Source organism: Lactuca saligna, chromosome 7, assembly GCF_052625555.1.
Source record: "Lactuca saligna cultivar CGN05327 chromosome 7, ASM5262555v1, whole genome shotgun sequence".
In the NCBI taxonomy this organism is placed as follows: Eukaryota; Viridiplantae; Streptophyta; class Magnoliopsida; order Asterales; family Asteraceae; genus Lactuca; species Lactuca saligna.
In genome coordinates, this window is record NC_136423.1 from 30,722,525 (window position 1) to 30,794,613 (window position 72,089).

Genomic DNA, 72,089 nt, shown 5'->3' on the forward strand with positions numbered 1-72,089 from the left:
CTAGTGTAAATCATATTCAAACATTCCTATGCTCCTGAGCTTATGAGGAGTATTGAATGTTTTTGGGAACATTCACATAAAGTTTGATGCAATCTTTCAATCTAACTCTAAGAGCTTGTTTAGATTAGGTTAGTGGGGTTAGGGTGAATCAAAGAGCTTATTTTGGTTAATTAATGTGGTGAATGGAAAATATTAGAACTTGTTAACCCCTTTTCAAGTACCAATTTTGGTAGAATTCAACAAATATCATGTCATCTTGGAATCACATTGCTAAGTCATTATACATAGAGTTGGAGTCTTTAAAAAAATCTGAATTTACTTTAATTAGTTAATCATTTGTTTGTCCTTTGTTTCATTTATTTGAATTGTTACATGCAAAACCCCACATACCACCCCCCCCCCCCCCCTCGGCTGCCCTTGTTACATACTTTAATTAGTTATACATTAGCCACGGGTCTATGTGGAATGACCCTTTTTGCCTTGAACTACTTTTTAGTGTATTAAAGCAGTGTATTTGGAGTCTGTTCTACCCCTATTATTTGTTGTGTTAGACACCCCTAACAATATTTCATAATCGATAAATGTTTTTCATATGTATTCTCCCCCAAAATAGTAAAACGTTAAAAAAAGGGGCCATGAGCACTCACCTTAAACTTGTAAATTCATGAACTAAGCATGACGTGAGAAACGCTACGCTCAAAATAAATCACTAAGACTATTTTTGTTACCTAATAAACCAAAAGGGTAGTTTTATTATTTAACAAGTATGTGGGTGGTTTCGTAAATTAATTAATTATAGGGAGTGATTTTACCAAACTCATTCAATAAGGGACTGATTTCGTAACTTATTTGCAAAGCAGGGGCTGAAAAGTATATTTAAAATCCAAGTTTGATAATGGGGTCAATTTTGAAGACAATTATCCATGGAGGGGTCATTATGTTTATTTTAAGGGTAAGTTTAGACAATTAGGACTAGATTTGTTAGTCAATTGGACTAAGGGGTGGTTTTTTAACATATTAATTCAAAGATTGAGATATGAGGGGGAAGATGTCCCTCTCATCTGTTCTCATTCACCACCGACGAAACTAAAAAAAATCATCTTCCTTGATTTGATTAACAAACAGCAAAGGGAGGTGTAGGGAATGAAAGATGATGGTGGCGGAGGAGTTACTATGGCAGCAGTGAGGTGGTTGGTCGGATTCCACACGTCAGCAGCAACAAGGATGGCAGCTGGTGGTGGTAATTGGCTTACGATGGTGGCCTCCACTCCCTTTCTTCCTTTCTATTGGAGAGAATGAAGAGAGATAAGGACAATGGAAGATGGTAGATGGTCAGGGGTGGGGTTCCAATAGCAACAACAGTGTGAGTGGTGAGGTGGGTTGTATCGGTGGTGGGTGGCAGCTCCGCTGCCCGATTTTTTGGCATCCGGTGGTTCACAATGAGGGAGAGGAGTTGAAGGTGGCATTGATGATGGAGAGGTTGTGGTGGTCGAATGAGGTGGTGGGTTAGGATGGTGGTGGCAGGTAGCGTTCCCGACTGTCTGTCGTATGTCGTTCTGATGCTCGTCGACGAGGATGGAGGCATATGGAGATGGGGATGGTGGCACAACAACTTCTCGTTACTTTCGTTTCTGGTGGGTTTGATGAGAGGGAGGGCAGGAGGTTGCTCCGATAGCCTCCTTGTTATTTCTTGTTTTTTTTTATTAATAGTTATCAATGAGGGTTTGTGAGAAAGCAACATTCCAAGGTTGTTTGGCTGGTGAGATATGAACAAAATGAAGAGAGAGATTATTATAGAGAGAGTGACATATAGGAAATAATATATATATATATATATATATATATATATATATATATATATATATATATATATATATATTATACCTTAATATACATATTTAGGTAAAGGCTGAAAATTAAGATGTATAAATTATAATGTTATATGTATAATTAATTTATACATTCCAATCTTATTTTGGTCAATAAAGTCAAAAAGTCAATGGCTATAGGCGGGTCATCTCTACTCTTCTAAAACATGAACCAATCAAATTGAATTGGTATTTCCTCGCATTTAGCCGATTGAATCGGTCAACAGGTGACACATGTTGCCTTCAACCTCTTACCATCACCATCTCTCTCTAAAAAAAGCCCTAATATCCATCACCACACTGCCATCCCTCATCATCAGATCTCTTATTCCTCCAATCTAATCAACAAGGTACAATCTTTCTCTTTTGAAAGGAGATATAATATTTGGGTTCTTTGTTTTGGTTTTTTTTTTTTTTGAAGCTGACATCCTGATCTAAACAAGAAGGAATGGTTGGTATATTTTTATCGTGCTCACCCTATTTATCTTTTTTATCTTGATTTTTGATGATTTTGGCCAAAACAAATCTAATCAGAGAAACGGGTTAATAAGGTGAGTGTCAAATGCCTTAGGTGCTATTTGTTTTTTCTGAGGCAAAATGTATGTAGTCTGCGGACCACATCTGTAGACCTCTGCAGTAGAAGAGGTGGATCAAATGTCTGCAGTCTGAAAAATGAAGACTGTTTGTTTTTTTAACATCTGCGGGCTACTAAAATAAACTGAAATCTAAATAAACTGATTTTTTTAAACATCAAAATGATTTTTTAATATTTTTATGACTTTGTTATAAATAATTAACAAATTTAGAACAACTTTTATGTATTATTGTATAAAAAATAAAAATAAAAATTGTATGAATTAACGTATATATTTTATAAAAACCAACAACTTTGGCTGCAAAGTTATAACTAAACATTATAATTAGTTATCAAAGAATTTGATACATAAATGGATGGAAATAAACTTCAATTTTTTCAATTAAATCCATTAAAAACGTACCATAAATATTTTTTCGAGAAATTGACGATACTGTATTAAATAATGTTTTATAAAATTTGGCAAAAAATATAAGAATATATTATAATTTTTTTTTCATATTTATATAAACAACTTCAACGACTATTATTGTAATAAATTTTTATTTATAAATTTGTTAAAAATATCATGTTTGTAATGTCGAACGTTTTTTTAAGTTTTGTAATATTTTTTCAAATTGTTTATCATTAATAAAGTTAGAAAAATTATAAATTATAAACAAACTTAAAAATAAAATAAAAAATAAAAAATAAAAAAAAAGATATATATGTTTTTTAGGCTAGAAGATGTATGAAGATGTTAGAAGACTCTGGTCCACATCTGCGACAAGAAGAGGGCGCGCAGACATTTTTAGGTTTGTTGTCTTCAAAAAAAACAAATAGTCTGCGAACGCTACTGTCTGCGCAGCGCAGACAGAAGAGGTCACGCAGATATGCAAACAAAAAACAAACACTAACCTTAGAGTTTGCTCGACAAATTCTTCCTCTAGCGACCGCTGGTGACATGGATGCTATGGGTAGTTCTGATTTGTCTAATCCGAGTTTGTTTGTTGGTTCTTCCTAAACCTAATCCTAGTGAAATCGTTGATGACATGCCTCCTTCCTCTTCTTCTTTTGATTTTTGACTTCATAAGCCCCACCACACATTTGCTTTATTTTCGTTCATGATATCTGATTTCAACTTTTAATGGGTCACCTGACTGACTCGCAAAACTGTTTTATTTCAGGTTTTCGAAGGTTGATTTGTGGCCTAACAGGTTTGGTTTCTTGATTTTAATTTTTTTTTTTAATTAAGTTCTTGCTCAACTTCTCATAGCTGGTATATTCTTCTTTATTTTTTTTCTTTTGAGGAGTTGTATCTCTCTCTAATTTGATTTTTTTAGGTTTCATGTTTGATTTATTCTTTTTCGTTACCAGCCCCTCTCTTGCATCATCGATTCAGGTAAATGACATGAATCCCATGTTTCGATCTTTATCAATTAGTGTGGTTTTTTCTTTTTCTATTTAAGATTTCAATTTCTGCTTCTTACAATTACTATCTACAAAATCGGAATCAAATCTCTGATTTTCTTTTTCTTCTTTTTGGTTTGGGAAAATGACTCTTGAGGGTAATTAACTTTTGTGTTTGTACTCATTTGGTCTCTTTCCTTTTTTTATATTCAATATATCATTGAACTTGTTGTTTGTGTTCACCATAACCCTTTTGACCGACTTTTAACCTATGATAGCCGGTCAAAGGGTTATGGTGAACATAAACAACAAGTTCGATAGTATATTAAGTACAAAAAAAAAGGAAAGAGACCAAATGAGAACAAACTCAACAGTTGGTTACCCTCCTTAGTCATTTTCCTCGAAAAGTTAAATGAAATTAAAGTTGCAAAATTATCAAAGACTGCAACCTTCTTTGGCTATAACATATATGAAGAGCGTTTCAGAGGGGTAACTTCGTTAAAACATTGTCTATGCTATGCTTACTATGGTTAGCTGTCAACACCTCTCTTAAAAAGGATATGATTGTGTATGAGATGTATATTTATCAGCAAAAACGTTTACCTCAAGGTATATTATGGTGATGTGTCTGCAAAAGCAACATGATATTGTACATATTGATGTTGTATCTCATCCCATGAATTCGATCTTAAAGCTAAGTAAACTCAAAAATCATAACACTTGTGATTCCACTCGTTTGTAGACTTGTCTAGAATCCATGATACGATAAATCATTCAACTGGAAATGTAAATGTAGTTATGAAATGCGCCTGCTTAGTCAAGATTCCCCTAATAAATATTCAAATGCATTACAAAGTTGTACATGTATGAATAGTGTTCTTTCGTGGGTTATGTTTTAAAGAGAAGCAATAATGAATCTCATAAAATCATTAATATCAGTAGGAGTTGACGTGGAATTTGCTGTAAATGAGTAAATGAAAAATGACTCAGGAGGGTAACCAACTGTTGAGTTTGTTCTTATTTGGTCATTTTCCTTTTTTTTACTCAATATACCATCGAACTTGTTGTTTGTGTTCACCATAACCCTTTGACCAGCTATCACAAGTCAAAAGTCGGTCAAAAGGGTTATGGTGAATACAAACAACAAGTTCGATGGTATATTGAATACAAAAAAAGGGGAAAGTGACCAAATGAGTACAAACGCAAAAGTTAATTACCGTTGAGAGTCATTTTCCCTTTTGGTTTTGGTTTATTCTTGAATAACGTTGGATTTCTTTTCACTGTGCAGGAATAAATACGGGGATCAACTCGGACTCAATTTTATAGAGATGTTTCTCCACCGCTTACTTATTCTTTTTATGGTTAATCTGGTACGACAAATTTTAAGTTCTTCCTAAATCGATATGTGATTCCCTATTAACTTTTGTTTATGCTTTTCAATATGAAACCAGATTCCACACTTAAAGATTCATCGAATAATACATAAATTTGGATTTACATTATTTTGAACTTTATTCTTTTTTTGTTTTTGAAAATCAAATCGTTGATTCTTATCATGTGTGTTACAGTATGGGGAAATAGCAAATGAAGGTTTGAAATTTGATATGAAGGCCCGAAATCTGGTATGAGGGTTTGTGATACGTAAAAATTTTGTTTGAAATAGCAAGAAATCACATTTTAATTTTGTTTGTTAGTCTAATATAGAATCACAATTTCATTTCTATTTTTTATTCTATTAAAAAAAAATTATTTATTCATTATACTTAGAAAGCAATTATCCCTAATAACCGAAAACACTGGGCTTGGTGTTGAACTTGAGGGTGCAATTATTGCCTTATTCCATCTTATATATATCCGATTAGGCAAAGTTATGAAGTATTACCAATTTATGGAGCATCCACAAGCCTTACCAGGTTTATATCCTTGGTCCTCAATGTAACCTAGGTTTATATCCCCCATTATATGAACAGAAAAGAAGCAAAGAGCTATGTTGAAATTTCAAATGTGCTTGATTTTTTTTACCAATATGGACAAAAAAGAAACAAAGAACTATACATGTATTTATATTAATAATAAACGTAAGTGTGAATGGTTGCAGGGTTTTTGATGAGGGAGGGGTCTGGAAAACTAAGCTATACACATATTTATATCAATAATAAATAATAAATGTAATAATCATTGAATCTTGGCAGGTAAGGTGGAGGGTAAAATGGACCATTTCATATTCAAGATTATTCATGGGGAGCGGAGGGGTAAGGGAATATTAGTCATTTTAAAGACGATAGTGAATATGTGTGTATGTGACTGTATTTAGCGGGGGAGGGGTATATTGGTCATTTTACTTTGAGGAAGCGTGGTGAATCGCAATGGTAGAATCTTGGTGCATGATATTGCATACTATTGGCGTCAATACACTCCAATTACTTCTCTGTTAGATTTTGACATCATGTTACTTACAACTTCCAAAGGCATTGTTCATGTCGGTTCATGAATTGGGTAAGTCTGTTACTCTGTTTATTACTGAATATATTATATATGCAAATTTTTTACACTCAGATTATAATTTAGTTTATTGCTGAATACCTGCAGACTTTTTACACGCCAATTATAATTTTATTTGGCATTGAATCCATTTACAAATTTTTTACACTTTTATTAACAAGACAAAATTACATAAATGGTCCTCATGGTTGACAAAATCGACCAATTATGATCCTTATAACGAATTCTTTACAAAGATGGTCCCTGTGGTTTCAAAATCTTGCAAAGACGGTCCTTTTGACCAACGGCGTTAACTTTTTTAGTTAAGTCCTATGCGAAATGACATATTTGCCCTTCATGCATAAGGACGCTTCATGTAATATGTTTCTACCACAATGACCATTTATGTAATTTTCTCTATTATTTATTACTTTTTTAATTATTTTAATTATATATTTAAATATTTAGATTTGTTTAAATTTATTGTTTAATATATATATATATATATATATATATATATATATATATATATATATATATATATATATATATATATATATGCTAACATTTTTTAACGTTTTGCTCAAATTATTTTTTCTAATCTTTTGGACATTTTCTTCAAGTAAATTTATTAATGTTTTTTATTTTGACGTTTTATTCCAATATTATTTATTTATTTATTTATTTATTTATTTATTTTGACGTTATGTTTGAATACATTTTTCAACATATAGTATGTTTTCATTTTTTTTTTCTTTTATCAGGTTATATAATTATTATGTTTTTAATTCGAATATTTAACTATATAAGGTTGTATAATTATTATTTTTGTAAACTAATTTATTAACATTTTTTATAAAAAAGTGTAAAATGTTTGTTAAACGTGAATATGATTAATATATTAGGTAGACATAGGTTATGCTGAGACCGCCTCACAACGTTGCTGAGAACGACCGGGTCATTTCACATTGGATTTAAATGTAATTATTTCGAGTTTTTTTTTTTTGTTTATAGCAGTGTTGTAAATAAATATTCGAATAAAACATCAAAATAAAAAACATTAATAAATTTACTTGAAGAAAATGTCAAAAAGATTAGAAAAAATAATTTGAGCAAAACGTTATATATATATATATATATATATATATATATATATATATATATATATATATATAACGTCAAAATAAAAAACATTAATAAATTTACTTGAAGAAAATGTTAAAAAGATTAGATAAAATAATTTGAGCAAAACGTTAAAAAATGTTAGTGTATATATATATATATATATATATATATATATATATATATATATATATATATTTATATATATAATAAATTTAAACAAATCTAAATCCTTAAATATATAATTAAAATAAATAAATAAAAAATAAATAATAGAGAAAACTACATAAATAGTCCCTGTGGTAGAAACATATTACATAAAGCGTCCTTATGCATGAAGGGCAAATATGTCATTTCACATAGGACTTAACTGAAAAAGTTAACACCGTTAGTCAAAAGGACCATCTTTGCAAGATTTTAAAACCACAAGGACCATCCGTGTAAGGAATTCGTCATAAGGACCATTATTGGTCGATTTTGTCAACCATGAGGACCATTTATGTAATTTTGTCTATTAACAAACTTTCAGTTTTTGTGTTTATATTACAGAAAGTCTGTTAATTTGAATCGTTTTACACTTTAAATCACAATGGGTTTTTCTTAATTATACAAATCCCAGTCCTAATTGGCTCAATACTGGCCCTAAAGTGACATGCATTTCGATATTCCAAAGGAATTAGGTGTCACCTGTTACTAATTTTCAATACACATACACTTCGAAAATTGTAATCTCTTTTTTTTTAATACAGATTACATCATACTATTACTTGGTGTTTCGGTTATTTGCATCTTAACTTTTTGCTAAAAACTCGATTTGGCAGACCTACTGTTGTTGGATATCAGACCTAGAAATTGGATTTTGGAATTTCGACTTTTGAAATTTAGTTCTATTTTAAAATTGGATGTTATTTTTAAAGTTGAATTTTGACATCACACCAACTTTAATTTCTAAAAAATCTATAATTATACTCTAATATAGCAACAAACTTTAATTTTCATTTATTACATCATCATACTTTAAACATTTGTTGCTATTTTAAAGTACAATGACTATTATTAATTATTATTTTAAAGTTTTATTGACCATTACATATATAGAAGCAACTTTAATTTAAAAAAATGATAATCTATACTCTAAATTAGCGACCTTTATTAATTTGTTTGTTTAAGCATCCTAATTTAGATGTTGGTTACGATTTTAAAATACATGCCTTATTAGAATGGGTGAATTTTAGTTTACTGACAATTTTACTTTAAAAGTTGGTTTCTTTACTGGTGCATGATGAAGGGGCGGAAGGAGAGGGAGGAGAAGAAAGAGAAGGAGATGCTACCATTTCAATGTACGAAGGTTGGGATAGAACAGCCCGTCAATATATAGAAGGCTTTTAGGATTTGTGCAAGGTTTTGACATAGGTTGGAAGGTGAAGTCATGACCTATGTAAAATTATGTATAGTTCTATGTTCAAAGTATCACATGATTATGTAACGTTTTACTCATAATAGCAACCAATATATTTTTTGTCCTTAATAGCAATGTACTTATATATTTTACTAGCAATATAATCCCCTGTTTCTAGAAATGTAGTTATATATTTGTACCTATGTTAGCAGCTAACTTGCATTACACTTAGAAACATGATGTACTTGCATTACCCTCAAAGTGTAGCCATTTTTTTTTACTTTTATCGATCATCTATTTAAACCCACATTCTTTTAAGTGCAAACGAAGACTTTTTTGACTTTTTTTTGAAAAAAAAATCTTAAACCTCACAAAACTTTTCTGTCGCACAACCCCCTTGGCTTTATTGTTCTCGAATTTAATGAATGAATAGGCCAAATTAAGGAAAGCAATAAAATGTACCCTAATTTCTAAAGGGAAGGGTAATCAAAATAACTTGCACACTAAAAATTTATTTTCTTATTCATTATGTGTGTTATAACTGTTCTTTGCTATAAAACCGTGTGATAACAGTGTGTGTATATTTTGTATTCCTTGACATATAACAAATAACGAAATGAAAATTATTGCCGAAACAAACTATTCACCACCCGTCGCTTTGCCCAGAATCGTAAGAACATGTCGTATCCAGTTTTATCATTGATGGCCCCCATGTAGGTCAATTGTGGAAATTTGATTTTTAGGGTATCAGGTCTCACGACTGATTTTTGAACTGCTTCCTGTTTGATAACGATGGTAAACTTTTCGTGGGTTTTGAGGTATCCCGAAGGAACTTATGAGTAACATGATCTCATTTTTACTTAAAATCACCGAGTTAATATGTCGTAGGTCCTAATACATTATGGTTCAAGGTAAATTGATTTTCTACAGATTTAGACGTAATTTTCGGGATGTCACAGTTAATTTAGGCTTCAGGGTAGAATTTTTGTTTGTTTCGTTTTTCTTTTATCGATGAGCATAAGGTTTAATATAAAACTAGGACCAAAGGTTAACAATCACACGATAATGTAGGACGACGATAAGAATTTAGCATCTGTATTACATAGGTTACGATTCTTAGATCAATGGTAACAACACAATTTAAAGGAACATGGATATTAGTGGTGAGTCTTCAAGAACACCAAGGGATTAATCATGAGTCTTCAGGCCCGGTAGGGATGACGATATTAGCGGTTTCGCATCGTAATCCCAACAGTTAGATTGTATCACATCGTGTAGTGAGCATATGTAGGAACGAATTACCCAGTTGATGGTTAAAATATAGGTAATGTAGTTAGATCCTTGAGAAAATGCTATTGGTAACCCAATGTTCATTATAATCTAGTAGGATAGAAGCGTTAGGAGGAGTCCGTTATCAATATTAAAATATTGGTTCCAAAGTTTTCGAACTAGTAAATCTGTCCTAGTAGCCTTGGTTAAATTTCAGGTTGTTAGAACATCTGAACTAGAAAGATGGACTGCTTGTAAACTACGATCGTGTGCGTTTTAAGGGTATACCATAGAAAGGTGTCGCTTGGACACAAATTCGGATAGTATACCCTAAGCCTTTTATAGGGGAATGTTCCAAAAGGTGGATTCCGGTAGGACGTCGTAGATAAAACTTCCTAGGTAAACGACTAGTGTATATATATATATATATATATATATATATATATATATATATATATATATATATATATATATATATATATATAATGTTGACTAAACATGGGTCAAGGGTCAAAGAGTTGACTCTTTCTTATAATCATGCATGCAAGCATGCTTTTGTGTCCCCCTTGATTTATCCCACACACTAGTTGCCTCGATTTACATGAAGTTAGTTTCAGAGCTCATAAAAATACTTTGAAAGCGTATGGAAAATATCACAATCGCTGTGGTTTCAAATATTCAAACGGAACTCGAATCTGATATACGAATCTCTATTAAACGACATTCGAAGTTTCACGTCATTCGGGTTCCAAAGCCTGAGTTTAGAAATGTGCTCAAAATTAATTTACGATATGTGTAGGTATCTCAAACTAAGCTATGTAATGTCCAGTACCGAGAAAAATCAGGTATATACCTATTTAAAAGCTTAAAACATGCATAACTTTCTTATACTATCTCCGTTTTGGATGTTCTTTATATCCACATAATCGTAAGAACATGTTGTATCCAATTTTATCATTCATGGCCCCCATTTAGGTCAATTGCAGAAATTTGATTTTTAGGGTATCAGGTCTCACGACTGATTTTTGAAATGCTTCCTGTTTGATAACGATTGTAAACTTTTCGAGGGTTTTAAGGTATCCCGTAGGCACTTATGAGTAACATGATCTCATTTGTACTTAAAATCACCGAGTTAATATGTCGTAGGTCCTAATACAATATGGTTCACAGTAAAATTATTTTCTACAGATTTAGACCTAATTTCCGAGATGTCACAATTAATTTAGGCTTCAGGGTAGAATTTGTGTTTGTTTAGTTTTTCTTTTATCGATGAGCATAAGGGTTAATATAAAACTAGGACCAAAGGTTAACAATCACAGGATAATGTTGGACAACGATAAGAATTTAGCATCCATATTACATAGGTTAAAGTTTTTAAATCAATGGTAGCAATAAAATTTGAAGGAACATGGATGTGTTATGATCAATAAATACCAAATAAGGGTCGTGAATAGGTTTCTTCACGTCAGTCGGATAATAGTGGTGAGTCTTCAAGACCACCAAGGGATTAATCATGAGTCTTCAGGCCTAGTAGGGATGACGATATTAGCGGTTTCACATCATAATCCCAACAGTTGGATTGTATCACATCGTGTAGTGAGCATATGTAGGAACAAATTGCTCGGTTGATAGTTAAAATACAGGTAATGTAGTTAGATCCTTGAGAAAAGGTGATTGGTAACCCAATGTTCATTATAACCTAGTAGGATGGAAGTGTTAAGAGGAACCCGTCATCAATATTAAAATATTGGCTCCAAAGTTTTCGAACTAGTAAACTTGTCGTAGTAGCCTTGGTTAAATTTCAGGTTGTTAGAACACCTAAACTAGAAAGATGGACTGCTTTTAAATTACGATCGTGTGTGTTTTAAGGGTATACCATAGAAAGGTGTCTCTTGGACACAAATTCGGATAGTATACTCTAAGCCTTTTATAGGGGAATGTTCCAAAAGGTGGATTTCGGCAGGACGTCGTAGATAAAACTCCCAAGATATTCACTTTATAACAATCCGACAATGTTCCTAGTCAGCGGAACAAATCCTCGGTTTACATCTGGATGCAATCACCAATCATAAAATATGATTTCTTGAAGTCCAAAACGACGAGATCTCGGTGTAGGAAAGCTTCATGAGGAATCCAAGGATACATTTAAAGAAAAACTTAGTTTTGCGACTTAATAAGCATAGAAGAGCATAACCGATAGAGAAAAGTTAGCTGGGTCATTGGTTAACCTCGACCACCCTAGTAAAATAGTGTGAAGCCACTATCTTAAGGTATGCTAGGAGTAGGATTTCGGGGACGAAATCTTTATAAGTGGGGGAGAGATGTAACACCATGTTTTCACCTTGCAGTATAAATGACTAGTTACATTAAATAGACTTTTTAATTTAGCATTATTTAGGATAAATAGTCACGGGTCACAAGAGTTTGAAGTATTTGAGGAGTTCGACACGAACTCCCGAATGTCTATCCTCAAAATACTCAAATAACGGCTCATTCGCGCCTGTTCAGTAGACACGTTTTCAGGGCAGAACATTGCCCTCTCATGAAACATCCTGGTAATAGCCGTAACAGACTCCGTACCCTGCTTGAGGGTCAAAAACTCCTGTGCCAACCGATCTCGTTCCACCGAGGGAACATAGTCATCACGAAACATGGTGGTGAAGCTCTCCCAGGTCACCGCCGCAAGCTCTGCTGGAGAATAGTGTGTTGTCGCGAACTTCCACCAGTCCTTCGCCCCTAGGCGAAGCTGGTTCATCGCAAATCGAACCCTCAAGTGCTCCGGACACGAGCAAGTATAGAAACACCCCTCAATGTCAGATACCCATATCATCGCTGCAATCGGATCCTGCACCCCATCAAACTCTGGTGGCTTCGTGTTGTTGAACTCCCTGAACAACAATGAGTCACCCCCTTGCGGTCTAGCAGCAACGACGGCTGCAGTGGCCGCTGCGACAGCAGCCTCAGAAAGAGCGTCATAACGCTTATCAAAAGTCTCAATCAACTTGGTCTTAATAGACCCGAACATCTCTGGTATCTCTGCCCTGATGGCCGCAGCCACCTCCTCATGGATGATCCGACGGATCTCCTCATCACTAGTCTCGCTGCTCTCTGGCATAAGTCGTGTCCTCACCATGATCTACCTCTAAAATACAACATACGATATATTAGAAATTCATTCGAGCATACTCGCACTCGATAACGCATCCCTCCTTGATCTCTGGCATCACGAAGATTCTTACTTGAATTGTACACTGCCCCGGTGTTTTCAGTAGTACGAGCCCAATACTACTGTCCGCACCGTATCAATGTACACCCCAAGTCCTCCTCTTAGGATCCCAAGTCCCAAGTACTCTATTATGCATAATCCACTTTCTATAGATCTCTCATAGCTCCTCACTGCTACCTACTCACTCTCAAGCATCTCATAGCAGCTCACTTTCCCCTAGGATAAGGCATCACAAATCAGGCCACCCTAGTCCTAATAGGAATACCTAGCTCACTCTAGCAAGAGAATACATCATATCAATCTCATAAACATATAACATAGGGGTATTTTGGGAAATCACCGTTCAGGCGCTGACTGATCGTACACACGTCTCTGCTCTGTGTTTCTCTAAAAAAAATCTTTTACTCTTTTTAGAAAACTTGGTTCTCTTTTGAAAATATTTTCCAAATCCTCAGTTTTAGTTCAAATACTCCCGAAGGTGTACCCGAATCCCTCAAACCAAGGCTCTGATACCAACTTGTAACGACGTAAATTTCCAAAACAATTTTTCGCATTTTATAAAAACATAATTCATTTGTAAATCATAAAAACATCATTGCTTGAAACTCAATTTATAGCATATATCAATCCCAAGATCTCATAGCATAAAAATCCCGTGTGTGTACTGATCAAGTCGGCACCTTCCCGCGATCCTCACTAGTACCTAAAACACATAACACAAAACACTGTAAGCACAAAGCTTAGTGAGTTCCCCAAAATACCATATATAACACATATTAGCCTCTCGAGGCTATAACTATGTGGGTCCGTGCACCCAAACTCTGTGAACCCTCAGGTTCTAACTCTGCAAGCATGTACAGCATAAATCACATAGAAGAATGCAGTGCAACAAACAATATATATATATAAAACACTGTATCACATAACTCTATTTACCTACTCAAGGTAAAGTATAGTGAGAAGACTCACCTTGCATATCTCGGTAACTCGTAAATCCCTGAAATCACTAGTGCTCGATCTCCCGATCTAATGGTCCTCCTATACACAAATATATCTTTAATTAACACTTTCCCAACTAGGGTTGACAAACTCTATCAAGTCAATACCGGTCAACTCTGGTCAATGGTCAACGGTCAACCCAACTCGCCGAGTCTGGCGTGGACTCGCCGAGTCCCTATGAGGACCCGATTCCTCTGAATCCCTTCCGACTCACCGAGTCACTCACCCAACTCAGTTACCCAACCCTTGGTTCGAAAACACAGAACAACTCGCTCCAACTCGCCGAGTCTGCCAATGGACTCGGCGAGTGCATTCCATGCATAACCCCAAACGACCTGCTGAGGTCAGATCTGTTCCACTAGCTCATAGTTCCGGTCTCCCTAAGCTTATTTATCACGTAAAGTTTATGTCTTGGCGCTCATATCACACCTATTGACTCATAAATGGTGTTTTAACCTCACACACAATGATCCCAAACCAAAACCTCCATACACTCATATAAAGCTTGGACAAAAAGGCACTCTGGACCTCCATGGGTCTAAATCCAGAACCTACCTCGTTTAAGGGACCATGGGAGCACTAGATCTAGTCACAAAAGGGCTCAATAAGCTTTAAATCAACATGAACATCACCTCAACAGAAAATGGTTCGAAAATAGTACCTCAAACGTGATGTTCTGGACCTCAGATCTTCAGGAAGTTAACCCTCTTGCTTCCTCTTGGCTATAGCCTCCTTTCCCTTGCTAGACAACACCTCCAAGGTCGACAATGGCTCCTCCTCTCACTCCACACGCTCAAGTTCAGTAAGGTTTCGCTCTGGGGGCTGGTGAGCACAAATGACAGCCATAAGGCCCTTTAAATAGGCCCCAAACCCGAGAAATTAAGGTTTCATTAAACAACGCGGTCTCGCCGAGTCCACCAATGCGACTCGCCGAGTCCGGTTATTAATTTGGGTGAGAAATCGCGTCTCTACTCGGCGAGTCTACGCACCAACTCACCGAGTTCTTCCTCAAAACTCAAAATAAAAAGAATAATTATAATACCTGAAATTCCGGATGTTACAATTCTCTCCCACTTGAATCTGACTTCGCCCTCGAAGTCTCATTCCTGAAATAGCTCCGGATGCTGCTAAATTAAAAAGTCTATTTAATGTAGTTACATTAAATAGACTTTTTAATTTAGCATTATTTAGGATAATTTAGCATTATTAACATAAAACGATACTACCTTATAAGTCATTATTCCTACAAACACTAATATAGTAATATACACGTAAAAAGAGTCTTTGAACATAGGCCAAACACCTTTTGCACGGCAAAAAAAAACATTACTAAAATAAAAGGTAATTTAGAAGCAAAAGAACTTGGACAAATTTAATTCGGGGGAACATTAAATATGTTTTTCTTAAAGGACCTTATCCGTAGAACGCATAAAGTCTAGGGTCAATTTGTGTAATTCACTCTTCTGGGCTTTCAATAACCTAGAGAAACTTCGCTTATCGTGAAGATAAAAACCATTCGGTAAAATTATAGTACTGCATAGTTGAAATGGCGTCGACCTCTGCCGCAGAGCCGTCGTCGGCGATGAAAGAATCCCCAAATTGGCTGGAGATTCCTGACGAAGTGATGGTGAATATATTCCAAAGATTGCATACATCAGAAATACTGAATAGCGCACGGAAAGTATGTACAACTTGGCTGAAAATTTGCAAGTATCCGGCGATGTGGAAAGTCATTAATATGGTCAAACGGCATGCTAAAGATTGGGGCTGGGGAAAGGCGCTGACAATGGAACTAGTCGATCTCAGCTGTGGGGAGTTGATTGATATCAGTATCGGCTGCTTCGGCTCCGACGAACTCCTTGATCACATTGTGCAACGGTAAGTTTCTCCCCTTTCCCATTGCTATTCAGTTTCATAGTCATACTGCATAAAATATAAATACGCCCCATGAATTATGAAAAAATAAATAAGTTTGTGGAATACAAATTTTGGGATACTTTATCATCTACATAATTTGGCTTGAATTTGGACTTATGAACAGCTCAAGAAACCTGAAACGTCTTTGTCTTGTGAATTGCTTCCGTATCACGGGTGGTGCATTGAGTCTTGCAGTGGAGAGGTTACCAAAATTGGAGGAACTTCACCTTTCTAAAACCTATATCAATGCAAAAGACCTTGAAGTTATTGGACGGATTTGCCCTCAGCTCAAGTCCTTCAAGATGAGCAAAGTACTGTTGAGTGATAGCTTTGACAATCATGCCCTTGCCATCGCGGATAACATGCATGAGTTACGCCATTTGGATGTATCTGATACTAAGATGACAAATGAAGGACTTGAGGCCATTGTTAATGGATGCCCTCACCTTGAATCCCTAGATGTTCGGATGTGTTATAACCTTGATCTTGATGGGTCTTTAGGAAAATTATGCAAGAAAAGGATCAAAGATTTTAAGCACAGCTCTACACAAAACCGCCCGTTTTATCATCAATTTTCTGATTCGGACGATGATCAAATGTATGATGACTTTTCAGAAAGTGACTTCTTTGAAGACTGAAGACTTGTATGCGTTTTACTTTACTTTTGCTTCCGACTTTGTGTTCGTATGTTGGTATCATTTTGTTTAATGTGGGTATGTTTTTGGTACCTTTAACACTAGCTAGTTTTCAATACTTGAATTGATAAAATCTAGAATGATTCAATATTTTATAATTTGCATTATTTTGTTTTCCGAAAAGGGTTACCTTCATCTACATTTTGCAAAAACCTATGGGTGTGTTTGGTTTGCAGATACCTGTGGTATTTGATTGAATTGGAATTCGACATTCCATTTCCCGGTGAGTATGGTTGTCAAATGGATGAAATTTTATTTCGCCCAAATCATTTAGATTCTATATTTGATGGATTTAATCATTTTTAAGAGTGTGGAAGGAATCAAAGTCAATTCTTTTTCACTTGTTAACATACCAATGTACTTCCATTAGATGTATCATGTATGTATATTTGTGACTTTTTGTGCGTGCAAATTACAGAAAGGTCATGCATATGCAAAATATATGTTATAAGAAATTATCTACAATGATAGGACCTAATATATTGAGAGCATAGTTTGTGATCCCTTGGAAGTAATATTGGCAATAATCTAATTTTAGATGATAGTGAACCATGTATGTGATGGGGATTCTATGTTTCTCTTATGATGTATGTGCATAATGCTTTTGTCATAAATGAGTTTCTTGACCAAAGATGAAGGTTACCAAACATTCTACAAACAGTATGTTCAGTACTATAGTATTATTGTGGGTATCTATCTTGTGAAACATACACTACCTAAATGAAGAAAATCTATACAACATAAAATGATATCATTAACAGTTTGAGTTTAATAGAAGTTCCAACAATAGGCATGAAAAGAGTGGACCTACTTGATCTTTTTTTTTTTTTTTTTTTTTGAAATGGCAAATCTAACCTACTCCTAAACTACACCTTAAATCCACCTATGTCCACGACGGGACTTGAACTCTCAACCTCAAGTAGGGAGGGCAACATCGGATACCGCTGGGCTACAAGCCCTTTGGTTTACTTGATCTTATATGCTTCACTATAGCTGTATTTATATCAAGAGTAAATTACACGAATGGTCCCTATGGTTTAGTGTAATTTGCACGGTTGGTCGGTAACTTATTTTTTTAACTCGGAAGGTCCCTACTGTTTATTTATGTCGCGCGCTTGGTCCTTATCTTACCTAAAAAGACTATTTTGCCTTCAATTTTTTTAATTTATATAAATAACCACACCCCCCAACCCCATCCTTTCACATTACCTTACATACCCCACCATTTTTTTCTATTTAAATAATAGTCTTTTTAGGTAAGACAAAGACCAAGTGTGTAACAAAAACAAACATTAGGGACCAAGCTCGTAACAAAAACAAACAATAGGAACTTTCCGAGTTAAAAAATAAGTTAAGGACCAAGCGCGCAAATTACCCAAAACCATAGGGACCATTCACGTAATTTACTCTTATATCAAATAGGTCCAATATTTTCAAAAGAATTGTTCGAGCTTCTTCTGATTTCATAAACTCTAAGGATTTTCCTGTTATGGATTTTCTTGGCTTAGATAGTGTTTTTGGTACACAAGACACCATGAACATATTGTTTGTGTAGTAGTTGGTAATACCAAGACAGAACATATTGTTAAAATTACCATGTTGTCCATATAAAACCATAAGCGGCTATATGCTTGAGGAAGTAGGGCAAACAACATAAAAGCTCTTAAGTGTGGTAGAAATATGTAGATTTGTCTTTTTGTATATTTTAGGTTCATTAAAGCGAGGTTTGCAACTTTTTTTTTTTCATTTTTACCCTTTTGCGTATTTTTGGTTAATTAAAGCCCTTACGTTTAACAAAAATGTTCAGTTTTACCCATTTTCTTGGTCATTAAAGCCCTTAAGAAAAAGGGTAAAATTGAAAAAAAAAAAAAATTGTAAACCTCCAACTTTAATGAACCAAAGATATCCAAAAAGGTAAATTTGTACATTTCTGCCAACTTTAACGGAATTTTAAGGGATTTTATGTCATTTACCTGCCAAGTAACTTTTTACACTACCCCATCTTAAGGAACTTATGTATAAGCTAAATCATTATGCGCATACATCATAGGAGAGGCATAGAATCCCCATGACATACATGTCTTGCTATCATCTGAAATTACAATATTAGACTTGCCATTCTCCTCCCTAGCTATTTTTTAATAAAATAAGTATAATTTAGAATTAAATAAAACTTGGATTTAAAGAAATGTTTAGAAAAATGGAAAAGACAATTAAGAACTACATGTATGTATATCTTTTTATGTTGGAGTTTACTTTTTATTTTTTTTATAAAATACTAGGTGTGAAACCCGTATAGTACACAGGTTACTAAGAAAAATTAAATATCAAGGTGTAAACGTTTTTCAAAGTAAAATTTTAAAATACATACAAACGAAATGATGAATAATGAAGTAATTCAATTTATATTATTAATAACTAAACTATTGACGTATTTTAAATAATTGTGTTGAATATCAAAGTGTAAAACATTAAGCATTTTTTAAAATAAAATTTCAAAATAAATATAAACAAAATGATGAATAAGTAGGTAATTAAATGTATACTAATAAAAAGACTATTAACATATTTTTAATAATTGTTCAAAATCATAAAAAACTTCTTTGATGCTTGAATTGCTTTGGAGTAAAAAAAAAAGTCTTATAAAGGTGTCAAATCCTTAACTTGATCACTAGTAAGCAAGTCAATCCTAATACAAATAATGTTTTGAATACTAATATATATATATATATATATATATATATATATATATATATATATATATATATATATATATATATATATATATATATAGACACACACACAAAAAAACAGTAATTGTGATAGAAAAAAATATAATTTAGTAACTAAGAAATAAATAATTAATGCATATATTAAATAATGAGAAATATCATAATGCCTAGAGACTTTAATCTGAGTTGTTGATTGTACTTGATTATCCATAATTACACCTGACAAATACTCTCTTGTATTTTCCCAAACATAACATGTTATACACAAACTATTAGACTTTAGCATGGTTGCAATTAAAGACCATAAATAATAACCAGAACCTGAATGGCTTGCTTTCTCAATGAGACAATGACATCAATATATTCCCTATCATCTTCTAAAAGTCCAACAGCATAAAATGTCTCTCTAAAAGTAGCACATTCATGTACCACACCGTATAAATAATGTAGATAACTTTAAACCTTATGTTCATTGTCAAACTTCAAACCAAATTGATTGCTACATTTATAAAAATATTATCATACTCACCATACAAATAATTGTAGCCAATATCAAATTCAAACATTCAAAGCCATTTTCAAAGATGTAACATTTCCAATACACCTACCGGGATATGATGAAACATGTAATGAACTAAAAAAAATGCAAATAATATACCTTTGTATCATCTTCAATGCCACCCCCTTTAGCTCCATAATCCTAACATTTTTTTGTATAATTCTTGATCTGAAAATTTTATTGAAAGTTGAGAATTGTGTGAGTTGTGGTAAGTAATCAAAACATTTTTTATATAAAGAGAAGTATTGATGCAACAAAAGCTTCAACTTAATGTCATTAAACACAAATGTGGGTTTCACTTCCAGGTTCTGGAACGGTTGCATTTCAGTATCGCATATCACCCACAGACGGACAAGCAGAGTGAGCGGACGATTCAAACGCTCTAGGACATGTTGCGCGCATGTGTTATGGACTTCGATGGAAATTGGTACACTTACTTTCTCTTGGCTGAGTTTTCGTACAACAACAGCCATCACTCCAGTATCGGTATGTCTCCCTTTGAGTTTTTATACGGGAGGAGGTGTCAAACTCCCATATATTTGGGAGAGGTAGATCAAAGAGTGATGGGGAGCACTAAGATAGTGCTCAAGTCGACAGAGCAGACCCAGCAGGTCAGACAGAGGTTACTTACGGCTCTAAGTCGTCAGAAGAGTTACGCAGACCGGTGACGTTCAGAGCTAGAGTTCCAGGTTGGGGATTTTGTCTTCCTAAAGGTATCCCCGTGGAAAGGGGTGATTCGGTTCAGGAAGTGGGGCAAGCTAGGCATTAAATAGATCGGTCCATTCAGAGTGATCATGCGAGTGGATAAGGTAGCTTAGCGATTAGAGCTACCTGTAGAGTTGAGCCAGATTCATAACACCTTCCATGTATCCCAACTGAGGAAGTGTGTAGCTGATGAGATGGCAGTGGTCCCTTTAGAGGACATTCAGATTGACGATCGCCTAAACTACATTGAGAAGCCAGTAGCAATTTTGGATAAGAAGGTGAAGGTTTTGAGGAATAAAGAGGTGCTCTTGGTTCAGGTTTAGTGGCAGCATCGGAAGGGATCTGAGTGCACTTGGAAGCCGGAGTCCGAGATTCATGAGCAGTATCCAGAGTTATTTCCGGAGGATGAATTTTAGGGCGAAGTCTGATTCTAGTGGAGGAAAATTGTAACATATAGAATCCTAGTAATAATATTTAATTAAAATGTATTCATTTTGTCAGGGCAACTTGACAAGTTGGAAACCCCAACTCGCCGAGAAGAATTGGAGACACCTACGTGATTTTTAGAGTCTACTCGACGAGTTGGAGTACCCCAACTCGATGAGTAGGAGCTGAGTATGAAAACCCTAATTTCCAGGGTTTGTGTCCTATTTAAAGGACCTTAAGCCTTCATTTTAACCTCCCTTACCACTTTAACATCCTGAGAGAAACCCTAAACGAGCTGGTATCATCTGTGAGAGATAGAGAAAGAGAGAGAGAGAGAGACTAAAAGTGTGTGATTTGGTGCATTCTTGGAAGGAGATAGAAGAGCATAAGGCTTAGAACGAGAAGAAGCCTCTAGATCTGGTGTTCTTTCAGTGCTAGCTGCTTTTTGGAGGTAAAAAGCTATCACCTTGATCATTTTTTGGTTATATCTCTTCTTTAGGGAGTTTGTGGCCATTTTCATCTTCCTGTTTTAGCCTTTGAGTTATTTGAGGATACCATGAAGTTGATACTTAAGATCTAGGCGGTATGAGGTCCCCTGTGCCTAAAGATTCAAGCTTTATCAAGCTATTCGCCAAGTTTTATGCATCAATTCCTCTATAGAGCTTTGTTTGGCACTTTGAGCCCTATGTGCCATGCATGGACGTAAAGCTTGCAGCTTTACGTGGTATTTCAGCCTTGGGAGGCTAGATCTAGAGTATGTGGCTTTAGTTCTGCTTAAAATTGTCTGAATGAGAAATGGACTTAAGGGACTCGGCGAGTGGATGAGCCAACTCGACGAGTCAGTTAGGGTTTTCCCCAATAGTCTGGGCGCACTACAACTCGGCGAGTTGATGAGACAACTCGATGAGTTGATTTGGAGTTTTCCCGATTTTCTGAGAACAGAAGGAACTCGATGAGTCGCATAGGTGCACTCAACGAGTTGGGTCAACATGGATTGTTGACTAGAGTGTTGACTTCTATTGACTTTTAGGGTTTGGTCAAGTGATGGATATAAAGACCATGGAGGGGTAAACTGGTCTTTCACCCTTTCCGGGAGTTAGAAAAGGGACTAGTCTAACATATTTAGTGTGATTGTTATAAAGTGTTAATTTGAGATGATTGTGATATTTAGGCAGAGTCTAGACCAATTGTTTAATGCGAGACATATTTGATTTGCTTACGAGGTGAGTCTTCTCACTATACTTACTCGAGTGGTAATAGTGTGTGACCGGAGGGTCTTATTTGAGTTATCGACCGGAGGATCCTATGTGCCTATATTGTGTTATGTGATATTATGCATTTTGTCTTGTATATATGCTATATTATTTTTTCCTTACTGAGTTAGGACCGGAGGGTCCAAACCGAGTTGTCATACCGAAGGGTCTTCACTGAGATACAAGACTGGAGGGTCCAACCCGAGTTGTGAGACCGAAGGGTCTTCACTGAGACACATGACCGGAGGGTCCACAGTGAGCCGTGAGACCAGAGGGTCCTCATTGAGATGTATGACTAGAGGGTCCATGCCAAGCTATAGCCATGAGAGGCTTATTATTTGTGTATGTGGTATTTTAGGAAACTCACTAAGCTTCGTGCTTACAGTGTTGTGTGATATGTGTTTCAGGTACTTCTCAAGATCGTTGGAAAGCACCGACTTGATTGTAAACACCAGTTATAGATTATGTTTTTGAGGATTCTAGGATTTTATCAAACATTTGTTGACTTGTGTTTTGACAATTTATACATTTTGTGGTTTTGGGGAAATGTGACATTGAGTTTATGTGATTTTAAAAATGAAAATTTTATTTGAAAATTTACAGTGTTACATACAAGTTGTCCATTCACTTGCAACAAAACAACTTGAAGGTAGAAAACAGGACAAGGAATGACTTAAAATTGTTAATTGTTGTAATGCGGATAGCTTAGAAAAAAATTCCTCTATGGATCATTGGTAAGTATGAAAAGTCATGTTGTTTTAAGAATGTCAGCATGAATAGCCTAGATTGTGAATACTTAGCCAACAAAAGGGCATGGATGACTAGGTTGCTTTTCGAAGAATATGTTCGTTGGCTAGATGATCAAATTCACGGCCAAAAAAGTCTCTTGGTAGTGGATAATTTTTTAGCCCATTCAAAAAATATTCATGGGTTGTAAAACATCGAGTTGTTTTTTCTACCACCAAACATGACTTTAAAAATTCAACCATGTGATGTTGGGATAATTAGAGCCTTTAAAATATACTACCGTAAAAGTTTTTATCGTAAAGATTTTGGAAGGTTATGAGTTGAACATTTCTTCCCAAGAAAAGATTAATTTTTTAGATGTCATCAACTTGGTAGTCTCAGCTTAGAGAAATATGAAACAAGAATCCATAGAAAATTGCTTTCAACACTGTAAAATTTGTTCGGCTAATCCAACTAGCTCAAATGATTTAAATGATGTAAATTCTGGAGAGATATTCTTGAGCTTGAGAACTTGATTACGGGAATGCATTATCGGCACAAAATGGATGTGAATGAGTTGTTGGATTATCCAGGTGAAAATAATGAATGTTACGAGGTTCAAAGGATTGAAGAAATTATCGCGTATATCTTTCAAAGTTCGGTTGATGATGAAGTTGATGATGATTCAGTACCTTTGGAACCGGTCGCTCGGAAAGAAGCATTGTAAGCGGCCACAACTCCTCACAACTTTTTGTTGCAATACGAGAATACAATGTCTCAACTCTTAAGGGCAATTTGGAGATTTAAAGATAAACTCAATATAAATTTGAAGTTAAAAAAAACAAGTGACTATAGATTCATTTTTTACTAGACAAATCTAGAATTTTGAAATATTTTAGTAATTATTAATTTATAGTTTCGCCGGGGCCAACATATTTACACTAAGATTTTTAAAAAAAAATTATTTTATTATTTTATTGATTGGGGTCCAATTTTATATTGGTCCCAAGTTGGAACCAGACAAATTATTAATGTTATCGATGTTATTGATATATCGAGTATTAAATTATAGAGAGTTCAACTATATTCCTAAGATTATTCAACGACATAGTGTTATACATGTAAAGGTGAACCATGGTAAAGTCTTGAGTCGAGGAATGTTGATTTCTGGACTACTATGAGGGAGTGTATAACTGCATCGCAAGAATAAAAACATTGGGTTGTTAGCGACTATTGGTGGTAAGTATTAGTAGGATGATGTCCATTGCTGGCCCATGAGCCGGTGGGTTGTTGTTGTTGGTTGAATGCCCAAGTGATGGTGGGTTGCTACTAAATATGTTGACCATGTTGAAGAGTTGGTAGAAATCCCTGGTTGGGGGTCGAGTGGCCTAAAGAGAGTATTAGATTGGGGGTATGTCAATGGGTAGCATCCAAAACCCTGCCCTATAGAAGGAGTATAAATCGGCGGTTTAGATTTAGATGATATTATTCTCTTCTAATATGTCTTCCACTTGGTTGTTCTTTCCAACATTACGTTAACCATGATTTATGTTGTAACTGTCCAAAAACTAAGTTGCATGAGTGGTAGTGATACCTGTTGGAGACGATGAATGATTATTGTAGGAAGCTTGAACAGTTCGACTTTGTACATGATCCATACGTTGATCATCAAGAAGCAACATTAATCAAGCTTCTGTGAAAGTGGGAAAAGGCTATCAACAAAGAATAACAACAACCATGTAGTCGAACTTCAGAGAAAGACCATTGATCTTATACATTATTGTTTTTCTCGGGAACAATGACGTCTATGTTGTCAAAAAGATTTGCAATCGATTTGATTTTTCTGTAGTACTTCGTAATTGTGAAGTCACAAATGGAGATGTTGCAAATCTCGTTATCCGATTGAATTTCTTTTTCATCAATATTATTACAAAATGGGGTCTCGAGATTCATCCGTACTATTATAGAATTGGTGTTCTTCTTGAGAACCATTTGAAGTAGAGGTTGTGAAATTGCGCCATAGATCCACATTTTCACAATTTAATCAATACGAATTTATTCAATATTGTTGGATGTAGCGAGGGGGGGGGGGGGCGTTCATCCATTCCGATATGATGATCGAAAACACTGATTCACTCTATTAAGATGGTTGGGAACACTAAATCTGTTGCAGTGAGTTTCAAACAATGCGAGCCATGAGTAGCGGTTCAAACGATCAAGATCGAGAATAAGCGGAATATATGAGTTTATGTGCGTAATTCCATACAATTTTGTTTTATTGTCGTGGTGGCAATCAAGAAACATAGTCGACAGTGAAGGGTATTGCGACTAGGGTTAGAGTCGATAAGGGGAGAGGATTTGTTTTAGGAGGAGATTTGATTTTGTTATGATACCATGTAATTAGATTAATTTCTCATGAAAAAATTTCTCTCATATATGCCATATATATAGATGTTACAAGCAGGATGGATAAATTAATAATTAGGGAGAATGTGGTATATACCTTTATTAAACATCAAAATATCATATTTGTCCAGCTTAATTTCTAAATATCATATTTACCCTTTATAAAATTTTAAAATATCATATATGCCTTCTTAAACATCAAAATATCATATATGCACTTTTCAAATATCAAAATATAACTTATGCCTTTTATACATCAAAATATCAATAGTAATATTGAAAATATCCTCAATCTACAACATGACAATAATCAATAACAACAAAAAACTAAACAATTATTGCATACATTCCATGGAAATGGTTGAAAATGAAACGTTTTGTTTGTCAAGAGGGCAATATTCCAAAAATATGGGATCATATGGTTCAAATTTTTAATTATTAAAATAATTCTAAAATATAAAAAATGATCATAAACTATTAAAAACGTTATAAAAAAATTTGAACAAATATGATATTTTGAATGTTTATGAAAAGTAAATATGATATTAAAAGATTAAGCTAAACAAATATGATATTTTGATGTTTAAGAACATATATGAAATTCATCTAAATTAATACAAACACATAGGCAGAGGCTGGCCTAGGGGTGGCACAGGGTGACACGGGAAATTTAAGTAGTGACACGATAATAGAAAAAAAATTCGAAATTTTTTACACTGCGTACCGGCAAGTCATGTCGGTACCACCATGAGACCCTAAACAAAACCGCCCCTGCAAGTGGGCTGAGATACAAGAAGGGCTGTGCCATTATTATAAGAATTTAGAATTGTACATACATAAATATGCTACAATGTTGTACAATTGTTTGGTGTGATTCTGGTATTGACTTTTGATGTATACCCTACCCTTGAACCAATGTGATTAGATTTTTGGTTGATTTATCTGTTTTTGGTTGTCGCTTGTGTGACATTTATTTGCATTTTATGTAATCATTGATATTTGATACGACATGTGTGTTATTTTTTTTGTTGAATACTAACTGTTCTAGGATATTATTCTTTTAACTATCATTGTAATAAAAGAAGATAGTTGACACTAGAGGAAGAAAAAGTCAAATCATTTTCTTTGAACAGACAGTCGAACCAATGCATGGACATATGTGAAGATGCAAGATCCAATTAAGAAAGTAGGGGATAACATGCATAATAGTAACACGGTCCGTAACTTTTACCAAATTAACTATCACAATTAGCTCACATGCATTAAAGTTAGACAATGGCTATGCTATTGCATATACGGTTGATTAATTGTCCCAAAATTTTGAACCATGGAATTAAGTACGACTTTCACTACCATGCTAGAGAGACGAGTGATTAGGTATAATGTAGATTGTAGACATATAATATAATTTGTTTTTCTCAAAGGACTATATTGTAAAGCACACAAAACGGCAGGGACATTTTACTAATTCACTTTTATCTCCAATAAAAGGGTTTTCAATAATCCAGACGGCGCTTCAGGAGAGATCAAATAAGTCGGTAAAATCGTCGTAGAATGGCGTCAGCCGCAGACCCGAGTTTGCCCATGAAGGAATCTCCAAAATGGCTAGAAATTCCTCACGAACTGATGGTAAATATATTTCAAAGATTGCGGACTTTAGAATTACTCAACGGCGCAATGAAAGTATGCACAAGTTGGTGGAGAATTTGCAAAGATCCGGCGATATGGAAGGTTATCGATGTTGATAGTTGGGATGTATGTCATACAAATTACGATCTTGAGATGCTGACTAAGAAGGCAGTCGATCTTAGCTGTGGGGAATTGACCGATCTCAGTATCAAAGGGTTTGGCACCGATGATCTCCTTGATTACATGTTGATACGGTAGGTTTCTTCCTTGCCATTGCTATTCAATCATACTCCTTAATCAAGAGAACATTTAACCAATAGATTATGAAAGTAAAAATTTTGGTCCAGATCATATCATATACGTTTTTTGGCTTGTTTTATTTGTTATGTAGACATGCAATTTGATTAATTTGGTTGCATGCGTGTAGTATTTGGAACATGTGTACTATGAGTGAATTGAACACAAACTTGAGAACGTGGCACAGTAGAGGACATTGTTACTTGACAAAACACCTTGCATATACTAATTTTGGCATGCATTGGACAAAAATTCCCTCTCGATCTCTTGTATGTGTCAAAAGACGCGAATGCCCTCACATCCTCATCTTCAATAGACAATAGTAGCATTACAAATCTTGAGGTGTATGATTTACCTTCATAGCATTTAATCTATTTATTTATTTATTTTTATGTTCGTTTGCAAGTAGTTTCTTTGCTTTTAGTAGTTTTAAATTACTGAAAATGTTTTTCTTTTCTTTGGCTTTATGTGGTGACTTGTGAACAACAGCTCAAGTAAGCTGAACAGCCTTTCCCTTTGGTGCTGCTTTGATATCACGGGCAGTGGGTTGAGAAGGTCAGTCAAAAGGGTACCACAATTGGAGAAACTTCATCTTACTTCCATCTCAATCAACATTGAAGACATTAAAGTTATTGGACGGAATTGCCCTCAGCTTAAGTCTTTCGAGATGGACATGACAATCACCGGGTCATTCATTAAATATGATGATGATGCCCTTGCCATTGCAAACAACATGCCCGAGTTACGCCATTTGCAGGTGTTTGGTAGTAAGATGACAAACTACGGATTCAAGGCCATTCTTAACGGATGTCCTCACCTTGAATCCCTAGATGTTCGTTGGTGTTATAAAATTAATCTTGACATGAATTTATTAAAAGAGTGCATGGAACGGATAAAAGATTTTAAGAGCTCAACACAAAACTATTATGACTTTGATGATACGTATTCTTCCGGATATTCTGATGAAGATGATTTTTCTGTCTCTCAGGATAGTGACATTTCTGAAGAGGTGGATTATTAATTACTATTACTATGATTGGGTTTAGTTAGCTTGGAGCTTTGGTGATGAGTGGTATTTTCTTTCTGTTTAGAATTTAATTAATATGGGTATGCTTTCGGTTCTTGTAACTGTAATAAGCTTCCGAAGCAGAAATTGACATTCTCGAACAAGAACAAACTTCAATTGCACAAGATACACATGTATTGCTTTCAGAAAACCGTTACATTTGTTGTGTGCGTACTCCATCATTAATAAATTTCGTTATAATATTACGTGAGCTTCATCAATGATTCTTGCCTGATGGGCAACACTTTTTGATACTTTACATTGTGTGTACGATATACATATTCTGTTTCATAGAAATATTGTTGTCAGCACCTTTAACGTGATAATTACAATCACTGGTGGACCAGGTGAGGAAAACATACATTAATCAATTATTATTACATGTTTAACAAAACTAATTGTTAGTTGGAAGCTTTTACTATATCTTTAAATTGAAAGCTATAACTTTTATTTGTATGGTAATATTTGGAAAAAGTAATTGTAAGCTTTTGAAAAGTGTGTTAAGATTATATTAGAATTTTGAAATGTGTAGAATTATATAAAATCTAAAAGTTAAAAGCTTTCCAAAGCCAATTAAAGTAGTTTCACTTTTTGATTATGAATTTTTTGTTTAAAATAAAAGCTTTAAGTTCATATTGTTTAACAAGATATTTCTTTAATTTTGATTTTTTTGTCTTAAAAATTGATGGCTTAAAAGCTCCTAAAATCTTCAAAAACTTGTTACCAGACATACCCCTCCTGTCTAATAAATTCTGCCCCCTTTGGATTGAAAATATATTAGTAGGTTTAGATCAAAATACAATTCATTTTTAGGTTCATGCATCACCCCCTGAAAGGTTAAGTTTGTAGGCTTGTTTGGAAGTACAAAAAAATTACATAAATATAAATGAGAAATCATATATCCTCGTATCTTTTGTTCCTATCTTTCTTTCTTCTCATTAGATCAAAACAAATATTAATATCAAGACAAGAGATTAAGAAAGATAATTAACAGATTCCACATATCATTATTTTATATAAGTAAGAAGATTTACATTAACAAAAGGTAGAATGATATTTGCACTACAAGAAAACTACCCTTTTACGATGCGCAAACCACGACACTCATTGATTTATGTTACGCAAAAGAGAGTGACATTAAAAAAGTGTCATCTCTTCAAAAAATTTAAGGATATAGGTCACGCATTATTGCGTGCCCTCAAATTAGTGTCATAAGAAAAAAATATTAAAAACACGGAGGACGCTGTATCTTAAATGCGCATCCTCTATAAGTGTCGCTTTATAATTTTAATGAACGCGCATTTAGTAGATACGGACGAAAATGAAATCCCCAAAATTTTGAAAACCCGCCTTGTTCTTTTCTACCTTCTTTCTATCTTTCATCTTCGCAATCGATTCTCCCCTCTCCCTCCTCTCCTATCCGCTTCACCACCATTAAACCCTAAAAAATCAATCCACACTTCATGCTTCTGTGATTCTCTCCTCTTCAGCTCTCCAATCTCCGATTTCACTTTAAAAACATCGATTGAACCCCTCGCTTCACCTATCGTCTACCAAAAACAAATGTTGATTGCAACCACCGTCAAGCACAATGCCTCTCAGCTACACATCCAGAACAAGAACATACATTACTCTCAAACACCCCCCTTAGCTTCTACATTATTCTCGACGTCGTGTGATTTCTAGGGCTCGAAGCAACCTCCTCTATCTTACATTGTAAATCATTCCCCTTCCCATCTTTGACCCTTTTGGAGCGATTTCTAGGGTTTGAATCAACATTTACCCTTGTCAACAAGTCGGCCTTAAAATCCCCTGGAACGCCTCACATGTTTCCTACTGTTTTAGTCGTGCTTCATTGGCTTGTACAAATTGCAATGTATAACGAGCACCTTGCAAATTCCACCTAGTCACAGTCGATTTCTGGCAACAGCATGTTCATCTATACTCTGAATACTTACCTGCTTTACATAAGGGGAGACGACGATGCAATGGAAAGGGAAGATGAAAAATTCATGGAGAAGTTACACCAGGTATTAATCACTTTTCTTTGTATAATCAAAATACCTAAAAATTAGTATACTCAGGCTGATTTAGGTTCCTGAAACGTTGACAATAGGAGAAAATATCTCTGGAGGAGAATATAAAGGTCAAACCAGGAGATGTGAAGGATTTGGAGGCAAAACTGGAGACAATGAAGTCTGGGCCATCACCGAGGGAATCAAAGGAAGAGGAACATGGAATGTTGGAAAAGGATATTAAGAAGTTCAACAAATTAATCGAACAGTTGCAGACACATGTTGTGTCTATGGAGAAGCTATTGGAAGAAAAAAGAAGGAATTGGTAACTAAAATAGAGGAGAGGGTTAGGATGTGTGAGGAGAATGAAGAGTTGAAGAAGAAAGTGGAAGAACAGACTATGAATTTAAGAGATGCAGAGAGGATGAAGAGAGAGTTACAATCAGTGGAAAGAGATATAGGAGAGGGCGAGAGGCAGAGATTGACAGGAACAAATGGGAGGAGAAATGTTGGGATCTTAATGCTGTCATAGGGACAAATTTAAAGGAGCTTGAGGCACTTCAGATCGAATGAAACCAGACTATGAGGATGTACACTTTTTTGACATATGAATCATCTTTATCACAACCCTTATTAATTTTTTGTTTTCTTGTTGAATTTTTAGGTTGAAACTAGGAAATGACTTCCAGTATGAGTTGAATGACAAAGGTTTAACACCTGCTGAGGTGCTTGGGATGGATTGTAAATCAACACTGAAGCCTGCACTAAAGTCTTCTAGTGATGATGTAAAGAAAAGTTCAATGGAAAATCTTGAAAGTTTGATATCTCTTCAGCAATTATTTGTAAAAGGTGACTCCTGGATTTGGGAATGGATTTCAAGAAACTCCAAAGACTAGCACCACCAATGGGATCCCTTCTTCACTTACTCCACCTTCTTGGGATGGTTTTGCTTCATGGGCTTCTTATTTGTTTAGCTGGAAGGAATACTTTGATTCAGAAAGTAAACAAGGGAAGAAACTTACAGAGCAAGATTATAGTGACATGGTTGCACTTCATTGTTCTCCCGTTTCAAATTTTTCTGCATATGTGAGTCCTGAAGCTTCAACGCAATTAGCAGCAACAACTACATGGGGTTCTAGAGTTACTGCAGTTGCCTTTGGCCCTACCTGTGGTGGCTCTGTCATTGCTATTGTAATTGTTGAAGGTACTTAACCTTTCAACCTTCCAACCTTCTCCATTTGTGAAACATACATTTACTTGTTAACTGTTGACATTGTTTATGTAGGTCAATACATGTCTCCTTATGATCCAGATGAAGGTCCTTCAATTACTGGATGGAGAGTTTAAAGATGGGAATCCTATTTAGAGCTTGCTGTTCTGCATCCGATATTTGGGAATCCTACATCAACTTTTGGTGGACAACCTCCTATGCAGACAGTGTGGGTCATGAAAGTGAACTGATTACTTTAAAAACAATCCAACACCTACACCAGGATCGACTTCTGAGGGTATAAACATGTCAGATTCTGACATAGAGAAGGAAAAAAAGGGTTGTTTTTTATCCTTTTGATTTGCCAAGTGATGTTTTTGATCCTTGTAATCTAAAAAAACTTTAGGCCTAAAAAAATAGCTAGTGAATGGCAGTTGTGTCATTTCAAGAACATGCGTTGATGTTGTGGCTGTTATGTTGTTACTCAGTTTCACTGAACAATATATGTGATTGCCATTCTGGATGCGGATTTTCATTCTCTTCCTTCCACTCAGCACAGACAACAATATGGCCCTGTATGTTTGTTTAAGCTATTTCTCTAATTTATGGATGGTTCTTTTTCTGTTGGATTTAATAAAAAAACAAAAAAAAATGCAGGGATTAGACAGGATAAAATGCAGGCTATTAGAAGGAACAAATGCTCAAGAGGTGAGAGCAATGGTGCTGGTTATGCCAGCTTCTGTCATATGCTAGCAAGTCATGCTGTAACTGCAGGGACAAGTGGCACTCCTACTGGCACTCCTGCCCCTGGAGCTATGTCTATGTCTAGATGGGAACAAACAAATGCTCGTAATAGGCTGCATGAACATTGTTGGATCTATGTCTTCTTGCTATGTTGCCACTGGTATAGCGATATATAAATAATTAACAACTTTTGCATTTGATCAACTGCCATGTTTGATCATTTTGAAACCATGTGTTATCAGAATTGACATTTTTTACTTGTGTTGCAGGATCATTTTTGTGAACAGCTGTAAATTTTAGCGCAGGGTGTCAATCTACAGTGTCAAATATAGTTATGGTGATAACTATGTTCATATCATTACAATTGTTAACGAAGCTATTATATTACACTCATCTTGCCATACTTGCTTCGATCATCTTGTTTGCACTTCCTTGATTAATCGATTACACTGAAGCTTACCATATTTGGAAAGTTGACAAAATGGACTTCCTTGCATGCGTTGGGGCTTTCTTTGGTGTGTTATTTGAATCAGTCGATTTAGTCTCTTTTGTAGAACACAAAGGATTAGGCCTTAGGGTTTAATACCGAATAACAACATGATTAAATAATATCTTAATACACGATCATGGTATATCTATCGACGTAATTTTTGTTACTAATTCTTCACTAGAATCTTTGCACTTGTAGTTCTTGCAGAATAATGTTTTCTATCCATTACTTCTGGTTTACAAGGAGCATATATTTACTAAATTTGTAGTCAAACTCGTACGACTCCATGACCTAATTTCATCTCTCTTACTTTATGAAGGTATTTACAAGGAGCATATATTTACTAAATTTGTAGTCAAGCTGTTCCATGACTTAATTTCATTTCTCTTACTTTATGAAGGCAAGAATGGAAGATTTTCAGGTGGATTTGACATCAATGTTTTTCAGAAAGTTCACAAGACTGGTATGACTTCCTTATCCATCATATATGCAAGAAGCTACTAATCTATTATGTTCCTTAAATCCATGTTGAAACTTTAACCATTGTCATTGCAGGAGACATTTCTCAACTACCTGATGTATCTGTTGCCCTTGTGACCAACACAATTGAAGGTTTTTGCTTTCAATTTATCTTATAGTTTTTGTAGTTATGTCTACATTTCTTTACACAATTTCTTTTTTTTCTTTTTTGGGTACACCTAGATGCCAAGAAACCCACAGTTGCTGCTGTACAAGGACTTGCACTCGGGGGTGGCTTAGAACTTGCAATGGTTTGTAGTTTTTATGAGTCAAATTATTTAAAAAAAATAGTTATTGTAAATGTGTTTTAATGTATTTGATTAATGTAGGGATGTCATGCCTGTGTTGCAGCTCCAAGAGCTCAACTTGGCTTACCTGAACTCTCTCTTGGAGTTATGCCAGTCTTTGGAGGTATGTCTGAATGAATCATGTTTAAAAATATATGAGAAATTCAAAACACATTTGAGGAAAAAGGAAAAGGAAAAAAAATAAATGAGGGGATGAGGGCAAAGTTGTAAAAAGGTTGAAACTTGACATGAAAAGCCTTCTTTTTCTAACTTTCTTTGTTAAGTCATTCTTTTTTGCATCAAGGCAAAAAGAAATACATGTTTCTTTTTTCCCCTATTAAGTCTTGTATGGATAAAACATTGTATATGCAAAGACAGATTCTTTTTTAGACTAAATCAGTTATCCAAACCTGATTAATTGACCATTTTAGCCTTTCTGTTTAGAAATGATGGTAAATAACAACACAACACCTTAGTTAATATGATTATACAAATGGGATTTCACTAAATAATGGAAAATATGGTTTTCAAGGTTCCCAAAGACTTCCTAGGCTTTTGGGATTATCAAAGACAGTTGAAATGATGTTGGTGAGCACATCTCTCCTCTCTCCTCTATCCTTGAATACTATTTAGTATTTACTGATTATGAATATTTAAACAGATCGATGATATTAATTTATGAATCTTGTTTGTAGTCATCTAAACCAATACTCTCTGAGGAAGGGGGAAAGTTAGGTCTAGTTGACGCTATTGTCCCTCCTCAAGAATTGTTGAAAGTGGCTAAGACATGGGCATTAGACATTGCTGAGGCCCGTAAACCGTGGGCCCGCTCTCTTCATCACACAGACAAAATCGGGTCCCCTTCAGAAGCACGTGAGATTATTAAAGCTTGCCTTGATGTGCTAGACAACATGTGTTTGGATTTGTATTTTGAAAGTGATAAGTGATTTTATACTAGTTGTTACTTATATACCCGGATTTTATCTAGAGTAAATTACAAAATGGTCATTGTACTTTCTGATTAAAAAATTACCTAGTATAGTCAAAACGTGAAACCCTTTTCAATGTTGATTCTTTTTTCAAGGTTTTGGTCCTTGGAACCTTTGAAATAAGGACCAAAATGAAGAAAGATTTCATTTTTGGACCAAACGCGGTTAAATCAGAAATCACAGAGACCATTTTTGTAAGTAACTTGTTTATCAATTACTTCTAATAATGCAAACACTTTGTTCCTCAGGAGGTGAAGGTGTTCAATGAGCTTGTTGTTTCATAAACATCAAAAGGTCTTGTTCATATATTCTTTGCACAACGTGCAATCTCAAAGGTAATTTAAACCTTTTTCTCTTATTTTTTTCTGGAATATCAAAATTTCTACAAATGTAAACTTGGTTTTCTTTGATTTTACATTTACAAGTACCTAAAGTTACTGATGTTGGTCTAAAGCCAAGAAGTGTGAAGAAAGTTATTGTGATTGGTGGAGGTTTAATGTGGTCTGGAATAGCAACTGCCCTTATTCTTGGTAATATAAAAGTTGTTCTCAAGGATGTCAACTCTAAGTATCTTCAAAAGGGACTAAAAATAACAGAAGGTAGTTAATTATCTCTTATATTTTGTAGCCATTTTATTATGTGACTTATTGGTTATATATTTGATGACTTTTTCAGCAAATGTTAAAGGATTGGCTGCAAGGAAGAAGCTACTACAGGGTCAAGGTGAAAAGGCGTTGTCATTGGTTAATGGGGTTTTGGATTACTCGCAATTTAAAGATGTAGATATGGTTACAGAGGTATGATCTTTAAAAACACATAAAATGTAAACTTTATAAAAGACATAATTTGGCAACTCTATTTGTGAATACAGGCTGTAATTGAGAACATTCCTTTAAAGAAAAAGATCTTCAGTGATATTGAAAACATTTGTCCCCCTCATTGCATTTTAGCAACCAACACATCCACCATTGACCTCAATTTAATTGGAGAAAAAATAAAATTTCAAGATCGAGTTATTGGGGCACATTTCTTCAGGTTACATGACAAAATCCATATGTCTACATCTTATAGGCAATTTTGAACTCATATTAACTTTTTTTTAATTTTTTTCTTATTAAATGATTACATTCCAGCTCACCTGATGCCACTACTAGAGATAGTTAGAACAGAAAAAACAATGTAGGGAGAAATTACTTTCCAGCCATGCCCGGTGGTCGGCCGCCCATGACACTAAGTTCAACCTTTTTACGTGGTACACCAACTAGCAAACCAATGACATGAAGGATCAGGTTATATAGTTAGGGATGTAGAATCAAGCTATATAGTTAGGGAAAACCCCTTAATAACACTATATTATCATATTAATATCAATGTATTTCAATTTTTGATAACTTGTTTGACATGATGTTATTGGATCAAATTGATTATTTTGGTATATATTTGTTTCCATATTTTTGTATGCGTAAATGAATATCGTAAAGGCACGTCGTAAATGCATATCGTAAATGATTGTTGAAGTTTATGACACACAAATGCGTGTCATCTTCAATTATGACAGAGGCTTTAATGATACGCAATGTGTGTCATAAACGTGCGTCATAAGGTTAAGACACGCAAATGCGTGTCGCCTACCGTTATGACAGGGGCTTCCTTGATACGCATTGCGCGTCGTAAATGCATGTCATAAATGTGCGTCGTAAATGCGCGTCGTCTCTCATTATGACAGAGCCTTCCTTGACACGCATTTGCGCGTCATCTGAGTGTTTTACGACATGCATTGCATGTCGTAAAAGGTTTTTTTTCTAGTAGTGTTGATATCTCAACATAAATAATACCCCTTTAAGAATTTTTAGGCATGATAATTTACTATTAGATGTATTATCACCTTTTTTTTCGTTTGCTTTTTCCATCCTATTCATGTGCTTACACTACAATCGTAACTAGGTGTTCTATTTTGTGTTCATTTGATTAGAGATGGATGGCACTTTTTGACGAGATTAAAGAGATGAAGAAGTGAACAAGGGAAAGGATGGGGTGGGATTGGTGAGTAGAGGACTAAAGGTTCTTAAACCGGGTTCAGATTTTTAGGAAATCTGAAAAGGTATCCATGTCCGATCTCTATGAATATCCGAATTAAATATACACTAACTGTTGGTTTGACATATGATCCTAGACCTTGATTTTATCCTGATTTTCTAAATAGATAATTATTCAATTTTTACCCGGATTCAAATATTATCTTTAGAACAAATACAAAAACATATTTTTTTCCAATAAAATGGCTATATAACCATTTAGAGCATCTCCATCCCACTCTCATTCTCCATTCTTCCCCCATTTTCTCCCTCATTTTGGGGGATATGAATAGTATTACACCAAATATGGTGGTATACTATTCATTTCCCCCAAAATGTGGATGAACTTTGTGTTGTCGGTTTTAGTCCATTTGTTTATATATTTATATATTTCTAGTTCGTTTTTACCTACTAATTATAAGTTAAATATAATATTTAATAATTATAATATTTTATTATATATTAAATTATATTAAATAATTATAATTATAAAATTTGTTTTTTTCATCAAATTTATATAAAAAATTAAATACATATTGAAATTTTAAAAAATAATAACGTATTTTACAAAAACTTATAATTAAAATATATATTACAAATATGATAGAGGTTGAATTGACGACAGACGAAGACAGTCAATTCCAACAATTTCTTGCTCGATATAAATGTATTAAAGATAAAGAAGCACACTTTAGTCTACCAAAATGGGGAGGGGTTGGAGATGGTCTTACCCCCAAATTTATCATTTTTCCCACCCTAGGCCTATATATAAATAGGAGGGGTTCATTTGGTTTAACACACCACTAAAAAAACTTCTTTATTCTCGATGTTTTTCGTAAATATTTATTCTTGAGTTCTTTATTCTATTTTCAGTCTGAAGATGACATCCTCGAAAAGTAATTAAACAACAATGTACTTTAGATCTTGTACGTACAAATACCCAGTAGGACGGTGAGTTGGTTGTATATGACAACGATGCAGTATGGTTGGCGTTCACGAAGTTCGTCATCTAAGAAATGATTTCCTTTAGCTGTGTAATGTCCCCAAAATCATTGTAAAGTTTTTTATTTTCAAAAGAGAAAGTTTTTTTTCATAAAATACATGTTACCAAAAACATTGCTTCACAATCATAACATAAAATCAGAGTATCAAAACCATAGTATCTCTCAAAACATAACGACTGTTGGACGATGTGTACAGTCACGCCTTCTCCTTGCCCTAGTCTTCAAAAGTACTAGAAACATTTAAATCCACAACTATAACCTAAAACTTAGTGAGTTTCTCAAAATGCCCCCACACTACAATACACAAAAAATGCATGCACACCAGGCCTACAACACAGGTTTGGCCCGCCTCCTAAGTCAAAAGCCTATAGTTGGACCGCTCTTATGAGCCTATAGTACCAACTGGACCAATTTCCTTAGCCTACAACATCTAGCTGGACCGCTCTCCTTTGGCCTACATTCGCAACTAGATTTCCTGGGTATCTTGGCCTACATCACAAAGCAGGACCGCCTCAACCCACCTACAATATGTCGACATGTGTAAACAAACAATAAACACCAAACATACGTAATCATAATAGATCTGCTAATCTAACAGATCACTACAACATGCCAACATCCTAACACACAAAGGATACATAATGTAGTACAAACTATAGTGAGAAAACTCACCTCATAAATGAGTAGACCAAACTATGGCTCATGCGGAAGTAAAGACTGACACTACGAACCCCCTATACATCAACTAGAGGCAAATTATCAATCTACAGTTTGAAACCCTCAAGTCGACCAGAAAGTCAACTTAGTCAACGGTCAATGGTAAAATTTAAAGTCAACTTAGGTGGTTACCACATCGTAGCTAAGCATAGGTCACGTCGTGGCATTCTCGCGACAAAACAGTCATGGTAAACCCTTCCACCACGTCGTAGTCATCACACCACCACGTCGTGGGACCTGTTATGGACCTCTTAATGGATTAAGCTCTTTAATCCATTAAGCCTCATACTCATGCTTTGTAGAAGGCTTCCCTGCACCCATAACCACCATAAAAACCCTTACTTTATGGACATACATGTCCAATGCATGTCATACACTCAAGTTAGTTCAAACTAAGAAGAAAGAGGTCAAAACCTCATGCTTGGAATCCAAAACTTCATAAAACCTCATATCTAGAGACCTCAATGTTCCATAAAGTTGCCAACTTTATGGAATCCATCCACTCAAACCAACAAAAATAAGAAGAAATGTGTTTCAAAGCCTAGATCTAGAAGAGATGGACAAAAAGGTAGGAAATTATGGACTTACAAAGTTCTAAGCTATACACAAGAAGGTGGTGAAGAAATTTGCTTACTGAGTCCTTGGACTCGGAGCTTATTTCTTCCTTCTTCAATGTCACAAACCGCCACAATAAACTTAAAGATGAATACAAGGGGGCTAGGATTTGTTTATGAACTTGAGAGGGTGATGGAGGCTGAGGGTAAGCAAACGCTAGCCATCACATCCTTTAAATAGGCCTCTAGACCCAAAGTTTAGGGTTTCTCACTCCATGCACCACCATATAATGGCCACCACCAAATTCCACATTTAAAAGGTCTAAATGACCAAGCCTCAGAAGAAGTATTCTTGTGACGGGTGTTACAACTCTCCCCTAACACTAACACAATCCATACGCAACCTCCAACTGCTTCATAAAACCGACACATCAAAATTGAAAACTCGAGAGACCATTCAACTCAAATGTTGCCAAAAACAACCAAGTCACTTGAAAACATTCAATTGCAACCAATGTTCTAAAAGTCGTTAGGCGTGGCGTGTCAGCAAGGCTATGCCTCAAGCTTAATGAGCCATGACATTTTTCAAGGCGTAATCTAAGGCGTCAAGTTGATATTAATTTATAATTATATTAACACATAAATATAGATTTATATCAAATATAGCTAGTTTTTAGAAGTGTTATTACAATAACTAGTAAAAAAAGTTAAAGAAAAAACACAACACTTGTTTGTTCGATTAGAAAATGCATAAAAGAGAAAAGAAAAAAACATGTTTCAAACGATAAAACATCGGCCATAACATGCCGTAATGCACCATAGCATGCCATATGACGCCTTGCAATGCGTCACGCCTAACAGCAACGTTATGAGGCTTTTTGTAATGGTGAAGTCGCGCCTCACGTCATGGCATATGTAAATGCGCGCCATGGCGCGCCTTTTAGAGCACTGAATGCAACAACTACCTCTTCTCCAATGGAATGGCCCCAATCTTAGCGAAACTAGTCAAACTAGTAAGGGCTTCTGAAGCTGTGACTATAACCAAATCTGTGGTCATGCTCCACAAACCAGGAATCAATCAGCCTAAAACTCCAAATATATACGTACTGGCTAACGAGCTTCCATCCGTCACACCTACCCCTAGTCCCTAACTCTAGATGTATATATCGTGCGGAATGAACACTCCACCCAACTTGTGTTGGATTAGTGTCTAAGCCCGTAACCATATTTGATAAGTACTTGACCCGGTTGTGCATGGTCCTTTTGGGTGCCTTCAACAAAGCAACTTGACTGGAGAAATAATAGAGAAAGATGTTATTATGATTTATTAATATATTATACGAATAATATATTAAAAGAGAAATCATATTTGTTTAATTAATATTGGTCAATAACTAATTAAGAATTAATTATGTGATCAAAAGTAATTAATTAAACTAGAGGGGCTGAATTGTAATTATGTGAGAGTTGCAAATTAGGTTAATGGATGCCCTATGGATAGGGTGGACAAATTCAAAGGGATAAGGCCCTAGAATTCGTCCAATGATAACTCTTCTAGACTTATCTTATGGGCTGCTTAGTGGGTAAGCAACCAAATAAGGACAAGGACTGAAACCCTAATCTCTACCCTATTTAAGGATCCCTTGGCTAAGGGAAATCGGCCACTTGATCCCTAGAAGACCTAGAGCCGATTTTCTGCCTCTTGCGTCTCTCTCTCTCTCTCTCTCTCACTCTCTCTCTTTTGCCTCTCCATTTACTCTTGGTGTTTGTGAGCCATTAGAGGTACTACACTTGTGGTACTTGCTTTCAAAGACAAGAAGATTGAAGATTTGAGTTGTTATTACATTATAACAACAAAAGGTATGTAATCCATTCTACTATCTAGATTTCGAAATACCTAGGAGCATGCTAGGGCTCTTCTTATGTTCATAATGTTGTGTATCTAATAGTGAAAACATAGATCCAAATCTAGGGTTGCATGCACACATAGGATTGTTTGTATAAAACACATCAGCGGTATCAGAACGTATGGTTATTTTTTTTCAATTAGAATTATACAATTGTATGAATTTGACACTTTAGGTTTTATGAGAATAAACCCTAGGAGGCAAGGATTTCGAAATTAGGGTTCTTGAACCCTGTTTTTCGAAAATTTTATAAGGGTTTTCAAACCCTTTCCTTTGTGCCCAAGATTTCGAATTCTAGGGTTTGCCAACCCTTGAATTTCGAAATTAGCCTCCTCCCCAAGATAAGATCCTAAATTTTAGGGATTTGGATAATCTCATATCTTGTAATTATCTTTTAATGTTTAAATATGGTAATTAAAATTTTGAATTATCTCATCCCATGTTTTTCGAAATCTAGAGGGGTTTAAGGGATTAAGATAAATTATTGTTTAATTTAAGGTAATCCTTTATGATTTAATAATTCAAATTAATTGTTTAATCTAAGATAATTATTAAATCAAGAGTTTTAATATTTAAAATTTTAATTTAAAAGGTCTTAAATTTTGAAAATTTTTAAAATTGAAATTGAAACCCTAGTATTTTGAAATGTTTAAAATACACCCTATACTATTATATTATTACAAGATATATATATATATATATATATATATATATATATATATATATATATATATATATATATATATATATATAACTAAAATGCTAGTCTTACCGTTAGTAGACCTCATTCACGAAGTCGATCTATAGGAGGGGGGGGTATAAGGTTGTGGCCTATAAAATGATCATTTAATGGGTGTCCACTCTCACCCACCGCTTCATTGATTGGTGGATGGTCGTTAGCCGAATGGGTAGGATAGGGAAATCCTCTCCTCATTAGTAAGTATAATAAATCTATATAAAGTAACTAAACGTTTTACAAAATTCCCATTCTTAGTTACTTTAGGCAAAGTGAATTGATGCAATTCGATGGAGCGTGTGTGGTTGACCGGCACACTAATTGGTTCTAAGAAAAGGTGGCCAAGGGTGACTCATTGTTTGTCATAATTCGATGGAGCGTGTGTGGTTAACCGGCACATCGAATAGGTGACTGTAACAATGAGGGCACCATGTACATTTGCATGGTTATTCACACCCGCTTTGTGATCCTTAGCATCCCAGTCACAAACTAGAGGGGCATATCGAGATTTAAACATGCCATTGAAAATTTCAATGAATCTAAAAGGAGTCTAGGAATTTTCAATACATTTAAAACTTAATCCTTCTATGTTTTTCATGGTGGAGAGTTAGTGAATCGTCATTCACTTACCTCCAAACTATTTGCATGTTAGATTACGGCATCCCTTTTCTAATGTGTAAATAATGTTGTTGGATCCTAGCCCTAATTTCTCATTTTGGGTGTTTAATTAGGGATTCAATTCTAATCAAACTTTGTTCCTTTCTATTTGCAGATGTCTAACGCAAACGCAAACAACAATGCTCCTGACTCATTCTCCCTAATGAGCCTATGTCAAAAAGTGACGTTTGATGGATCGAATTTCAACGAATGGATTAGATACATTCGCATGATTGCTCGTTACAAGGACAAAGAATATGTCCTCGATGAGAAACTTGAAAAGATCAATCCAGAAGTCGCTACTCTCGAAGAAATGGTCGTCTTTGAGGCCCACGAGCATGATGCAACGAAATTTCATTGCATTATGCTGGCCACTATGAATCTTGAACTCCAAAAGTCCTATGAGGACATGTATCCATACGAAATGCACCAAGATTTGCTGGAGAGGTACCACCAAAGCGCAAGGCAAGAGCGTTATGAGATCATCACCAACATGATCACCGCTAAGATGGGGAGTGGAGAGTCCTTAACCTTGCATTTGCAAAAGATGCAGAGGTATGGTGATCGTCTTCGCAAGTTAAATGTTAAATTTGGGGAAGATCTGGCTATCGACATCATTCTCCACTCCTTTCCCTCATGCTACAACCAATTTAGGATGACCTACCATATGAACAAAGAAGAGGTCGCTTTAAGCAAACTCCAAGGGCTCTTAGGGACTGCTGAAAGCAACCTCAAGGACAAGTCTGTTGCATCAACTCCCACTCCACCCGCTGCTCATGTTTTGGCCATTGGGCAAGGGAGGGGCAAGAAGAGGAAGGCTCCTTCAAAGAGCCACCACAAGGGAAAACCCTAATATGGTACCTCTTCTAGTGGAACCAAAGTTGGTTATGCTAAGCCCAACTCAAACCCAAAGGAGGCAGAGTGCCACCACTGCTACAAAATAGGGCATTGGAAGAGAAGTTGCCTGAAATATCTGCAAGCCATCAAGGATGGGAAGATCAAGCCGTCTTTCGCAGGTATTTACACAATTAAATCTAATGATTCATCACATGCTATTTCTTGGGTTCTTGATACAGGATGCGGTTTTCACATATGTTCTGATTTGCAGGGACTAAGAAGAGATAGGGATATGGAGCGTGGAAGAATAAATCTAATAATGGGGAACAGAAGATTGTCGCTTGTCACCAAGATTGGAGTGTATTCTTTAGCGCTTAGTAATGGATTAGGTTTAGATTTAAATAATTGTTGCTATTCGCCATATATGGCAAGAAACATCATTTCATTTCATGGTTTGTTTCGACAAGGATTTAGATATTCGTTTGATAATGAGAAAGGTTCAATTTATGCTTATCTAAATGGTGTTTTGTATTTTGAAGCATTGCCTTGTAATGGAATTTATGAAACTGTTATGGTTATAGATAACCTAGGAAATGATGTATTATGTGTGGATTCTTCCAATAGTATGGATAAAGCATGCTTGTGGCATAGTCATCTTGGACATGTTAACAAGAAACGCATAGCCCAACTCCAAAAGGATGGAGTGTTGGAGGCATTCGACCTTAGGGACGATGACGTGTGCGAGTCTTGTTTACTTGGAAAGATGACCAAGTCACCCTTCACTGGCACTTGTGAAAGGGATGAGGGTTTATTGGATCTCATACACACCGATGTGTGTGGGCCCTTTAGATCCACCACAAGGGACGTGAACTGCTTCTATGTGACTTTCACCGATGATTATAGTAGATATGGGTATATTTGTTTAATCAAGCACAAGTTAGAAACCTTTGGAAAGTTCAAGGATTTAAAACAAGAAGTGGAGAATCAATTGGGCAGGAAAATCAAGATGCTTCGATCCGATCGAGGAAGAGAGTACCTAAGTCTTGAATTCCACAACTACCTCAAGGAATGCAGAATAGTTTCGCAACTGACACTGCCTAGGACACCGCAGTTGAATGGTGTGGTTGAGAGGCGTAATCGAACCCTGTTGGACATGGTTTGTTCCATGATGAGTCGTGCTTCACTGCCTATCTCATTCTGGGGGTATACCTTAGAGACTGCAGCCCATATCCTTAACTTAGTCCCTATAAAGAAGGTTGCCAAAACACCTCACGAGATGTGGACAGGGAAAGCTCCCTCGTTGGAACATATCAAGGTTTGGGGTTGTGAGGCTTTCGTAAGACGAGAGACTCACAACAAGCTCGAACCTCGTAGTGAGCGGTGTATTTTCATCAGCTACCCACATAAATCCTTTGGAGGGAGCTTTCCCTGTCCACATCTCGTGAGGAGATTCCTTTGGATATCTCTTCTATAGACCGAGTGACAATGTTGTCTTCATTGCGAGGAGAGGGGTTTTCCGAGAGCGAGAACTCATAAGCTAAGGGGACAGTGGGAGGCAAATCAATCTTGAAGAGATTCAAGAGTCGAGCAATGAAGGAATCTCTAACACTAGCGCTCAACCCGAGGAGGAAACTCCGGTTGAACCGTGTGACAAATCCTTACTTCTTAGACGTTCCGCAAGAGTTAGAGTTCAACCCCAGTTATATGGTTTTCATATTACTACAGAAGGGGACATGTATATTAGTGATAGTACACTAATAAATCTAGATGAACCTAAGAGCTATAAGGAAGCCATGGAAGGCCCGGAGTCTGCGAAATAGAAAGAGGCAATGGATAGTGAGATTCAGTCCATGTATGACAACCAAGTTTGGAATTTGGTTAACCATGTGCCCGGACGTAAGAAGGTTGGGTGCAAGTAGATCTTCAAGAACAAGATCGACATGGATGGGAATGTGCACACGTATAAGGCGCGATTGGTTGCAAACGGATTTACTCAAACTCCTGGAGTTGACTATGATGAAACCTTCTCACCAGTTGCCAAAATAAAGTCTATTAGGGTGATGCTATCCATTGTTGCATTTCATGATTATGAAATATGGAAAATGGATATCAAAACCACTCTTCTTAATGAGAAGTTGGTTGAGGATGTTTACATTTCTAAGCCAGAGGGTTTTGTCAATGCGAAGCATCCTAATAGAGTGTGCAAGCTTGAGAAGTCCATTTATGGACTTAAGCAAGCATCTCGCAGATGGAATATTTGTTTCGATGAGAAAGTCAAAGAGTTTGGATTTGTACGAACGAAGATGAATCATGTGTATATGTCAAAGCCAGTGGGAGTATAGTTAGCTTCCTCGTATTGTATGTCGATGGCATACTACTCATAGGAAACGACATCCTGACACTGCAAGAAGTTAAGTCCTGTCTCGAGAAGTGCTTCGCTATGAAGGACCTCGGAGAGGCTTCCTATATTTTGGGAATAAGGATAGTGAGAGACTGAAGTAAGAGACTAATAGTACTTAGTCAGAATACTTACTTGGACAAGGTACTAAAACGTTTTAGTATGGAAAATTCAAAGAAGGGAGAATTACCAATCCAAAGTAATGCCAAGTTGAGTAAGACTCAAAGTCCGAGTACCGAAGCCGAGATAGCAGAGATGAACCGAGTACCTTATGCTTCCGCAGTTGGCTCGATCACGTATGCTATGACTTGTACTCGCCCTGATGTGGCTTTTTCTTTGAGCATGGTCAATAGATATCAAGGGAACCCAGGCAAAGCACACTGGATCGCAGTCAAGAATATTCTTAAGTACCTTCGGAGGACAAAGGAATGGTTTCTAGTCCTCAGAGGGAGTGATGACTTAAAGGTATGAGGGTATAGTGACGCCAGTTTCTAGATGGACAGGGACAACTACCGTTCACAGTCGGGCTGGGTCTTTACACTTAATGGAGGAGTAGTGACTTGGAAAAGTTCCAAGCAAAAAACCATAGCTGATTCAACGTGCGAATCAGAGTACATTGCAGTGAGCGAAGCGTCAAAGGAGGTGATATGGTTGAAGAACTTCATTGGAGACCTTGGAGTTGTACCTGCCATAAAAGAGCCTATGGAAATTTTCTGTGATAATGAAGGAGCGGTTTCCTTGACCAAGGAACCGATGAATCATGGTAGATCTCAACATATCGATAGAAAATATCAATTTATTCGACATCGGGTAGAAGAAGGACTCCTCGTAGTAAATAGGGTATCGTCAGAGGATAACCCAGCAGATCCGCTTACGAAGGGACTGAGTAGGGTTAAGCACTTGCAGCACGCTAGGAGCATTGGGCTGAAGGATGATATTAGTTTGGATTAGATAGTTTAGAAACGTGTAATAGATAAATGTAATTGACATTTGATGATTAAATAAAGAAGTATTATTTATAAGTAAAGTTACTGTCTTATGTAAATTGTTTAACTATTGTTTCACTTTGCATGTTTTGACTTCCTGGATAATTGAGTTATTAAGAATAATCGAATTATCCGAATGGTCCACAATCGTTCATATGCTGGAAGTAGGTATGAATGAATATTGTCATGAATTGGTGTGTAGATTGTCTGAAAGGTATTAGACATAGCAAAGGTTTGCTACAATGTTCATGAGTGCTTATGAACGAGTTTTGAGCATTGGAATAAACCCGCACTTGCTGGAATCATTTTATGGAACGTTACGCAAGTGATCGCAAGACGATAATATCATATGGTCTTAACACCAAGATATATGGTTTATTGTTTACTAATTGGTTGTGCATTGACAATGCAAAACCGCATCAGTAAATTGATGTCATAAAACGCATTGTTGTGTATAATTGATTAGTAAATAGTAAATGCATATAACTCGAAGTCTATCTGTTACTTTTATTCTAAGAAGGTAAAAGCGATATTAGGACCCCTCGATGATTTGATTTGACTTATGTATCGGGCCCGATCAGGACTGAATTGATGTGTTCAGTTAAATTCTATGTCAAATGAATCTGGGATCAAGAAACAAACTGTTGGACCATAAGTATGACTATGTGATTATCCGCACAATATCTAAAACAGAGGACTGTACGATCCCTTATCTAAAGGACAAGTTGATGATAAGATCAGAGTTCGACAGCGTCTTTGAGAGCAACGATTGCTTATCGAGTTATGATTGCATTTATGGTTACTAGACTTATCCAAGTGGGAGACTGTTGGATTAGTGTCTAAGCCCGTAACCATATTTGGTAAGTACTTGACTCGGATGTGCATGGTCCTTTGGGGTTGCCTTCACCAAAGCAACTTGACTGGAGAAATAATAGAGAAAGAAGTTATTATGATTTATTAATATATTATAAGAATAATATATTAAAAGAGAAATCATATTTTTTAATTAATATTGGTCAATAATTAATTAAGAATTAATTCTGTGATCAAAAGTAATTAATTAAACTAGAGGGGCTGAATTGTAATTATGTGATAGTTGCAAATTAGGTTAATGGATGCCCTATGGATAGGGTGGACAAATTCAAGGGGATAAGGCCCTAGAATTCGTCCAATGATAACTCTTCTAGACTTATCTTATGGGCTGCTTAGTGGGCAAGCAACCAGATAAGGACAAGGACTGAAACCCTAATCTCTACCCTATTTAAGGATCCCTTGGCTAAGGGAAATCGGCCACTTGATCCCTAGAAGACCTAGAGCCGATTTTCTGCCTCTCGCGTCTCTCTCTCTCTCTCTCTCTCTCTTGCCTCTCCATTTTCTCTTGGTGCTTGTGAGCCATTAGAGGTACTACACTTGTGGTACTTGCTTTCAAAGACAAGAAGATTGAAGATTTGAGTTGTTATTACAATATAACAACAAGAGGTATGTAATCCCTTCTACTATCTAGATTTTGAAATACCTAGGAGCATGCTAGGGCACTTCTTGTGTTCATAATGTTGTGTATCTAATAGTGAAAACATAGATCCAAATCTAGGGTCGCATGCACACATAGGATTGTTTGTATAAAACCCATCAACTTGATCATGGAATCTAACCCATCCTAAATTCAAAAAATCATGCCTAAACGTTATTAAATACACACTTATCTTTATGACAAGTCAACATACCGCTCCCATGATCAATACAATGTTCAATCCAAAATATTGCATGGTATCCTATATTCAATAACATCTTAGGTGTACAACAATCTGGCAATTCATCCAAAAGACCTACAATTAACCCCATCACATGTAGTTAACTCTGGCTAAGCCCTCCTCACCAAAAATGAACAAGAATCTATAAGAAGACACTCAACAAGGACCGTTGTTATATATTCAATACCTTACCCATAAGTCGACATCCTAACAACACACAAACCAAAATCCTTCAGCTATTGAGCCACCAACATTATTTCCATATTGTTCGAACACCTAACTATGCCAAACGCCTAGCGAACCACACACGAGTCTCTACGACACAACTATTGACCTAAATCACATAAGTGAAATCCACGATGGTTCATGACATGTCATGAAACCATCCAACCATTTGAATAATAAGCTCATGGATCCTCTCCGTTCTTTCCATCATACAGCCATGGGCATGAAGACTCCTGACCAACACCTAGTGGGCATATAGGTACACGACAATCATTCCACCAAACTGCAGGAACTAGTCAACATCCCACTCAAATCTTACCAAAAAAAATAGGAGTCATATAATTCTATAATACATAGTCCTTCCACTGTCCAGGTTGCCCTGCCACGTGATCAGACGAAATCATGACCATACGCAACCAGAAAATAAGATAGACAGTTGAACATTTTTTTCAATTCAAAAGCAATAAGTCAAACAAGAACCATGCTATAAAGTCACACCAAGTAATCATATGTTATCTTACTCAGGCCACATACATCTTCACGAATATATTGTTGAGTTGTCAACATTTCATATTCCTCGGCATGTTTGGTTTCTAGCGGCATGTTTTTATATCAGTATATCACTTTTTGATTTTAGTGTTACTTTTTATGGAACTTTATAATTTCCTAAAATAAATAACATTTTATGGCATATTTTTTAATACAAAAACATTATATTAAAAAATTAGGTCCTGGCTTTTTTATTTAAATAGAATATATAATAATTAAAACAATTAAGATAATAAATGAAAAAAAATACAATGCCATTACTTGAATTAAAATTTAACATTTATAACAATATTCTTAATATTAAAACAAAATTTCTTCAAAAATTAATAAGTTAAGAAGTTCAAAACCAAATCCTCATATCCATAAAAAAAATCTCACAGAAAGAAACATATAGTATTTTTATATGTGGAACTCCTGCATTATATTCTCCAAATACATAGTATTGTTTCACATTTGATTATATGTTATATGTCCAACATTCTCCAAAAAAAACTACACAGATTCATAGAAAATCTGATTGAAGTGAACCTGAGGGTTCAAGACGCTGAGACATAGATATAGAATTAAGAGTAAATTAATGTGGTGTAGCCGGGCTTTTAGAGACCACGCCTTAAAACATTGGTTATTAAGCCAGATCTCAACTAGATTCATTCATGCACTTCACTCCAAACATGAGCTTTTAAAGTATACAGAAAAAAGTGTTATGTGAAATAATAAAAATTATACGACACAATCAACAAATGTATATGGTATGCAAATTTCCCGAAATACACAATGAAATAATCAGACACCTTGCATGACCACATAGCCGAAATAGCCATACCAATTCCCAGAAGAAAATTTATTATATATTCAACAATATAAAGTTTTCCCATTAGTTGATCATGTTCACGTTTTCATGCACAACTTATACAAAATGGTTTTTGGTTTAACCTCTTGGAATTGTTCCTTTTTAAGAAGTTGCCCGCTAGTGCCCAACATTATCTAATGGAAATTAACAAAGACAGGTCATAAAAGAATTAAACCTGAGTTTAATTAACGACCTTAATGTTAACACATATCCTCGAGATATTCCTTCATGCGTTGAAGTAATCCATGTTAAGTTCTTCAAATTTAGCTCGACTGAATTTCATAGAAAAATCAATACCCTCATGCAAACCATCTAGTTCGATTGATGTAAGAGTATTGCATGAGAGAATCCTTTTTGCTTTCTCACAAGCACATCTCAACCTCCCCATTGCTCTTTTGTTACCTGTCAAGTCCTTATGCCATCTCCTCTTAAATTCACGAGCACAGTGATCATGATCCACAGCTTAATGTCATCCTGCACTTTGGAATCACTGAATCTCCTTCCAATCAGCTTCTTAGCATCTGAATACAAGCCAACCCAAAACTAACTAGCTCAGTATAGATTTTGATTCCCCGAAGTAGCTAGGTGTAATTTTTTCGTCTTAATTAAAAGACAAGGTAATATATATGCAAATAAACATGAATTAAAGCTTAAACCTTGCGCTCACAGTAAACTAATGTAATCGAGACTTGATGTATGTAGTTTGTTGTTTAGTTAGTTTTTGCCAGAATAGATCTAAATGTTGGTGATTTTATATCATCAAATATTATTTAAGTGTAATAGGATTAGATTTGTTGATCAAAAGTGATCTTGTTGAATATTGAACAAGTTAGGATGGTGTAGGAGTGCACACTTGTTCAGGTTTTTCAAGATTTAAAGTACATTGCTATTTAGGGGCGAAGCCCCTAAACGAACGGGGGTCCGGGGGCAGCGCCCCTGGGAGCGGGGTCCCAGGGGCGGCAGCCCCTGGCTGGGATCGAGCTGCCAGGTCAGCGCGAAAATTTTTTATTTGGACTATGTTGCTATATTAAACATTGCATCAAAAATCCAATTTTAGAAAGTTGACCCTTGATTCCATGACATCCGTTTAATGACAGTTTGGTAGTTTTATAACAGCTTGTAACTGTCTGTTGATAGTTTTCAGACAGGATTGATATATCCGTTTTTTGGTCAATATTCTGGTACATGTTGAAGAACATTTTCATATACATTCTCAAATTTCATTCTCTGAATTTCATCCAATTGAGTGTTCGATCTGTACCATCGAAATACTTCAATTTGATAGTGAATCACGACTTTCAGAGAATCCAAGCAATCTATTGATCCCTTTTTCTAACACTAAACACTAAAACCCTGGCATGTAACAAATGGAGGAACAATATCGCCTCAAAAGATTAATAAGTTTATAACAACGATCAAAGGGACAGTTTCTTAATATTCCTTCTGCCGAATATGGAATTTTCATATGCGTATATAATGATAATAAGGTAAGCAACATTCAACATAACTAGAAAAGGCTTACCGAATATGGTGTTAGTAGGATTCATGGCTACTTGGTTCTTGGCGCTATCGCCGATGAGACGTTCTGCATCGACGAAAGCAACAGAAGACGGTGTTGTTCTGTTGCCTTGATCATTGGTCAGGAAGTGATGTTATGGTTCGAGTACCATACATCAGAGCAGATTGAGGAAGTAATGTTATGGTTCGAGTACCATACATCAGAGCAGATTGAGGAGTGATGTTATGGTTCGGGTACCATACATCAGAGCAGATTGAGGAAGTGATGTTATGGTTCGAGTACCACACATCAGAGCAGATTGAGGAGTGATGTTATGGTTCGGGTACCATACATCAGAGCAGATTGAGGAAGTGATGTTATGGTTCGAGTACCATACATCAGAGCCGATCGAGGAGTGATGTTATGGTTCGGGTACCATACATCAGAGCAGATTGAGGAAGTGATGTTATGGTTCGGGTACCATACATCAGAGCAGATTGAGGAGTGATGTTATGGTCCGGGTTCCATACATCGGAGCGGATGGAGGAGTGATGTTATGGTTAGGGTACCATACACCGGGGCATATTGAGAAGAGATGTCATGAAATGAGTACCATGGGTCGTAGTGAAGTATGTTTGTGGTTCTCCGGTTATTCGGTCATGAGTAAGTTCGTTGAGGCGTCCCGTGAGAGGGAGATCGAGAGTCCCTCAGAGTATTTTAGTAAGGAGTCAGTGAGAAGGGAGAATTTCGATCTGTGTTGGGCAATCAGTCGATAAAGGAGATGTCGCCTCCTATGATCTGGGAGGTACTGATTATGCTCGTGTGAAATATGAGAAGCATGATGTTTTGGTTTTGGGTTTAGGGGTAAACCCTGCAGGTCGTCATTGATGATGATTTCCCACCAGAGTATCAGGTAGCAGGTGTGCCGCGAGGCAGTGATTTATCATGAGCAGATAGTCAGTTGGGACTAAGATGTGTGAGGACCACACTACACCTATTTGAGCATAGTAGGAGGTATTATAGTGGTATCAGTGGGGAGTTCAGTCGACTTCAGCGGTGCAGAGAGTTTTCTATCCATGGGGTGTTGAATCTGGGAGTGAGTACCTGTTCTTGGGATGAACACGGTGTTGGAGTGTTGGTTGATGAGTTGAGGTGAGGGGTACGATGATTTTATGGTTCAGTCTATGAGCCAGGAATGTTATAGAGCAGTTGAGCTGTTTGGTACTAAATTGGTACGAGATTTGGAACGACTAGAGGCAGACGTGACGAGAAGTTCTTGAGGAGTTCACCAGAGGTTCATAGTATATGAGGTCGATTCATTTCCTTAAGGGGGGGATTATCGGGCGTTGTGTAGCACCTTCCGAGGGCTGGTGCGATTTTGCTGGAGAATATAGTTATGGGTTAGTTGCGTGCTATTTGGTGATGGTTCGAACCCTAAGTGGGGGAGAACCGGGTGCCGTATGTAAGAAAGCAGAGATTTGTCAAGAGCAGTTATAAGTGGAGTATAGAGATATGCGGTAAGAAATCATGAGACCAGAGATGTCGGTGATCGAGGAAAGGGGTCAGAGTGAGTTAATGCGAGAAGTACTTGTTTGAGAAGGATGAATGTCTCCACGACAGGTGTTTTTTAGTCAGGAATCTGGTATTGGTCAGTGTTGGGGCAGGTAGATAAAGAATGATTGGGCAGCCAACTCCCGGGTCAGTATGCGTATCCTTGTTTGGATTTTGAGCGGCGGGAAACACGGTTTCGGAGAATTATCAGCGTATTTCGTAGTGTTAGCGTTTCTTCGTATTGCAATTGAGAAATTGAATACACCGAAGTTGCAACTTGAGAAAAATGAAGATCTAGTTATGGGGTTCAAAGGGAATGTATTATTGCATCTATATGGTGCTTGGGGCAGGAGATCTGTGGTTGTGGCGGGATCTTGTGATGTTCGGTGGGGGTGTTCCGAGGTATCCGGGTATTGATATCTTTATTTTGAAGTTATTCGTGAATCTTGAGTTGAGACGACTTGTGGTATATCAGGTATCTATGGATCTAGTGAGAGCCTTCGAGTATGGGCATCCAGGGAGATTACTTGGGAGAGTGGATCTTCGTAAGGGTGGACATCTATTATGACGATTGCCTCCAGAGTCTGTGATGAATATTCGAGACGAGTATGGGTAGCCGCCTATGATAGTCTGTGGAGCACGAACTAGTGGAGTCAGAGGGTGTTGTGATACTGCGGGGAGCCGTAGTACTCACTAGTCAGAGATTGTTGTGATACTGCGGGGAGCCGTAGTACTCACTAGTCAGAGGGTGTTGTGATACTGTGGGGAGCCGTAGTACTCACTAGTCAGAGGGTGCTGTGATACCGCGGGGAGCCGTAGTGCTCACTAGATGGCAAGAGAGTGTGATGATGGAATGTTCTCCGATCAGTGTATGATGTGGAAGAGTTTTGGGCTTGAGTAGCCCTAGTATTGAGTTTTTGGAGCCTGGATGTTAGACTGGGGTCCCCGTCTCTATCGGGGAATGTGGTGAGATGCGCAAGGGATATGCGCAGCGAAAACCAGAGATTAGAGTGGAGACGATCCTCGGTTGGATTGTACTTTCTTGCATAAGGAAAAGAGAATTTCGTGACTTGCGTGTCACGAGGCCGGGATAGTGGTCACGGGGAGGAAGTTAGTGGGATATTTGGATCATGATTTGGGTGACCTTTGGAGGCTCGGTTGTGGAGTCAAAAGCTGACCTGGTGACCAGTCTCGAAGAGGGATATGAGATGAGATAGAGCCTATCATGATGATGTCTGAGGACACCTCAGAGGGAATGAACGATTCAGACGCTCAAAGACATGCTTCAGGCATGTGTATTAGATTTTGGAGGGTGTTGCGGCACGTATTTATCCTTGGTTGAGTTATCCTATTTCAACAGCCATCATTAGTGCATCGGTATGCCACCCTTTGTGTTGTTGTATGGGAGGAAGTGTCGGACCCTCATTTGCTGAGGAGAGTGTCGATTCGCGGAAGTGGAAGTTGTAGTGAGAATGGATGATTTGGAGTATGATGGTCGAACATTGTGTCTGTGGCAGTGGTATGGAATGACATTATGATGGGATGTCTGCTGAGGATGCGGAAGGGATTCCGCGGGTGTAGAGCCAAGAGTCTCAGGATGGATGTAGGGATGGAGTCTGGGACTCCCAGCTTGATTCTGATCAAGGGTCGTGTGCGTAGTGGTGGTGTCTCCTGGGGATGTTAGAGATGTCATCAGTGCGACGGGTTCTCCTAACCCAAGAATGCAAAGGTTGGTGCGGCTTGGGTGCTTGATTGCAAGAAGAGGACTCATGAGAGTTGCTCTGGGATTGAAGAGTGGGCCTTTCTGTCGTCACGGATTGGATAGGATAGGATTCGGATCGGGGATCCGATGGTTCATGGCTTCTAACCCTTATGGGTCAAGTGATTGTTGAGATTTGGGTCAGTGATGCTTCATGGGTAATTCTCGGATCGTTGAGTGTGGTTATCAGAGGGTACATCCGGTGCCCGGTTCGAGATAGTGGTCAGGACACCGTAAGGAACGGGAAAGTGTGTTCGAGTTTCGATGGGTATGTCTTGTGAGATCCGGTCCGATTAAGGCCAGGTGGCACGTTGTGGGAGTATTTCTGGAGTTGAGTTGCTGTAGGCTTCGAGGGCGAAGCCTAATTTAAGTGGGGGAGAATTGTAACATCCCGAAATATCAAGAGTAGAGTTGAAGGGCTAAAAGAGTAAATTGGGAAAGAGTGACTCGGTGAGTCCATGTGCGGACTCGGCGAGTAGAGTCGCGACTTGGTCGCGTGTTAAGTGGCCGACTCGGCGAGTCAGGGTAATGGACTCGGCGAGTAGGCGCTGAGTGGAGAAAACCCTAATTCTCAGGGTTGAGCCTTATATAAAGATCATTATGTTTCCCTCCCAGCCTCTTTATCACCCCTTGAGCCCCAGAAACCCCTAAATCACGAAGAAGCACCATTGTTGGATGGAGTGGAGCTTGGAGAATGTATTTGTGAAGGAATTTTGGGAGATTGAAGGCTTGGAGCAAGGGGCTTTGTTTGAATTCGAGTCTCATTTCAATTAGGGCATTCCTTTGAGGTAATATCTCGTTTTTTGAGCTGCTATTTCTTAGATGCATCATTTTGGGGATGTTGGAGATCATATCTTTGGATTTAATTGAGTTTAGAGGTTAGATCTGAGGTTGCTACCTCAGATCTGGAAGGGAGAAGGTCTAGAGTGCATGAAAGTCCCTGTTTATGAGTGGTTGATGGAGTCATCTTGTCCCAAATCCTAGCCCAATGTGCAAACGGCTTAGATCTCTTTGGATTCACGTAAAGTTTGCCACTTTACGTGATGGATGGGTTGTAGGAGGCTAGATCTATGTTTTGGATCAATTGAATGGCCTGGAGTGCTTCTGAATGGATTCAGAACGGTGGTACTCAGCGAGTCACATGGGTAGACTCGACGAGTTGCTTGCAGATGGCCTGGAACTCGACGAGTTGGAAGAACAACTCGGCGAGTAGGTTGAAGATAGCCTTGGACTCGACGAGTCCATTTGGACTCGGTGAGTCTTGTCGAAGAGTCCCAAATATTCTCTGGTAGAGTCGAGAATCGGTGAGTTGAGGGATGACTCGGTGAGTCGAGTGCGAGTGGACTCAGAGTTGTTGGACTCGGCGAGTCTTGGGGTGACTCGGCGAGTTAGGTCGCAGATTGAATGAAGTTCTGATTATGGGAACTCGACGAGTCACAGAGTTGACTCGACGAGTAGGGTCAGTCAGGGGTTGACTTAGACTGAGGACTTTGATTTCGACCAAGGGTTGGTCGTTGAGTTTTAGGGTTTGGTCAGCGATGTGGCCTTTGGGCCAAGAGAGAGGTAAACTAGTCTTTTACCCATGAGAGGGTGTTATGAGAGGATTTATTCTAGTCTCGAGAGTTATATTCATGAGAATATTTGCTTTACGTGTTAGGCGGTGGCGAGTTTGAGATTCCAGTGTGGGGATATCTGCTTTCTGCTTGCCAGGTGAGTCTTCTCACTATACTTTACCTTGAGTAGGTAACCAGAGTTATGTGTTCAGAGTATTTGTATACTATATGTACGTGATGTGTTGTACTGCATTATTTCTATGTGATTTATGCTGTGCATGTTTATAGAGTTGGAACCGGAAGGTTCCCAGAGTTAGAGCCTGAGGGTTCACAGAGTTTGGGTGCACAGACCCATAGAGTTATAGCCTCGAGTGGCTAATATGTGTTATGTGTGGTATTTTGGGGAACTCACTAAGCTTCGTGCTTACAGTGTTTTGTGTGATGTTTTTTTCAGGTTTCTTTCAGTATCACGGGACGACACCGGCTTGATTGTACACACCAGAGAAAGAGTCATATTTTGGAGGATCCTGGTTTTCTATGCAAGTGAAAATGGAGTCATGTTTTGTAAATCGACTATGAATGAGATTTTAAACTAGTGTTTCTAAGAATAAAATGATTATTTTAAATGAAAATTTTGTCTTGAAATTTACGGTGTTACAAGTTGGTATCAGAGCCTTGGTTTGAGGGATTCGGATGCGCCTTCGGGTAAATCTGGACTCAAACTGAGGAAGTAAGAAAAGTTTTAAGGAAATAATTTTCTAAAAATGAATAAGGGTTCAAAGAGGAAGCAAGAAAGAGCAGTGTGTACAATCAGCCTGAGCCCGAACGGTGATTTCCCAAAATACCCTTATTTTTTTGTGTTATGAGATATTTATGATGCACCTTATGAGATAATATTGCATGCCAGAGACAGTCTAGGCATTTCATATGTTAGGACTAGAGTGGCCTGATTTGTGATGCCTTAGTCTAGGACTCGTTGTTATATGTGTTATGCTTTTGAGTATGTGATGAGTGAGAGTATCCAGTTAGAACCCATGAGGGGTAGAGTTACAGAGTTTGGTGGTACTTTCGAGGATGAGCCGAGAAGGTGGAGTTATCACAGAGAGGGAGTCCTATGTATTCTTCGATGCTCGAATGCTGCTTGCTTTGTGCTTTGTGGAACTCTCGATGATGGGAGTCAGCTACCAATTGAATATGATGATATTCAGGAGGTAGATGGCTGGCATCATTAGGAGCTCTTCAGCAGCTGATAGCAAAGAAGTGGGAGGACAACGAAAGAGCTTAGGGAGTAACCCGATCCAGGTGAGTGCGCTTGTAGAATAGAGAATTTCGCTGGGGAGCGAGCACACGCGATGGGATTGGTGAAAGAGCAGGTCGAGCAGCTATTTAAAAGCTCTGGGATGGTCCGTGTGGAAAGTATGGGTAGATGTGGCAGGTAGTATGGGCCCGTACTACTGAAAGCAGAAGACCCATACTTGATACAGGGAGCATTCTGAAGGTTCTAAGGAGCGGATTGAGGAGTGATGTTATGGTTCGGGTACCATACATCAGAGTAGATTGAGGAAGTGATGTTATGGTTCGAGTACCATACATCAGAGTCGATTGAGGAGTGATGTTATGGTTCGGGTACCATACATCAGAGCAGATTGAGGAAGTGATGTTATGGTTCGGGTACCATACATCATAGCCGATTGAGGAGTGATGTTATGGTTCGGGTACCATACATCAGAGCCGATTGAGGAGTGATGTTATGGTTCGGGTACCATACATCAGAGCAGATTGAGGAGTGATGTTATGGTTCGGGTACCATACATCAGAGCAGATTGAGGAAGTGATGTTATGGTTCGAGTACCATACATCAGAGCAGATTGAGGAGTGATGTTATGGTTCAGGTACCATACATCAGAGCAGATTGAGGAAGTGATGTTATGGTTCGAGTACCATACATCAGAGCCGATCGAGGAGTGATGTTATGGTTCGGGTACCATACATCAGAGCAGATTGAGGAAGTGATGTTATGGTTCGGGTACCATACATCAGAGCAGATTGAGGAGTGATGTTATGGTCCGGGTTCCATACATCGGAGCGGATGGAGGAGTGATGTTATGGTCCGAGTACCATACATCGGAACGAATTGAGGAGTGATGTTATGGTCCGGGTACCATACATCGGAGCGGATTGGGGAGTGATGTTATGGTTAGGGTACCATACACCGGGGCATATTGAGAAGAGATGTCATGAAATGAGTACCATGGGTCGTAGTGAAGTATGTTTGTGGTTCTCCGGTTATTCGGTCATGAGTAAGTTCGTTGAGGCGTCCCGTGAGAGGGAGATCGAGAGTCCCTCAGAGTATTTTAGTAAGGATTCAGTGAGAAGGGAGAATTTCGATCTGTGTTGGGCAATCAGTCGATAAAGGAGATGTCACCTCCTATGATCTGGGAGGTACTGATTATGCTCGTGTGAAATATGAGAAGCATGATGTTTTGGTTTTGGGTTTAGGGGTAAACCCTGCAGGTCGTCATTGATGATGATTTCCCACCAGAGTATCAGGTAGCAGGTGTGCCGCGAGGCAGTGATTTATCATGAGCAGATAGTCAGTTGGGACTAAGATGTGTGAGGACCACACTACACCTATTTGAGCATAGTAGGAGGTATTGTAGTGGTATCAGTGGGGAGTTCAGTCGAGTTCAGCGGTGCAGAGAGTTTTCTATCCATGGGGTGTGGAATCTGGGAGTGAGTACCTGTTCTTAGGATGAACACGGTGTTGGAGTGTTGGTTGACGAGTTGAGGTGAGGGGTACGATGATTTTATGGTTCAGTCTATGAGCCAGGAATGTTATCGAGCAGTTGAGCTGTTTGGTACTAAATTGGTACGAGATTTGGAACGACTAGAGGCAGACGTGACGAGAAGTTCTTGAGGAGTTCACCAGAGGTTCATAGTATATGAGGTCGATTCATTTCCTTAAGGGGGGGGACTATCGGGCGTTGTGTAGCACCTTCCGGGGGCCTGTGCGATTTTGCTGGAGAATATAGTTATGGGTTAGTTGCGTGCTATTTGGTGATGGTTCGAACCCTAAGTGGGGGAGAACCGGGTGCCGTATGTAAGAAAGCAGAGATTTGTCAAGAGCAGTTATAAGTGGAGTATAGAGATATGCGGTAAGAAATCATGAGACCAGAGATGTCGGTGATCGAGGAAAGGGGTCAGAGTGAGTTAATGCGGGAAGTACATGTTTGAGAAGGATGAATGTCTCCACGACAGGTGTTTTTTAGTCAGGAATCTGGTATTGGTCAGTGTTGGGGCAGGTAGATAAAGAATGATTGGGCAGCCAACTCCCGGGTCAGTATGCGTATCCTTGTTTGGATTTTGAGCGGCGGGAAAAACGGTTTCGGAGAATTATCAGCGTATTTCGTAGTGTTAGCGTTTCTTCGTATTGCAATTGAGAAATTGAATACACCGAAGTTGCAACTTGAGAAAAATGAAGATCTAGTTATGGGGTTCAAAGGGAATGTATTATTGCATCTATATGGTGCTTGGGGCAGGAGATCTGTGGTTGTGGCGGGATCTTGTGATGTTCGGTGGGGGTGTTCCGAGGTATCCGGGTATTGATATCTTTATTTTGAAGTTATTCGTGAATCTTGAGTTGAGACGACTTGTGGTATATCAGGTATCTATGGATCTAGTGAGAGCCTTCGAGTATGGGCATCCAGGGAGATTACTTGGGAGAGTGGATCTTCGTAAGGGTGGACATCTGTTATGACGATTGCCTCCAGAGTCTGTGATGAATATTCGAGACGAGTATGGGTAGCCGCCTATGATAGTCTGTGGAGCACGAACTAGTGGAGTCAGAGGGTGTTGTGATACTGCGGGGAGCCGTAGTACTCACTAGTCAGAGATTGTTGTGATACTGCGGGGAGCCGTAGTACTCACTAGTCAGAGGGTGTTGTGATACTGTGGGGAGCCGTAGTACTCACTAGTCAGAGGGTGCTGTGATACCGCGGGGAGCCGTAGTGCTCACTAGATGGCAAGAGAGTGTGATGATGGAATGTTCTCCGCTCAGTGTATGATGTGGAAGAGTTTTGGGCTTGAGTAGCCCTAGTATTGAGTTTTTGGAGCCTGGATATTAGACCGGGGGCGAGACTGGGGTCCCCGTCTCTATCAGGGAATGTGGTGAGATGCGCAAGGGATATGCGCAGCTAAAACCAGAGATTAGAGTGGAGACGATCCTCGGTTGGATTGTACTTTCTTGCATAAGGAAAAGAGAATTTCGTGACTTGCATGTCACGAGGCCGGGATAGTGGTCACGGGGAGGAAGTTAGTGGGATATTTGGATCATGATTTGGGTGACCTTTGGAGGCTCAGTTGTGGAGTCAAAAGCTGACCTGGTGACCAGTCTCGAAGAGGGATATGAGATGAGATAGAGCCTATCATGATGATGTCTGAGGACACCTCAGAGGGAATGAACGATTCAGACGCTCAAAGACATGCTTCGGGCATGTGTATTAGATTTTGGAGGGTGTTGCGGCACGTATTTATCCTTGGTTGAGTTATCCTATTTCAACAGCCATCATTAGTGCATCGGTATGCCACCCTTTGTGTTGTTGTATGGGAGGAAGTGTCGGACCCTCATTTGCTGAGGAGAGTGTCGATTCGCGAAAGTGGAAGTTTTAGTGAGAATGGATGATTTGGAGTATGATGGTCGAACATTGTGTCTGTGGCAGTGGTATGGAATGACATTATGATGGGGTGTCTGCTGAGGATGCGGAAGGGATTCCGCGGGTGTAGAGCCAAGAGTCTCAGGATGGATGTAGGGATGGAGTCTGGGACTCCCAGCTTGATTCTGATCAAGGGTCGTGTGCGTAGTGGTGGTGTCTCCTGGGGATGTTAGAGATGTCATCAGTGCGATGGGTTCTCCTAACCCAAGAATGCAAAGGTTGGTGCGGCTTGGGTGCTTGATTGCAAGAAGAGGACTCATGAGAGTTGCTCTGGGATTGAAGAGTGGGCCTTTCTATCGTCACGGATTGGATAGGATAGGATTCGGATCGGGGATCCGATGGTTCATGGCTTCTAACCCTTATGGGTCAAGTGATTGTTGAGATTTGGGTCAGTGATGCTTCATGGGTAATTCTCGGATCGTTGAGTGTGGTTATCAGAGGGTACATCCGGTGCCCGGTTTGAGACAGTGGTCAGGACACCGTAAGGAATGGGAAAGTGTGTTCGAGTTTCGATGGGTATGTCTTGTGAGATCCGGTCCGATTAAGGCCAGGTGGCACGTTGTGGGAGTATTTCTGGAGTTGAGTTGTTGTAGGCTTCGAGGGCGAAGCCTAATTTAAGTGGGGGAGAATTGTAACATCCCGAAATATCAAGAGTAGAGTTGAAGGGCTAAAAGAGTAAATTGGGAAAGAGTGACTCGGTGAGTCCATGTGCGGACTCGGCGAGTAGAGTCGCGACTTGGTCGCGTGTTAAGTGGCCGACTCGGCGAGTCAGGGTAATGGACTCGGCGAGTAGGCGCTGAGTGGAGAAAACCCTAATTCTCGGGGTTGAGCCTTATATAAAGATCATTATGTTTCCCTCCCAGCCTCTTTATCACCCCTTGAGCCCCAGAAACCCCTAAATCACGAAGAAGCACCATTGTTGGATAGAGTGGAGCTTGGAGAATGTATTTGTGAAGGAATTTTGGGAGATTGAAGGCTTGGAGCAAGGGGCTTTGTTTGAATTCGAGTCTCATTTCAATTAGGGCATTCCTTTGAGGTAATATCTCGTTTTTTGAGCTGCTATTTCTTAGATGCATCATTTTGGGGATGTTGGAGATCATATCTTTGGATGTATTGGAGTTTAGAGGTTAGATCTGAGGTTGCTACCTCAAATCTGGAAGGGAGAAGGTCTAGAGTGCATGAAAGTCCCTGTTTGTGAGTGGTTGATGGAGTCATCTTGTCCCAAATCCTAGCCCAATGTGCAAACGGCTTAGATCTCTTTGGATTCACATAAAGTTTGCCACTTTACGTGATGGATGGGTTGTAGGAGGCTAGATCTATGTTTTGGATCAATTGCATGGCCTGGAGTGCTTCTGAATGGATTCAGAACGGTGGTACTCGGCGAGTCACATGGGTAGACTCGACGAGTTGCTTGCAGATGGCCTGGAACTCGACGAGTTGGAAGAACAACTCGGCGAGTAGGTTGAAGATAGCCTTGGACTCGACGAGTCCATTTGGACTCGGCGAGTCTTGTCGAAGAGTCCCAAATATTCTCTGGTAGAGTCGAGAATCGGTGAGTTGAGGGATGACTCGGTGAGTCGAGTGCGAGTGGACTCAGAGTTGTTGGACTCGGCGAGTCTTGGGGTGACTCGGCGAGTTAGGTCGCAGATTGAATGAAGTTCTGATTATGGGAACTCGACGAGTCACAGAGTTGACTCGACGAGTATGGTCAGTCAGGGGTTGACTTAGAGTGAGGACTTTGATTTCGACCAAGGGTTGGTCGTTGACTTTTAGGGTTTGGTCAGCGATGTGGCCTTTGGGCCAAGAGAGAGGTAAACTAGTCTTTTACCCATGAGAGGGTGTTATGAGAGGATTTATTCTAGTCTCGAGAGTTATATTCATGAGAATATTTGCTTTACGTGTTAGGCGGTGGCGAGTTTGAGATTCCAGTGTGGGGATATCTGCTTTCTGCTTGCCAGGTGAGTCTTCTCACTATACTTTACCTTGAGTAGGTAACCAGAGTTATGTGTTCAGAGTATTTGTATGCTATATGTACGTGATGTGTTGTACTGCATTATTTCTATGTGATTTATGCTGTGCATGTTTATAGAGTTGGAACCGGAAGGTTCCCAGAGTTAGAGCCTGAGGGTTCACAGAGTTTGGGTGCACGGACCCATAGAGTTATAGCCTCGAGTGGCTAATATGTGTTATGTGTGGTATTTTGGGGAACTCACTAAGCTTCGTGCTTACAGTGTTTTGTGTGATGTTTTTTTCAGGTTTCTTTCAGTATCACGGGACGGCACCGGCTTGATTGTACACACCAGAGAAAAAGTCATATTTTGGAGGATCCTGGTTTTCTATGCAAGTGAAAATGGAGTCATGTTTTGTAAATCGACTATGAATGAGATTTTAAACAAGTGTTTCTAAGAATAAAATGATTATTTTAAATGAAAATTTTGTCTTGAAATTTACGGTGTTACAAATTATGAATTAATTAGAAATAGTTACAATTAATTAATTGTTGATCATAATTAATCTGAAATTAATTCGGAATTAATTGGAAATAATTAAATATGCAAGGGTTGAATTGTAATTGTTCAATAGTTGAACAAAAGAGACAATTCTAGAACGATCTATAGCATGCATTGTTTTATGGGAACTTTAGAAGGGTTCTAGAATTTTCCTATTAGATGATAAGTAAAGGATTTGAGCTAGGGTTTAAATCTAATATTTAACTGCTCAAATTGTGATTCATCTATAAATTACCTAAACTATAAATAGGAACCTTAAGGCACCAAATTTCAATGATAACCTTCATGGAATGATGAAATCCGATTTCATCATTGTCTCCTCTCTCTTTGTCGATTTCAACTGTTTTAGGGTGTTTTGTGTAAGTCATTAGAGATATTCACATTATTGACGCTTGATTTCCATGGACTTTGAAGATCAAAGGAGTTTGACATATTCATTATGTCTAAGGTATGTTTCCTATCTATGATTTTTGATTATCATAGGGTTTTAGTTTTGTTTCATAAAGTATGTTGCTATTAATAATGAAAAGCCATAGAATGTTTTAGGTTGCGTATACCCATAAGTATTATGTGAAATTATGCAAGTACATTGTTATTGTAACCTACTAAACCTATCAATAAGTAGTTAGGAGTCAGATAGACAGTCAAATATATGAGCATGCCCTAAAGTCATAAATCAAACAAGAACCATGCAATAAGGCTTTAGACCAAGACTTCCCAAGCTATCTAACTTAAACTACACACAATCCTAGGGTATCCCCTCAACGATCAACCAATACTATTATTACCCTAACCAAACATGACACCTAATAGTATTATACAATTAACAGGCAAGACCTTACCAGTCTAGTATACCATGCAACCAAAGTTCTTATACTGTACATAAATAACAAAGAGTTATCCTAGTCAAGTAGCATATATATATATATATATATATATATATATATATATATATATATATATATATTGTTGGATTAGTGTCTAAGCCCATAACTATATTTGGTATGTATTTGACCCGGTTGTGCATGGTCCTTTTGCGTTGCCTTCACCAAAGCAACTTGACAAGGTAATTTAAGGGGAGAGAGAGAGAGAGAGAGAATATTATGGTTTATTAATATATTATAAGAATAATATATTAAAGGAGAAATCATATTTATTTAATTAGTATTGGTCATAAATTAATTTGGTGACTAAAAAAGATTAATTAAATAAAGGGTTATAAACTGTCAAATGTATGATAGTTGAGTTTTGAGCTGGGAAACCTAATGGACTATAGGGGAACGAAATTATGATGGGGATCCATCATATTTTCATCCAAGGCCTTATTCCAGAAGGTTCTTTGGGCTGCTTGGTGGCTAAGCTATCCATTAGGGTTTAGACTGAAACCCTAGCAGCCTGCAGTATAAATAAGACCCCTAGGCTATGAAAATCAGCTACACTTGATCCCAAGAGAACCCTAGGGCCAATTTTAGCATCTCTCATCCTCTCTCATATTGCCTTCTTGCTTGTGGGGTTTGTGAACCATTAGAGGAGTTACAATTGTGACTTTAAGCTCAAGATCAAGAAGACTACAAGGATTTCAAGCTACTTGAAAGAGGTAAAACACTTAGATCTGATTTCATGATGTTAATTTTGAATTATATATGATAGATCTAGGGTTGTAAGTCTTGGATTCAAATCATGTACAATAGAGAAACCTAGATCCAAGCATTAGGGTTTGTATGAGCACATAGGATTGTTCTTATGCATAAAAACCCATCATAGATATATATATATATATATATATATATATATATATATATATATATATATATATATATATCTAATAGCACCACTATCCTAATAGGCAGAGGATATAAAATGTCATACGTGGTATAGCGAGAAGACTCACATGAATCACAAAACCGGATAATCACAAAAATATTCTCACTCCTTGCACTGATTAATCCTGCAAACTGACTAACACCAAATAAAGATCAATCCTCAATCAACAACCCAAATCCTTCAAGTTTAACGTAAGGTCAAACTGGTCAAAAGTCAATGGTCAGTGGCCAATAAAATTCAATGGTCAACCAAGTCGACGGTCACCAAGCTATGGTGAGCTCTTGGCCATACCACGGGCAAGTCAGGACAAATTAGTCGTGATCAGAGAACCATCACTCCATCAACCTTCCTTGGTCACGTCATAGCTTCTGGTATTAAGAGCTTAATCCTTACAAATCAAGGCTCATAACTTCAAATCCGAATATTCTCAATGACTTAACGGATAAAATTTCCAACTTTATCCAATAAGACATCACCACAATGCAAGATCTTAAACCCTAAGTCTATTAAGCCTTTATAATAACCAAAACTAGTGTATGGTTCAAAGGGAACCATGACCTAACACCTTTTCTGTCAGATTAAGCCTAGAAATGGTCACCAAGCAAGTCTAAGGTTCTGCAGTTGCTCAAAACTCTAAAAACATCCCTTCAAAGGATTAAAAAGTACATCATAGCATGAAATGAAATCCAAGAATGATAAAGGTGGATGCTTTATACATTCCAAATCTCCATAAGACGCTGGAGATGCAAGACTTAAAGTAGATACAACCTTTCAACCAACAAGCACACCACCTTTTTCTCGCAAGATGTATTCCAAGGCTTCAAACATCACGAGCACCACACAACCATCAAGAACGCTCAACCGGGGATAGGCTTTCGAGTTTAGAGGATGAAGGCTGAAGAGAATGACATAAACAATAAGTTAAATCCTTTAGATATAGGAGAAACACCAAAATATTAGGCTTAGGGTTGCAGCCAGTGCCACGTCATGGTCTCCATCTCGACACATCGTAGTAGTCAGCCAGACGTGATCTTAATTTATCTTAATTTAATTGACATATCCACGATGTGGCCAAATACTTGCCACGTCATGGCATTCAGTTTTTCCCCAAAACCTTATCTTTGAAATCCTTAAGTCTTCATATGATCAATTCTTGAAAACAGGTGTTGCAGTTATTTTACAATAATATTATGGTGTTTTCTTTGTCTAATATATATATATATATATATATATATATATATATATATATATATATATATATTATAAAATATATTTTTCTTTTAAAAGTAATTATTTTTGTAATACTTTATTCTAACAGATTGGTATCTTATATTAATTTTATAGTGTTTTTTGTCTGATAGAAAATATATATTATGAAAATAGTTTTTTTCTTCTAAAAATAAACATTTTTATAATATCTCCGTCTAACAGATTATATTATCATACATTAATCTTATGATGTTGTTTATCTGACAGATAATATTTATTATGAAAAAAAATCTTCTAAAAATAGCAATTTTTACAGTACTTATGTCTCAAATATTTGTATCTTACATCAGTCTTATGATATTTTCTTTGTCTTAAAAAATATATCTCTTATGAAAAGAGTTTTCTTTTTCTTCTAAAAAAAACCGTTTTATAAGATTAATGTAAGATAACAATCTATTACACATAAATATTATAAAAATGGTTAATTTTTAGAAGAAAAAAAACACTTCTTAACATATATTATCTGTCAGACAAAGAATATATATATATATATATATATATATATATATATATATATATATATATATATATATAATAAGATTGATGTAGGATAATACAATTTGATAGAGAGAAATATAATAATAATGATTATTTGTAGAAGAAAAAAAATATTCATAATAGATATTCTTTTTAATACAAAGAAAATATCATAAGATTAGTATAATATAATACAAGAAAATATTATAAGATTAATATAAAATAATACAATCTGTTTGACTAAACTATTATAAAAATCGTTATTTTTATAAATAACAAGAAAACAGTTATTTTCATAATAGATATCATCTCTTAGACAAAACAATCACCATAAGATTAATATAAGATAATATAATCTGTTTGACAAAAAAATATACTTAGATATATATATATATATATATATATATATATATATATATATATATATATATATAGATTTATTTGCGATAAAGTCCTTATTTATATTCTGTTGGTGGTCGGTTTACCGGCAGTTTACTCGTAAATGATCAAAATAAATACAATTGACGGTTTTGGGGATTTAATTGACGAAAAAAAGGATAAGGTCGATTATGAGACCTAAACATAAGGATTTTTTAGTACATCTCCCTTAACTAAGAATAAAAATAGTAAATATTCATTTGAAATAAATACTAAATATAAAAATTCAAAACTACCAAATCATAATTAAAAGAATACCCATTACCGAATTAAAAACATTGATGGTGTAAGGGTATGGAAACCACACCAACACTCCACCTCACCACCATCTCCTTCCTTCTCACCACGACTCCTTACATACCAAAACTTGGTGTACCTTCAACGAGAAGAAGAGAGGAACATAGAATAAGAGAGATCACTAGTTGTGGTATCCCATGTTATATACCACATGAGGCTACGAACTTGGCTCCAAGTCATCACGACATGACCACCAAGATGGTGTAGACAATGAATTATGAATGTCCTCCTCCATCTTAATTCTTAGCACAACGAGAGCTTTCTTAATAATAATGAATTAATGGAATAGATTGGGGATGTCATGGGGAAATGTAATTAGTTGTTGGAATATTAATTGCAAAATCATATTTACTTCATTTATGTCCTCACATTGAACAGTACCTATCATATTAACCTTCATTTCAAATTCTATAAACGACGTTCTGCACCATCTCACCCTTTCTCCATCCTCTCAGCTTGATACCATTCAAATCCTTCACCAAGTAGTCTACGAGGTAAAGCACCACTATCAACATAACGTCTGCTGTTAAGAAAAATCATCGCTGAAATATAAGACCACCATGATAGAAAATGAGGAAAACATCTTTTATAACGAGTGAAATATTTTGACATATATAGAAAACGACATACGTGTTTCTCCACAAAAAACAATTGCTTAAACTCTTATTTACATTCGTGAAAAGTTGTTAGAATCTTATTCAGGTCAATTAGGTTTTTTTGTCTTATCTTTAGCAGGGGCGTTCAATGAAATACGTAAGTAAGGTGAATATGAGAAAGATGTGTGGGATTTTGAAAGGGGTGCGTTGTTTATGGGAAGGTGAAAGTAGTGACGGCGGACAATTCAAAGGTCGGTCTTTTCGTTGGTTTTCTTTGAGTCCCATTGTTTTCCAACTTTTTTGGTGGGAATAAAATTTCATCAATTAATCCCACTGGACTCGTCAATGTTCCACTTTGTTCTTATCCCGGGTATGCCAAATACTTCTTAAAAAATATTGTTCAGCTTAGAAGAAACAGCTTCAATACCCCCTTTGTAGGAGCTTGTAGCTCATTAAGTATACAACCAAAAAATACATGTAAACTATGTAAATAGTAGGTTACGTTGTGAACTACAAGCCGGAACAGTTCAAAATTTGTCTAAAATTCTGCAAACAAGCTGAAACGGAAAATTCATATTCAATACCCCCTGTTTAGGGGTTTGTATCTCACTAAATATACAACCAAAAATAGCATATAAACTGTGTAAACAGTATGTTCAACTGCGAACTACAAGCTGGAAAACAAATGAGGCAAATTGGACAAATAACGAAAACACTATGAGAGTTCAAAGTCGGCTTAAAATTCTATAACCATGCTGATATTAAAAAAAAAAGAAAAAAACAACAACAACAACAACAAAAAAAAAATGGAATTGAATATGGAATTACCTTTAACTTCAAACTTGCCAAAACCTTTTCAATTTCCGGTTCCAGTTCTTTTAAAACTGATTAAGCCTCTATTCGGTTAAACCAGACCGAAAAACCGAATAAGCCTAAAGTACAAATCCGTGAACCGAATTGTATTTAGCTTATTCGGTTCCGGTTTCGGTTCGGATTCGGTTGTTTGGTCCAAATGTTCATCCTTAGTTATGTTCGGTTCCATCAGGGATTATAACCACTTCCAAACGTTGTCTTAAAGAACAACTTACACAAAGTTGTGAATATTAGCCTTCCAAATACAAACTTGAATACTTATTAACTAGGCTGCAAAAAAGGTTTACATAAATTGGAACTATAAAGAATAACTGTCCCACTCTTGGTTTAGAAAAGCGCAATGCACACTGATGCGATTAAGGTCCGGGAAGCCGATGCGCTGGCAACACGTAGGTGTGGCGCACAAGTAGTAATTACCAATATATGATTACAATATACTAAAAAGCAATAAAGATATAAAACGAAAACCAAATATAAAAGTCATGTAACCAAATGTAATGATAATTAGTTAAACAGAATGCAAAAACCATAATGCAAAAACCAAAATGCAAAATGCATGTTTACCATAGTCAATGCAAGATGAAACCAAAATCTAATGGTCATGCAAAATGAAAACAAATCTAATAGTTAGGGTCTTCCACACTATACTTTCTTACAGGATTTGTTTTGAAGTCGGATGAAGCATTAACTCCATTCTCAGTATCCATGAATGAGAGTAGAAAGAATAACAAAGAAGAAGAGAAGAGAAGAGAAGGTTAACTACTAACTTAACTGTCGATCAAGAATGAGGAGGGAAAAGGAGTGGAAGACTAATAGATAAAGAAAGAGAAAAGAACAAGATTGTCGTGTGAGACTATGATCGTGTGATCAATTTGTCGTGCCTCTTTGTATTCTGGTACAGTGGTACGTAGATCTCTAGGGTAGAAGTAGGGCCGGCCAGAAATATTTAATAGTTGCATGGGCTTTTTTTTTAACATTATTCAAATAAATGGGCCAGACCATGATGCACCAATGCGTAATGCGCTGGATGCGCTTGGAAGCGGACGCATTGCCTGGCAACATGTAGGTCGCATCGCCCCACAGGTTTGTTGCCCATAACCCATCGCAACGCAACGCAACGGACACATCATCGCATCAAGCACGCTTTTTTAAACCAAGGTCCCACTAACATATAACACAAAACAACAAAGAAACTACCCACTACTGGAAGACCAACTCAAGAAAAACTAAAGGGTAAATGTCATATTAGCCCAACAAACTTTTCACGTTGTTCTAAAAGGTCACTTAACTTTTTTTTTGGTACATTAAGGGAATAAAGTTCAATTAAACTGTTTTAAAATGCCCTTATATGACCTGATACCGGGTTAATAGGTAATATGGGCGCCACATAGAACTTTGATCAAAATTAAATACATCACCAAACTTCCTTGTACATAGCCTTCATCCTTACATCCTCCATGTCGTTTTCATCCTTACATCCTCCATGTCGTTTTATTTCCTGTACTAAGGCCCTAAATCCATCGCCACCAGCTGCCTTCGTGTCCATTGAAAAACCCAAGTTGATGATGCCTTCTCCTCCTCCCTCTTTGCTGGGCCTAATTGACATATTTGCACGCAATTGACCAAAATCAACAAAACTTACATAGAATCAATCATGGATTCGGTAACTATATGGAATCGAGAAAAAAAAAATATATGCAATGTTCATAAAGTTCAAGAACTCATCCTCTCTCAACCCAACTCCATGGTTTTATCTGCTCGTCTACACAACCTCTTAGTCTCTCACACACACAGACATATGATTAGTAACACAATTGACAACCATTTTGAGGTTCTAAGAATTTGCAAAAAGAGAAATTGCTCAATGTTTTCCCTCTTCTCCACCAGAGGTTCTCATGAATCTGAGTGCAATTTCCAGGAGGTATCAGATTCAAAGAACAGGGTGATGGAGAGGGTGGGTGGAGGTGGCTGCGTCTGACGTGGTGGCACGAACTGTGAAGGCGAACCAGCAGTGATCCAAAAATGATGAAGCTAATTTCAAAGGAGAACCCTGGAGCCTGAAGTTGTGATTCCTGTTCCACTTTCACTTTCCCATGTCAATTCCCACCACTGATGTGGTTCTCGTTGATTCCCCTCTTGAATCTTCATCACAGACGAATCTTGAATCTCATAAACCCTATTCTCAATTGACTTTAAAGGTCAAAACTTTCTAAAAAATCAAACCTGTTGCATGAGACACACATAGCACTGCAACTGGCTATTCTAAGTAAAGTGACCAAATTAGCAGGTTAAATTGAACTTTATTCCCTTAATGTACCAAAAAAAAGTTAAGTGACCTTTTAAAACAAACGTGAAAAGTTTATTGGGCTAATATGAACGCATAAGTTTATTGGGCTAATACTAACTACTAAGTAAACTAATAAAATAAACTTGGACATAAGTAGTCCATGAACGCATGCAAAACATGTACATA

The 72,089-nt window shown here is 37.0% G+C and overlaps 1 protein-coding gene and 4 pseudogenes across 2 annotated transcripts in view; 4 read left to right on the forward strand and 1 right to left on the reverse strand.

Annotated features, from left to right (window-relative positions):
• The first annotated feature begins 15,846 nt into the window (after window positions 1-15,846).
• Window positions 15,847-17,056, forward strand: LOC145005832 (putative F-box/LRR-repeat protein 23). Its single transcript, XM_078964950.1, has 2 exons — window positions 15,847-16,226; window positions 16,390-17,056. Exons 1-2 carry the CDS (start codon window positions 15,895-15,897, stop codon window positions 16,901-16,903), a joined length of 846 nt encoding a protein of 281 aa, XP_078821076.1. The 5' UTR covers window positions 15,847-15,894; the 3' UTR covers window positions 16,904-17,056.
• A 4,094-nt stretch (window positions 17,057-21,150) lies between these two features.
• Window positions 21,151-24,232, forward strand: LOC145006792 (uncharacterized; annotated as a pseudogene).
• A 3,095-nt stretch (window positions 24,233-27,327) lies between these two features.
• Window positions 27,328-44,426, forward strand: LOC145006793 (peroxisomal fatty acid beta-oxidation multifunctional protein AIM1-like; annotated as a pseudogene).
• LOC145004232 (kinetochore protein NDC80 homolog) lies at window positions 30,050-32,121 on the forward strand (annotated as a pseudogene).
• Window positions 44,427-71,975: 27,549 nt separating the features above from the next.
• LOC145004152 (F-box protein SKIP19-like) overlaps window positions 71,976-72,089 on the reverse strand; it is a 1,642-nt pseudogene continuing 1,528 nt past the window's right edge. The window contains exon 2 of the transcript XR_013662289.1: window positions 71,976-72,089. This exon is cut by the window's right edge and continues 803 nt beyond it. The product of XR_013662289.1 is annotated as an F-box protein SKIP19-like (transcript).

Excerpts from the sequence above, each read along its gene's own strand:
- LOC145005832 (XM_078964950.1), top strand. The coding sequence starts at position 15,895 with ATGGCGTCGACCTCTGCCGCAGAGCCGTCGTCGGCGATGAAAGAATCC. Across the intron at positions 16,227-16,389 it reads CTTGATCACATTGTGCAACG|CTCAAGAAACCTGAAACGTC; the intron begins GTAAGTTTCTCC and ends ACTTATGAACAG.